Source organism: Rosa chinensis, chromosome 6 (assembly GCF_002994745.2).
Source record: "Rosa chinensis cultivar Old Blush chromosome 6, RchiOBHm-V2, whole genome shotgun sequence".
NCBI lineage: Eukaryota > Viridiplantae > Streptophyta > Magnoliopsida > Rosales > Rosaceae > Rosa > Rosa chinensis.
The window spans coordinates 39046409-39117319 of record NC_037093.1 but is presented as its reverse complement, the minus strand read 5'-3'; the positions used below and the strand labels follow the sequence as shown (position 1 = coordinate 39117319).

The 70911-nt window shown below is 38.3% G+C and overlaps 7 protein-coding genes across 20 annotated transcripts in view; 3 read left to right on the top strand and 4 right to left on the bottom strand.

Moving 5' to 3' along the window:
* Window positions 1-6328: 6328 nt before the first annotated feature.
* On the top strand, window positions 6329-7099 carry LOC121050008 (secreted RxLR effector protein 161-like). The gene has a single exon (XM_040508532.1). The coding sequence runs from the start codon at window positions 6329-6331 to the stop codon at window positions 7097-7099; it is 771 nt and encodes a 256-aa protein (XP_040364466.1).
* A 20917-nt stretch (window positions 7100-28016) lies between these two features.
* LOC112172940 (uncharacterized protein C57A10.07) lies at window positions 28017-32305 on the bottom strand. Its single transcript, XM_040509312.1, has 3 exons — window positions 31328-32305; window positions 29168-29289; window positions 28017-28541 (listed from the first exon to the last, which is right to left on the bottom strand). The coding sequence occupies exons 1-3, from the start codon at window positions 31923-31925 to the stop codon at window positions 28218-28220; spliced, it is 1044 nt and encodes a 347-aa protein (XP_040365246.1). The 5' UTR covers window positions 31926-32305; the 3' UTR covers window positions 28017-28217.
* Window positions 32306-34227: 1922 nt separating this feature from the next.
* LOC112168777 (eukaryotic translation initiation factor 6-2) lies at window positions 34228-36834 on the bottom strand. The gene is made up of 6 exons (XM_024305695.2): window positions 36702-36834; window positions 36155-36248; window positions 35819-36046; window positions 35599-35729; window positions 34871-34981; window positions 34228-34755 (listed from the first exon to the last, which is right to left on the bottom strand). Exons 2-6 carry the CDS (start codon window positions 36162-36164, stop codon window positions 34498-34500), a joined length of 738 nt encoding a protein of 245 aa, XP_024161463.1. The 5' UTR covers window positions 36165-36248; window positions 36702-36834; the 3' UTR covers window positions 34228-34497.
* A 119-nt stretch (window positions 36835-36953) lies between these two features.
* On the top strand, window positions 36954-39256 carry LOC112173750 (NKAP family protein UM04995). 2 transcript variants are annotated; one of them, XM_024311434.2, is made up of 6 exons: window positions 36956-37262; window positions 37826-37904; window positions 37992-38054; window positions 38579-38623; window positions 38706-38762; window positions 38865-39256. In XM_024311434.2, exons 1-6 carry the CDS (start codon window positions 37024-37026, stop codon window positions 38955-38957), a joined length of 576 nt encoding a protein of 191 aa, XP_024167202.1. In that variant the 5' UTR covers window positions 36956-37023; the 3' UTR covers window positions 38958-39256. The 2 variants fall into 2 exon arrangements, 1 of the variants encoding a protein (XP_024167202.1); XR_002925682.2 differs by lacking the exon at window positions 38865-39256 and having other exon boundaries at window positions 36954-37262; window positions 38439-38623; window positions 38706-38765.
* Window positions 39257-41060: 1804 nt separating this feature from the next.
* Window positions 41061-42242, bottom strand: LOC112171303. Its single transcript, XM_024308506.1, has one exon. It carries the CDS (start codon window positions 42240-42242, stop codon window positions 41061-41063), a length of 1182 nt encoding a protein of 393 aa, XP_024164274.1.
* Window positions 42243-62448: 20206 nt separating this feature from the next.
* On the top strand, window positions 62449-66802 carry LOC112169518. Of its 13 annotated transcripts, XR_005801212.1 has the most exons (12): window positions 62449-62730; window positions 62809-62874; window positions 63737-63817; window positions 64284-64337; window positions 64426-64494; window positions 65185-65247; window positions 65417-65499; window positions 65595-65660; window positions 65766-65816; window positions 65908-65959; window positions 66050-66109; window positions 66493-66802. XR_005801212.1 is itself a non-coding variant. In XM_040507813.1 (10 exons), exons 1-9 carry the CDS (start codon window positions 62521-62523, stop codon window positions 65793-65795), a joined length of 702 nt encoding a protein of 233 aa, XP_040363747.1. In that variant the 5' UTR covers window positions 62449-62520; the 3' UTR covers window positions 65796-65816; window positions 66050-66386. The 13 variants fall into 13 exon arrangements, 2 of the variants coding, with proteins under 2 accessions (XP_040363747.1, XP_040363746.1); XR_005801220.1 differs by lacking the exon at window positions 65908-65959 and having other exon boundaries at window positions 65615-65660; XR_005801218.1 differs by lacking the exon at window positions 66050-66109 and having other exon boundaries at window positions 65615-65660.
* Window positions 66803-69147: 2345 nt separating this feature from the next.
* LOC112174551 (LRR receptor-like serine/threonine-protein kinase RGI2) overlaps window positions 69148-70911 on the bottom strand; it is a 4033-nt gene continuing 2269 nt past the window's right edge. The window contains exons 1-2 of the mRNA XM_024312339.2: window positions 69868-70911; window positions 69148-69685 (exon numbers count right to left, since the gene is read on the bottom strand). The exon at window positions 69868-70911 is cut by the window's right edge and continues 2269 nt beyond it. Coding sequence (XP_024168107.1) covers window positions 69228-69685; window positions 69868-70911 — 1502 coding nt within the window. The 3' untranslated portion in view covers window positions 69148-69227. The remainder of the gene's footprint in view (window positions 69686-69867) is intronic.

The following is a 70911-nucleotide window of genomic DNA, read 5'->3' as shown; positions in this document are numbered from 1 at the left end:
GGCCAATAGAGATTGTATTGGTGCCAAACCAGCAAAGACGACTAGATGAAAAGTGGGCTTGGTAAAAAGAAAAATAAAAAATAGTAATGAAAAAGAGAATGAAAATAAAAAATATAAAAAATATATATTATAATGATGAAAGCTGACAGCACGTTCCTTATCCTCCTTTTTCTTTATATCTCTATCTTGGATGACAGGAGCCACACAATTCAATTCATTCCAAGGATGAAAATATTGAATATCGAGAAAAAATTGATAGTTCAAAAAATAGAAATTTCGATAGAAATATTGAGGAAATTTCGATTCAAATAAATTTTAGAAAAAAATGATGGAAATTTAGAAAGTAACATGGAAATCATTAATGAATTTTCATGAAATATTTACATGATCAATTACCTATAATATTTCAAAAAAAGTGTTTGATGAACTTAATTGTATAATGATTGTAGTAATTTGGAGTATAATAAGATACAATGATATGACAAAAATATGAAATTCTACATAAGAATTCTCAAAAATGATTTAAATAGGAGATTAGGAGAGTTAATTATTAATTATAATAATATTTTACAATTAAATACATATGTTAAAAAAAAAAATTGGTCTTCAAATAAACAGAAAAAGAAATAGAAAATAGTCCATTGAAATACGTAGAAAAGTTTTTTTTTTAATAGAGCCAAATGTTTACTAGTTAGCAAATTAGATAATTAGAAGATTTATAAGCATGGAGCAAAAAGACACAAAGAGCAATACATGACCATATAAATTTTTTAAGTTTTCCTCTTAGATGTTATCAATTTAGTCGAATTGGATAAGGACAAGGGCTAGTTTTCACGAGCTACATATCGCAAAAGGTGGCGCCAATCTAGGAATTTCGAGAAAATTTTGAATATTTCTAGAAACATCGCTAAAATTTCCAATATTTCTGGAAATATCGCGAAATTTCAAAAATTTCTCCCAATATTCTCTTGGTAAGTCAAAGATATATCGAGACCCTAAAAAAAGGGAAATATCGCGGAAATTTCGAGGATATTATCAATTCTTCAATCATTGATTCATTCTTTCTTTTTCCTCTCATCACCAAGACCACCACCATCACATTTACTCCCATCCATCTCTCTCTTCTCCACTTTGAAATTCAAATTTCTCACCAATCTTTAATTTTTTTTTCCCAAGAGTATCAAGGAAGATTCAAACCAAATGTCCGACTCTCTTCTTTTCCTCCTTTTCCATACCAACAGATTTAAACTCCTCTTCCTCCCAAAACCATTTGTTGTTCTGCATCGATCAATGACCAAGCCTTCTCTACATGCTCTTCACCTTCGATTTCCCTATTCTTGGTTCGTTTGACCTTACCAATTTGAAGATATTTTTCTTGAACGCGCCCCACGTGCAACAGAGAGAAAAAACTTAGAGATCAGATCGGACCGGTGGTTTATTAGTGGTGGAGTGGTGGATCTAGATCTATTGTGTCATTCCCCGACGACGATGGTGTTTTGGATCTGCTCGGTTTTTTGTAGGTTTGGATCAGCTCGGTCCCTTGTAGGAACTGGGGTGGTGAAGATGTTATGGGTGTTGGAGCCATCGAATGCATTTGGTGATTGAAATAGAAGCTTGGTAGTGGGAGTGGCCCTAGGCCTGGACCTAGAGTTGTAGCTTGCTCCAAGCTTGGAGTGGCCCCTAGGTCAGGTTACATGGTATTATGCTTGAAGATTTGCGGAATGGTATTGTGGATGAGGTATTTTTCTACACATTATTTTGTAAATGTCATGATTGGATATTTTACATAATTGAATGCATAGGTTGCTAGATAATACTTCACACAGAAAAATTTAATTCTTCTTTTCTCGAACATCAGGTAGTGTGAGGACGTTGCCATTTGCTTTGAAAGAGTTTGTCCATATCAAAGAAGGTTTGCAGTTGTGGAGAAGAAATTTTTCTATTTCTGGATGTATTGGGAATTTTTAGTTGGTGAATTTGTTGTTTGATGCAATTTTGAATATGGTATACGGTACATGAAATGTAGAGGTGCCAAATACTAGTATTTGCTAGTATTTGGCACCTATTTTTTTTAATCCAGCTTAATGATTTTGCCACTGATATCAGTGGAATTCCTAAGCCAATGATATTTGGTTGCTTTGGCACTGATTGAGATGTAATTTTGCTTTGGTTAGAGGTATGACACCGTTAAATTATTGGTGTGTAATGCCCCAATAGCACCTACAATAGAGGGGACTGATTTCTCATTAGTGGCTACACAGTGGGTAGTCTCATTAGCCACTCTTATCAGTGTGTATTGGGACAAAGGGGACTAATTCAGATAAGTGTGGAATGGGGAAATTTCTAGCAGTGAGTAAAGTATCCGTCAGAATATTATTCGAAGAACAAAAATCCAAATTTGTCTCATGCATTATGATTTATTTATCACTAGCCTTCATACACGCACATACTCGCGTGCAAAAGAGTCGCGCTCACGTGGGCGAGTTATTATTTTAGAAGAGCTACAACTCACACGTGCAAAAGATAGTACATTTGCTATGTATGTTAGCAGACTGTTTATGCGTGCAGTTATTTTTTTTTTTTCCTTTTCATTAACCGTCTCTCTGCTTTACCTGTATTTGCGTCTGGATCAACTTTTGGGAAAGCTATACCATCTCATTTTCACAAAAGAGATGAAACTAAAAAGAAAACAAATGATGTTTCCTACTGTCATCGCTTGTGTTTCCCTTTTCGGTTATGAGATATAACAAAAAAGACCAAAAAAATTTCAATCATTTGATATGGTTTTTTCTCTACTTTTTTGCTGGTTCTTTTATGGGTTTGAAATCACACCGACCGACATATCCACCCACACTAATGTTATTTTAACATAGATTATAAATAATAATCCCGAAGTTTAAAGGTCTAGTTTCACTATTATGACCAAATGCCATGGAAATCTGTATTTTGTTTACACAATAAAATACCAAATTGAGCAGTTTTAGGGCTCTTCATTTGATAAATATGCAAAATATACGGCGAAAATAGGAGGAGGAGGAGGAGGAGAGAAGGAGAAGAAGAGCAATAGAAACAACCTTGGTAGACTATGATCAAATAACAAAGTTGCTTGGGATATTTTGTTATTGTTTGCCAACAATTTTTTTTTTGATAATCGAGCCAGTATGGCGAATATAATTCATCAAAAGCCAGAATAGGCCGTTACATACCCTTCCGCTGCCATTTCGACAGACAAGAAGATAGTGGTAGTGTGGGTACATAGAAAATAGACCCACTCATTGTACAATCGATACGTAGACATAGCGGGAATCCCCCTTTGGTACTACGGTGGAGGCGCTAGAGAGATCCGGCCCTCCCAACCTAACTCTTTAACCAATAAACCTTGTTGCCTAGAGACATCAATTGGTGTACAACTAGATCCATTGCGACTTAATCGACAAGACCAGACCAAATGCAAAGACTAGATGCACAAAGGTGCCTAGACTGTCCCTGAAAACGGAATAATACTGTAAATAGACAAAACTAAAAACATAGAAAATGGCTTAGGGCTAAAACAACCCTAGCCTAAATAGAAGGCCCACTTAGGGCAGACCCAAAGAGAAGAGCCCAACTCAAGGTCCAGCAAGTCAAGGTTGACCCAAGCCCAGACCACCCGTCCACCACGCCTGCAGCCGCCTGTGCAGCTCCGCCCAAGGGTCCCGTCACCATGAACCCGAGCCGCCCAAGAGCCCCGCCATGATGCTAACTGCACCACTAGTCATGCCACCGATCTCCACCAAGCCAACACTTCCCCGAGCCACAGTCGTTGCACCAGCCCCAAGACCCACACGCCGCCCCATTGTCCAGCCGCATCCAGATCCACGCCTATGGGTCTCGCCGTCCCTACACAAAAGCCACAGACGCCCAGAAAGGCCTTCCAAACCTGCCATCAAAGCCAACTTCCCAAACCCCAAGCCAAACGCCTCCTCTTCCGATCGCAGCCCCGGGCTTTGAAGTACCCATCCGGCAGTCAGCCAAGAGACGACACTGCGAAGCCGGCGCTATCCATGGCCGCCACCGGACAGGGAACAGTTTGTCGGGGAGGTTGTGCTCTCACTTGCGGTGCTAGGTTTTCTAAGAAAGTAGTGGTAGTTATTGTTTGCTAACAATTGAACACAAAGTACATGGATTTATGAAAAATATATAGTGAATGAGTGAAAATAAGGAAACAAGAAGAAGAAGAAGAAGAAGAAAAAAAGCAACAGAAAACTTTGATAGATTGTGATCAAATCAAAATCAAGAGCCATCTTCGAAATCCATTTCTCTTGATCTATTGTCTTCGAGTTCTATTTTCATCTGTTTGGTACAGCGATTTCTTTGTAGAACGTGGGGGTTGTACGTGATGAGTCTGAAAGAGTTTGGAAGAATTTGTCAGAGAGAAGAAAACCAGAACAATAAGGAGTTTTTGCATAGTAAAGAAGATCAAGGAGGTGGAAGGATAATAACTGCATATTAGATTATCAGATATCAGATTCTCAACCTTTTTTTTTTTTTTTGAGAATGAGATAGATCTTTCATTCAATCAACCAAAACGCATACATTGGGGGGGGTGGTGGGTGGACATAAGCCAATACCAAAAAAAACCGCGGTTACAAATGCCATGAGGCCAATGAGGCCAAACTCTAACCACAAAACACCCATTTCCAAGGCTACCTTGACCATGTGATCCCGAAAGTCCCAGTAATACCCCATAGTCAACAACATAGAAGATGTTGTCCTCTTCAACATAGTGTCCAAAAAGTATCAGACCACGTGTAAAGGATCGCTCGTCGGTAAATTGATAACAAAAGTAAACCAGAGTTGAACCAACTCGTCCATAGGAAAGACACCATAACAATGGCACAACCATGATACCAAGACAACCAAACCCTCGCTCAATTAAGGAGAGACTTATTAGAACTAACCAAAAGCCAAAACCTAAAAGCGGTTAATCATGCATGTTATTTGATTAATCGATCACTTTCTAGGGCTATTAACTTCAAGTGTGCAGAGGAGGTATGGTCTGGAAAGCCAGTTGATTATTCCAACTTGAGAGTGTTTGGTTGCAGTGCTTATGCACATATTCCCAACGATGAAAGAACCAAACTAAAACCTAAGTCCCATGAGTGCTTGTTCATCGGCTTTGAGAAAGGTTATAAGTTGTGGGATATAGTCAACGACAAAAGGGTGATCAGCAGGGATGTAATCTTTGATGAGAAGACTATGCCATTGAATGAGGAGGTTAATAGCAAGAAGGAGAAGATGGCTGTTATTGAAGAAGAAGCAATCAAGATTTCATTAGCTAAACCATCGGATGTAGATTCCCAAGTTCAGGTGGAGCAAATTGAGCAAGTAGGGAATGATCAAGGAGCTTTTGAAGAAATGCAGCAGCAACAACAGTCACTAGTTAGGGCTCAGGTGGAGCAATCCCCACAGAGGGATCGAAATTCCCCTATCCCACAAGCACCTGAGTCATTTAAAAGAAGCATAGCACTTGACAAACCTAAGAGCAATCAAAGAAAGATACAAAGGTTCGGGTTCGAACAGGAAGAAGATGTGAGTCATGCTCTGAGTATAAGTCAAGGAGATCCAACTACTTATCAAGATGCCATAGAAAGCGAAGAACGGGCAGGTTGGATTGGTGCTATGACAGAAGAGATGGAATCTTTGCATAAGAATTCCGTATGGGAGTTGGTTCCTAAACCCAAAGAAAAAAAGCATGTTTTGTGGCAAAAGGGTATTCGTAGAAAGAGGGAGTGGATTATGACGAGTTTTTCTCTCCGGTAATCAAACACACTTCAATTCGGTTATTGTTGTCTATGGCAGCTCAGTATGATATGGAGATTGAGCAGATGGATGTGAAAACTGCGTTTCTTCATGGGGACCTCGAAGAAGACATTTATATGTCGCTGCTGGAGGGTTTTGTCGAAATAGGAGAAGAAGATCTGGTTTGTCAGTTAAAGAAGTCTCTATATGGATTAAGCAATCACCGAGACAGTGATATAAGCGTTTCGACACATACATGATGAAAATAGGCTACACAAGGTGTCTATATGACTGCTGCATTTACTACCATGTATTTGAAGATGGGGAGATTATTCTACTACTTTTGTATGTAGATGACATGCTAATTGCATGCAAGGATATGTCGAAAATGCAAGAGCTTAAGAAGAAATTGGGAGCTGAATTCGACATGAAGGATCTAGGAGCTGCACAAAAGATCCTTGGAATTGAAATAAGGCGGGATAGAAAAGCTGGTAAAATTTGGCTGTCACAAGAAAAGTACATTCTGAGGGTACTTTAACGCTTCAACATGGATGGAGCTAAGGTTGTTTCTATCCCAATAGCTGCACATCATCAGTTAAGTGCAAACCAAAGACCATCAAGTCAAAAAGAGATTGATGAGATGAAGGATGTTCCATATGCAAGTGTAGTAGGGTGTCTCATGTATGCGATGATTTGCACAAGACCAGATTTAGCTCAAGCATTGAGTGTTGTCTCTAGGTACATGTCAAATCTAGGTAAGCCCCACTGGGAAGCAGTGAAGTGGATTTTGAGGTATTTAAAAGGGACTAGGCAGCTTGGAATCATGTTTGAGAGAAAACACGAAGTAGCATGTGTGGCTGGTTTTGTTGACTCAGATTATGCAGGAGACTTAGATAAAAGGAGGTCCACAATAGGTTATGTTTTTACTTGTGGAGGAGGACCTGTGAGCTGGAAAGCAACCCTTCAAGCAGTCGCAGCTCTATCTACTACTGAGGCAGAATATATGGCGTTAACAGAAGCTTCAAAGGAAGCTATTTGGTTGAATGGGCTGGCAAATGAATTTGGAATTCACCAACAAGGCGTGGTAGTGAAGTGTGATAGTCAAAGTGCCATTCATTTGGCAAAGAATCAAGTGTTTCATGCAAGGACGAAACACATTGATGTTCGCTATCACAGGATCAGAGATTGGGTAGGATCTGGAAATATCTTTGTGGAGAAGGTTCACACGAATGACAATGCTGCAGATTGTCTTACCAAGCCCGTTGCTTTAGAGAAGTTCAAGCATTTCTTGAACTTGCTCAGTATCATAACATGCTGAGTTGTGGTGGAGCACCTCCTCACTTGAGGTGCGTTGAGGCAAGAAGAGTCTTGCCAAGGTGAAGGTTCTTGAAGGTTTGTTCGGGATTACTTCAAGAAGTTCAAGACATCCTGAAGGTTGCAGCAATCGTTTTGGTATCAACTCACCAAGGTGGAGATTGTTGTGTTTTTGGCTCATTGATACAATCTGGAAAATTAGGATGCAGAATTCAAATCCAAGTCTAGAAAGGAAAGAGGTTTGCACGCAACTTTTCTATAAGTTCTAGGAAAGTTAGTCTTTCAAGTTCTATTAGGATTTGTATTATAGGCTTAGAAAGGCTTAGTCTATTAGGATTAGGAATCCTAATCCCATGTTGTATCAGCAGCCTCTTATCCTATAAATAGGAGCTACAGTAGGTTTTCTGGAATTAAGACAGAGAGTGCAGAAAATTGAGAGTCAAGGTGATAGAGAGATAAGAACTAGTCTGAGGGGTTTTAGGGATCAGTAATAAGTACTTGTAAACTCCTAAATTCTTCATACTGCTAGTGAATCTCTCAAGAGAGATCACGAAGTGGACGTAGGCTAAAGTTTTGGCTGAACCACTCTAAAATCTGCTGTGTTGTTTCTGTTTTCAGTTCATCTATTATTCTGATTTTGCTTAAGTAGTAAAACACAACGATCCTAAAGGGGCTTACACAATAAGGCAGTGTTGTGTGCCTCCCATCTTATTAATCGTCTTCCATCTTCCTCTCTTCAAGGTCGTATTCCATTCGAGGTATTGTCTAGTTATGTCTCTATCCCATCTCTTAATACCCTTCCTGCTCGTGTCTTTGGTTGTGTAGCCTATGTCCATCTCTATAAGAACCAACGTTCTAAGTTAAATGCAAGGGCTTTCAAGTGTGTCTTTCTCGGGTATGCAACTCAGCAGAAAGGATACAAGTATTATCATCCTCCCTCTCAACGATTTTATGTCACCATGGATGTGACATTCAGTGAGGATACATGTTATTTTCCACCTTCTACGATTTATAGACAGGGGGAGCAGGGTGTTTTTTTTATGAAGGACAGTACCAAACAGGGCCAACGATCGATCGCTTTATCTCAAATGATCGATCAGTTAGTGAAGAGGAAGTGTCTAATGCCCTAGAAACCAATGACACTCCTGCAGAAATAGAAAAGGCAATTACTGAACAGAGCGCTACAAGTTCCGAAACAGAAAAGGAAATTGCTGAATCGTCTAGCCTTCGCCATATAACTGCCGAACAGAGCATTACAAGTTCCAAAATAGAAAAAGCAATTACTGAATCGTCTACTCTTCGCCATGTAACTGCCGAACAAAGCATTGTGAATTCTGAAACAGAAAAGACAATTGCCAAATCGTCTACCCTTCAAGAAGAAGCTCCTAATCATTCAGTCTCTCCCTCTCCATCAGTGGTCTCCCCTGTTCAATCTTTATTTAAGGTACGCAGTAGTTTGCCTTTATCCCATGACCCACCTTTGTCTAATAGTGTTACTCCTTTAACTAATTCTACACATGTTCCAACACAAGTCTTACCAGAACGATCCAATCGTGGCCAACCTGCCAAGAAATATGAACCAAGTTTGTGTGCTAAGACCAAATATCCTGTAGCTAATTATGTGTCTACTCATAGGTTGTCTAAACTATATGTAGCCTTTATGAATCAATTATCTTCTGTGTCACTTCCTAGTAAAGTGCAGGATGCAATGAAAGGACAAGAAGTGGGCAAAAGCAATGGTTGTGGAGATGGATGCACTTGAAAAAAAACAAACGTGGGAGTTAGTATCACTACCTCCTGGAAACAAAATAGTTGGGTGCCGATGGGTGTATACAGTGAAGCACAATTCTTATGGTTCGATGGACAGATATAAGGCGAGGCAAGTAGCGAAAGGTTATACCCAGAAGTATGGTGTGGACTATGATGAAACTTTTGCACCAGTAGTAAAGATCAATACAATCCGGGTATTTCTGTCTCTAGCTGCTAATCTTGATTGGCCTCTGCAACAATTTGATGTTAAAAATGCCTTCTTGCATGGTGAGTTGCATGAAGAAGTATACATGGATTTGCCTCCGGGATATGGTACTTCCACTGGAGTCAAGGTGGTGTGTCGTTTAAGGAAGTCCCTATATGGCCTCAAACAATCTCCAAGAGCTTGGTTTGGTCGATTCACGACATTCATGAGGCGGATTGGGTATAGGCAGAGCAATTCAGATCATACCTTATTCCTTAAGCATCAGAAGGGTAAAGTTACAACTTTAATTATTTATGTGGATGACATGGTGTTGACAAGTAATGATCTTGAGGAGATTAAGAAGTTGCATAGTGCATTGTCAGCAGAATTTGAAATGAAAGACTTGGGGAGTTTGAAATATTTCTTGGGAATTGAAGTTGCTAGAGGAAAAGATTATATTATGTTGAGCCAGAGAAAGTATGTCCTTGATTTATTAGCAGAGACGGGTATGCTCGATTACCAACTAGCTGCCACACCCATTGAGCAAAACCATCGGTTAGCTGAGTATCCAGATCAAGTACCCACGAATAAGGCAAGATGTCAGAAGTTAGTTGGAAGATTAATTTATTTGTCACACACTAGACTAGACTTAGCTTATGCAATTAGTGTTGTGAGTCAGTTCATGCATAATCCTAGTAGCCCTCATATGAAAGCTGTGGTTCGGATCTTGAGGTACTTGAAGTCTGCTCCTGGAAAGGGGTTGGTGTTTTCTAAGCATAGGCATTTGGATGTTTTAGGATATACAGATGCAGACTGGGTAGGTTGTATAACTGATCGACTGTCCACTTCCAGATACTTCACGTTTTTAGGTGGGAATTCAGTTACTTGGAAGAGTAAGAAGCAGAAGGTGGTGGCTCGTTCTAGTGCTGAAGCAGAATATAAAGGAATGGCTAGTGGAGTTTGTGAGATGTTGTGGTTAAGGCACTTGTTGAGGGATTTGGGCTTCAAGCAGAAGAAAGTCATGCCCTTATTCTGTGATAACAAAGCTGCAGATGAAAGTCATGCCCTTATTCTGTGATAACAAAGCTGCAGATGAAATTGCTCATAATCTTGTCCAACATGATCGCACAAAACATATGGAGGTTGATAGATACTTTATCAAAGAGAAGCTGGATCAACAAATCATCTCTTTTCCTTTCGTACCTACTGAGGAGCAGTTGGCGGACATTCTTACAAAGGCGGTTTCTAGCAAGGCGTTTTGTGACTCACTTGACAAGTTGGGCATCCGTGATCTGTATGCTCCAACTTGAGGGGGAGTGTTGGCATGAATCACTCTCCATAATTGTAGGAATTGTAGTATAATTAGGATTGTATAGTTAAGGAGGATATCATGTAGTTAAGGGGGAGAATATCACGGTGTAATTAGTTTCTTATTAGGGATGTGTATACTTTGTATATGTATTCCATCTTTGGAGAAGATCAATCATCAGAAATTCTCAAACTTTCCCTTTGTCTTTGTTTTGTTTGACTGCAGCTAGAAAATGCCTAAATACCAGTTCAAAGATCCAACAGAGTACAAAAGCCAAGTACCAAGTATCCTTCTTCACAGTATATTTTAGTGACCAGTGATGGAGATGATCCATATTTCAGATACATTCTATTGACCAATGATGGAGAGCCTGAATGCTTTGAGGAGGCAAAGACTCATGCAGACAGTGATAAGCGGAAGTTGGAAATGAAGTCTGAAATGGAGTCCTTATTGAAGAATGGCGCCTATGAGTTGGTGGAGCTTCCTAAAGGCAGAAAAGCACTCAAAATAAATGGTTGTTTAAGTTGAAGAGAAATGAGAATGAACAGTTGACAAAGTTCAAGGCAACCTTGGTTGTGAAAGGTTTTGGGCAGAAGGAAGGAGTAGATTTTGATGAGATCTTCTCACCAGTTGTCAAGATGACTTCTATCAGAGTTATTTTGGGCATGGTTGCTAGCATGGAATCTTGAGGTGGAGCAATTAGATGTGAAAACGGCATTTCTTCATGGTGATTTAGAAGATGAAATATACATGGAGCAACCGAAAGGTTTTGAGGTTGAGGGAAATGAGCACATGGTTTGCAAGTTGAAGAAAAGTTTATATGGGCTTAAGCAAGCGCCAAGGCAATGGTACAAGAAATTTGACTCATTCATGGTGGGTACAAGAGAGCTGATGTAGATCCATGTGTTTATATCTAGTGGTTTACTGGAGGTAATTTCATAATTTTGATGCTCTATGTTGATGATATGTTGATAGTGGGCCAAGATGTTTCTATGATTAGCAAGTTGAAAGCAGATTTATCAAAGTCATTTGATATGAAAGACTTAGGGCCAGCTAAGCAGATTTTGGGTATGGAGATTTCTCGTGACAGGAAGATGAAGAAATTATGGTTGTCACAAGAGAGGTATGTTGAACGGGTGCTTGAAAGGTTCAACATGAAAGAAGCTAAGCCAGTAAGCTCATCTCTAGGAAATCATTTCAAGTTAAGCAGAAGATTATGCCCAAATACACAAGTGGAGAAAGACAAGATGGCAGGTATCCCTTATTCATCAGCTATTGGTAGTCTTATGTATGCCATGGTATGCACCCGCCCTGATATTGCACATGCAGTTGGTGTTGTTAGTAGATATCTTTCTAATCCTGGCAGAGAGCATTGGAAAGCTGTCAAATGGATACTCAAATATTTGAGGGCACCTCAAAGTTGTGTTTGTGCTTTGGTGGATCAAGACCAGTCTTAGAAGGTTTCACAGATGCAAATTTGGCAGGAGACCTTGTTAATAGAAAGTCCACTTCTAGATACTTATTTACATTTTCTGGGGGAGCTGTGTAATGGCAGTCCAAGTTACAAAAGTGTGTTGCCTTATCCACCACAGAATCTGAGTATATAGCAGCAAATGAAGCTGCCAAGGAAATGATATGGCTGCAAAGATTCATTCAAGAGTTGGGTGTGAAGCAAGAAAATTATGTGGTGCATTGTGATAGTCAGAGTGCTATTCACTTGAGTAAAAATTCAATGTATCACCCTCGCACTACGCACACTAATCATCGTTATCATTGGATTCAAGATGCAGTGTCAAAGAAGTTTTTCCAGTTGAGGAAAATTCACACCAACAAAAATATTTTAGATATGTTAAATAAAGTGGTTCCACATTAGAAGTTGGAGTATTGCAGCAAGTCCGCTGGGATGGACTACAAGTAGAAGTCTCACTTCGAATTGCCCCGGATTGGTCTGGAGGGGGAGATGTTAAATATCCAGACCAAATTCAAACAATGTTCATGAATGATCAATTGGTTCTAGAATAATGTATTCTAGTTTCCCACAAGGAATTTATGAGGGTCAAACATCTTTTGGTTCTAGAGTTTGAAGTGCATGGATAAGATGAATGTGGAAGATTCGTGAAGGAGCATTAATTGAAGGTGGTTGAATGGAGCATTAATGAAGTCATCTAGAGGGTTCCTCCTTTGGTCTATATAAGGAGAGGTTATTTGCTCATTCTAATCATCCGATATCCGATATCTGATCTCATCCGATCCAATCCAATCTCATCTTCATCCAAGTAGAGAGTGAAGAGTGTCCACTCAAAGTTAAGAGTGTTGTAGTTGTTAGATAGCAAAACAAGTGAGAGAGAGAGAGTTTCCTTCAAGTAGTGTTCTTGAAGTTGTGTATCTCTTGTACCCACCTTATCATAGTGGAAGTTCTTGTTGTTGCTACCCCGTGGACGTAGGCATCTTACCAAACCACGTTATATCCGGTGTTCCCTTTCCTTTACTCCTTTATTTCTTTGCATATTATCCTTTTGTGGTTGGAGTTATTATTTCCATTCTATTAATTTTCCCAACACCAACTTGCCCATACCTGAGTAGGCCTCATCAAAAAGCCCGTGGATCAAGTGGGCCGATGGAGGCCCGCCGGCCCTGAGGGCTAAAAGCCACGCCTGGCCCGTTAAAAAGCTCTCAAAAGCCCGCCTCGGTGGGTAGTGGACCAGCCTGCCAAAAGCCCGCAAAAACCCGGCCAGCCAAAGGCCCTCTAGGCCTGGCCCGTAAAAGCTCGCTAGGCCCTGCCCTTAAAAGCCAGTAAAATATTATATATATATATATATATATATATAGATATATATGTGTGTGTGTGTGTGTGTTTATATATATATATATAGATATTTATATATAGGAATAAATACTGTTTAGTCCTTGAGCTTTTAACCATAAAACACTTCAGTCCCTGACCTTCTAATTTCACACTTTTAGTCCCTGTACTTCAAAATTTCAGACCAATAGGTCCTTGCTGTCTAAAAGTCCTGGCAAAATGTCTATTATGCCCTCAGTTCTTTTTTTTTAATTGATTAATTTTTATTTTTTTTTGAAAAATGAATTTTTTTTCCCTTTCTTTCTTTCTGTTTATTTTTTTCTTTTTTTTTCCCTTTCCTTCTTTCTATTTGAAAAAAATAATAATAAAATAAAGAAAAAAGAATAAATAAAAAAAGAGAAAGGAATAAATTTATTTAAAAAAAAGAGCTGAGGGCATAATAGACATTTCGCCGTGGCTTTTAGATGGCAAGGACCTATTGGTCTAAAATTTTGAAGTACAGGGACTAAATGTGTGAATTTAGAAGGTCAGGGACTGAAGTGTTTTATGGTCAAAAGCTCAAGTACTAAACAGTATTTAGTCCTTATATATATAAATATATGTATATATATATATATGTGTGTGTGTGTGTGTGTGTGTGTGTGTGTGGAAGTTCTTATATTTCTATATAGAATATGTGCATTAGTGCATATATATATATATTCTACATATCGGTTGACCAGTTCGATCGGATTCGAAAATATGGTGAAATTGGCTAAATTTTTTACCACACTCATAATTTATTGTAATAAACTCATCCAACGGTCGGTTTTTCCATTTTCTTTGAATTGATAGGGGTTGCTCTTTGGAGTGTATGATATATAAATATAGGTTTATAAGAGTAACTAAGATTGACTTAGTTGATCGAATTCGAAACGAGAACCAAATTGGGTGAATTTTCTACAACCACCATAAAACATTACAATCTCTCCATCGAGCGGTTGGTTTCTCCGAATTCATTTTCCACTTCATGGTTGCTTTAGAATAAACCTCAACAATTTAAATGCAATGTATAAGTCATACAACTTTAGGAGGAAAATTGGTATAGGCTGTTAAAGGAAAAACATATTGTGTGCCTTCGTCAAAGCAATTGACGGAGAGGGAATCAAGGAATCAGTGATTACCATCAATCAGCACAATTATAGATCAATCAGTATTCAATGTATTTAATGTAATTAATGTTTCCGTTGTAACTCTATCCCTATATAAAGGGACTACGAAATGAAATGAGTAGACCATTCCAATTATCATTTTACTTTTACACGTTATCAGCACGCTCAGAGCCAATAGCCAAAGAAATCTAATTTTCTAGTTTCATTCTTCTTCCCGTCGAAAAACAAATCAAAACCCTAGCAGAAAAAAATTCTTCTTTTTCTGCCGCCACAAACAACAACAATTCTCAACAAAAAAAAAAAAAAAAAAATTCCGTCCAGCCGGCCAGACCGGCCTCACCCCGCCTCCTCCCCTGCACGGCCTTACCTAGCCAAGAGCAATTTGCTCTCCGCACCCAACCAATTGATCTGTCCACCTAAAAGCCTTCACCGCTTGAAAGCAGCCTCCCACCCTCAGCCCTCCCTCCGCGCGAACAGCCCACACCTTTGTGCAGACCCCGCCTCCTTCACACATCGCCTGCACAGTCGGATCGATCACCTGCAACACCTAGCTCCTCCAACTCGACCTGCAGCAGCCTGCGCAGATCCTGGCATCAGCGGATCCCTGCACCCCCGACCCAGCGCACTGCTGCTCACCACCGTCCAGATCGGCCGCCAGATCATCCTTCCGGACAGCAGCCCCGCTCCTGCCATCCAGCGCGCGTCTTTACAGCTTCCCCGCACCTGCCATCCAGACCGGCCTGCAGCCCTGCACCACCGAGCCTACTCCACCCCTGCCACCGGCTACGACACAGCCGCCTCCGCAAGAAAAAAAAAAGAACCAGAAACCAGAAGAAGACGCAAAGAGGAGAGAGAAAGAAAAAAAAAAAAAAAGTGACCAGGGCCAAAGTAGAGACCCGGCCCAGAAAAAAAAAAAGAGGCCCACAGAACAGAAGGCCAAGAAAGAAAAAAAAGCAAAGAAAAAAAAGAAACAGGCCCTGCGGCCCAGAAAAGAAAAAAAAAAAAAAGGCAGGCTAATAAAAAGAAAAAAAAAAAACAAAGCCCACTGCTGAAAAGGGAGAGGAAGCGGCCTAGTTTCGTAAGCCCAAAAACATCGCTACGCACGCCTGCATCAACACGCGCGTGCGTTAGGATTGTTTTATTTTTCGAAACCAAATGGCTGATCCAACTCGACCTGAGTTTGACATGTTGGACTCAGAAGGACTTGAGTACCATCGTTGGGTTTCCGATATGGAAACTGCCTTTGTGGCAAAAGACTACACTGCCACCATTACTGATCCCAAAGATGATGAACTATCTAATAAGGTGAAAGTAGATGCCTTAATTTTTCTGAGGCGACATATTGATCCTAGCCTACGCTGGGAGTACCTTCAGTTGAAGACACCCAAAGCACTGTGGGATGCCCTTAAAGGACGTTTTGGGAACATTCACTATACTTTGCTCCCAGGACTGGCTGTTCAGTGGAATGGAATTCGCTTGCTTGACTATAAAAAGGTCAATGACTTCAACAAGGACATGTTGCGCTTAAAGGCACGTCTCAATTTCTGTGGAAGGGAAATCACAGAAGATGATATGATCTACAAGACTCTTACCACCTTTCCTAATTCAGCTTTTATACTAGCGAACCAGTATCAGTTGGATTATGACAACAAAAGAATCACAACTTTCAATAAGTTGATAAGCCTACTGCAAGTGGCTGAGAGACAAAATAAGATTCTCTTGAATAACAATGCCAGGCCCACTGGGACAAAGAAAATTTCCGAGGCTAATTATGGAAAAATGAAAGGTGGAAATAACTTCAATGCAAGGGGGTTTAGACGTGCTGATCCCTACCCACGTGGCAACCATGCACCATGTGGAAAGGGACATGGGGATCATGAAAACAAGATGCAAAAGGAAAGAGTTGACAATGAACCATGCTATAGGTGTGGATTCATTGGGCATTGGTACAAGAACTGCCAAGCAAACAACAGAGTAGCAACCAATTACAAGAGGTATAGAGAGTCTAAAGAACAAGTGGCTCACTATATGGAAGAAGGAGGTCATGACTTAGACGTCAACCTTACAGTTGCAGACTCCAATAGCAAAGAGGAACTTGCTAAGTCAATGGATGCTCTCAATCTTGAATGATCTGCTTTATTCATTTTATTTTCCAAAGATAGTTGTGAAGGCATAATGCCTCATTTTTAATTAGACTATTGTTTGGTCTTAAAGTTTATTTTCAATCATGGATTGATGAATAAGATTTCTGAACAAGACCTTGATTTGATTATCGTTGGCTTATTAATAAATTTTGAATTTTATTCTGAAGCACTGAATTTATTCAAATTTATTTACTACACATATTTACATGGTTCGACATAGCACTATAAAGATGTAAAGCAATACATCTAGAGAAAAATTATTAGAATGAAAAGAATACCATTCTACGCAAATAGAAATACTCTAAAGAATATGAGTTATATTTTCTAAATACCTCCCATTTATTTGTAGGAATGAATGGAGGAGAACTTGAGTGCTTAGATGATAGTGGGACTACCCACACAATATTAAGTAATAGGCAATTATTCATTGAACTAATAGCCTATAATTCCTCTGTGACTACGATGATTGGATTATCAAAACTAATAATTTGGCGAGGAACTGCCAAATTTTTGCTGCCTAATGGCGCAACATTTCAAGTCACAGACGCTCCATATGCACCAAGAGCTAATCGAACCTTGTTAATGTTTCAAAGAAATTTGTGCCAACGGTTATCATGTAAAAACACACCGTGAGAATGGAAATGAATACCTTGATATTACATCTAATGACTGTGGAAGGAAACACATCTTAGAGAAACTTATGAGTCAATTTAGTGGACTGTACCTCACTACGATTCGGATCATTGAATCCTATATTGTCACCAACAATGAAATGTGGGACACTGACTCATACAGGCTTTTGCATGACCGCCTCTGGCACCAAGGTCATGACATGATGATCCGTATTTTTCAAGAACTCACACGGACATCCCTTCTTTCTAGTGAAAAATGAGAGAAAAATCCGCCACACTGCAAGGTGTCGGTTCTAGTATTGCTCAAATGCAGTCATTGCCTTCTGAAGTACCAGAAGCACTATCTCTCTCTCATTATGCCTCATTGACTATTTCAAAGGCACATCACTCGTTTTGCAAAGCCTGCTATTTAGCAAAAACAGGATCGAGACCTTCCTATGCTAAAGATACAAAACAAAACATTCCATTCTTACAAAGGATACAAAGAAATGTCTGTGGACCTATCCATCCAGAATGCGGACCATTCAAGTACTTTATGGTTCTGGTGGATGCTTTGACAATCTGCTCACATGTCGTTTTATTGTCCACAAGAAATGCTGCAACACTCCTAGCACAAATTATACGTTTAAGGGCTCACCACCCTGATCACCCTATCAAGTCTATAAGGCTTGATAACGCTAGAGTTTACATCAAAAGCATTTGATGATTATTGCATGTCTATCGGGATTGATGTAAAGCATCCTGTACCCCATATGCATACACAAAATGGTCTCGCAGAAACCACCATTAAAAGGCTACAGATGGTGGCTAGGGCATTGGTTATGCGCACCAACATGCCCATATCTGCATGGGGTTATGCAATATTGCACGCAGCTTTACTCATTCGTTTCAGACCCACAGCTAGCCAACCATTATCTGCGTACCAGTTGGTAACTGGATATGAGCCTGACATTTCACACTTATGCATATTTGGTTGAGCAGTATATGTGCCTATTGCGCCCCCACTGCGCACCAAAATGGGTCCTCAGAGACGATTAAGTATTTATGTTGGATACGAATCCCCAACAATTATACGCTATTTGGAAACCTTGACAGGCGATCTCTTTACTGCTAGATTTGCAGATTGTCACTTTGATGAGACAGTCTTCCCGTCGTTAGGGGGAGATAGGAAAAACGATTTTCCAAGGGAACGACAGGAATTGTCGTGGTTTGTCCCCACTCTGTCTCATTTTGATCCCCGCACTTCACAAAGTGAAAGTGAAGTGAAAAGAATAATCGATCTTCAGAACGTAGCAGATTCGATGCCTGATGCGTTTACTAATATCGTAAAAGTGACGAGATCATATATACCAGCTGCAAATGTGCCTGCAAGGTTAGAAATCCCCAACAAGAGGCACGGTGCCGCAGATAGAGGCACTGCAACCCCACTTAGTGGAGGTGTGGTTGAGGCCGTGGCTCCCCAAGGGAGAGGGGGAGGCCACTTGGTTCGATTGACACTCACCCAAGGAAGAAAAGGGTGAGTAAGGCACAAACCAATCATCAATGTATAGAATCCCTCTCATGAGATTGTCTCTGATTATAGTTATGTCCATGAATCAATACTGGAGGACGCTCCGATGTTTGAAATGATTCCAGAGGACAAAGAAATCTCAAAGGATTACGAGAGTACGTATGAGTTGATAGAAAGATCTTCCATACACATTGATGATATATACTGTTGCTCAAGGAATCATAAAGCACGATGATATCGAACCCCGCTCTGTTGAAAAAAGTCAACAAAGAGCAGATTGGCCTAAATGGAAAGAATCAATCCAGGTAGAATTAGATTCTCTGACAAAGAGACAGGTATTTGGTCAGGTAGTACTAACCCCACCAAGTGTAAAGCCTGTAAGACATAAATGAGTCTTTGTCAGAAAGCGTAATGAGAAGAATGAAGTCCTAAGGTACAAGGCTCGCCTTGTGGCGCAAGGTTTCTCACAACGCCCTGGAATTGACTACGAGGAGACATACTCTCCCGTAATGGACGTTATAACGTTCCGCTACTTAGTTAGCTTAGTAGTTTCCAAAGGACTGGAAATGCAGCTCATAGATGTGGTTACTGCATATCTCTATGGGATCTAGATTCAGAGATATATAAGAAAGTGCTTGATGGCCTTACATTACCCAAGCCAAGTGACTCGAAACCACGGAGTGCATTTGTAACTAGGTTGAAACGCTCACTTTACGGATTGAAACAATCCAGACGAATGTGGTATGCCCGTCTAAGTGACTACTTGATTGGGAAGGGATATAAGAACGATGAATTATGCCCCTGCGTATTCATAAAGAAAACAAGTTCCGGATTTGCAAATTGTAGTAGTATATGTCATAACTGGTACTCTTGATGAAATAAGAGAAATCGCGAGCTACTTGAAATCCGAATTTGAGATGAAGGATCTTGGGAAAACTCGATTCTATCTAGGTCTTGAACTAGAACACCGAGTTTGTGGAATATTAATCCACCAGTCTGCATATGTCCAAAAGTCAGGCGATATAACATGGACAAAGCACATCCTGCTAGCACTCCCATGATCGGTCGAAGTTTGGATGCAAGGAAAGATCCATTTCATCCAAAGGAAGATGACGAACAAGTGTTGGGAGCTGAAATTCCCTATCTAAGTGCAATAGGTGCATTATTGTACTTAGTCCAATTTACTCGACCAGACATTGCATTCTCAGTGAACTTGTTAGCTAGATTTAGCTCAGCGCCAACGCAGCGTCATTGGAATGGTATCAAGAACATTTTCGATACCTAAAAGGAACCATTGACTTGGGACTATTCTTTCCCTACAGAGAGACAAGAGGGACCGCAGATGGAACTGCAATCCCTAAAGGAAATGTTGATGGCGAAAACGCCACTCACTACACTAAAACGCCAAATGATGTTTTGGTCGGTTTTGCTGATGCTGGATACGTATCTGACCCACATATCGTTCCCAAACTGGTTATGTATTTACCAATGGGAACACAGCGATATCTTGGAGATCAACCAAGCAAACCTTTGTGGCTACCTCCTCGAACCACTCAGAGATCATTGTTCTACATGAGGCGATTCTTGAGTGTGTATGGTTAAGAACTATCATTGCACATATTCAAGGGACTAGTGGTTTGAGTTCTACCACTGAAGAGCCTACTTGCATTTACGAACACAATGCAGCTTGCATCGACACAAATGAAGCTAGGTTATATTAAGGGTGATAACACAAAACACATATCGCCAAAGTTGTCCTACAATCAGCAACAACAGACTCTCCTCAAGATTCAAATGAATCAAGTAAGGTCTGAGGAGAATGTGGCAGATTTGTTCACCAAATCATTGCCTAAGGACACATTTGAGAAACATGTGAAAAGCATAGGAATACTAAGACTTTCCAAGCTCCCTAGATTAATGTAAGTATCAGGGGGAGGTGTAGACGTATGGGGGAGTCTAACACGCACATGTCATACTCAAATGTAAAAGGTGCGTTGTGCTCTTTTCCTTCGACCAAGTTTTATTTTTGTCCCACAGGGTTTTTATTGTTACTTGGCAAGGTTTTTAGTGAGGCAACAACTCATGCACCATTTCGTCTTTGACTTAGCACAAGGGGGAGTGTTAAAGGAAAAACATATTGTGTGCCTTCGTCAAAGCAATTGACGGAGAGGGAATCAAGGAATCAGTGATTACCATCAATCAGCACAATTATAGATCAATCAGTATTCAATGTATTTAATGTAATTAATGTTTCCGTTGTAACTCTATCCCTATATAAAGGGACTACGAAATGAAATGAGTAGACCATTCCAATTATCATTTTACTTTTACATAGGCCAATGTGTTTGTAATTATTATTTTTTATTTTTATCTTATGTCCACGCACATCCATCGATGGTATATTTACAAACGTGATGTGAAAAAATAAGCACGTTTCGCGGTCGTCATGCTATCGGTCAACTAAGAAGACATACAAGTGACGACAGTTGACCAATTCGATCGGATTTGAAAATATGGTGAAATTGGCTAAATTTTTTACCACACTCATAATTTATTGTAATAATGTCATCCAACGGTCCATTTTTCCATTTTCTTTGAATTGATAGGGGTTGCTCTTTGGAGTATATGATATATAGATATAGGTTTATAAGAGTAACTAAATTTGACCTAGCTGATCGAATTCGAAACGAGAATCAAATTAGCTGAATTTTTTACAATCACCATAAAACATGACAATCTCTCAATCGAGCGATTGATTTCTCTAAATTCATTTTCCACTTCATGGTTGCTTTAGAATGAACCTCAACAATTTAAATGCAATATACAAGTCATACAACTTTAGGAGGCAAATTAATATAGGCCGACATCTTTGTAATTAAAATTGAAATTTTTATCTTATGTCCACGCACATCCATCGATGAAATATTTACAAACGTGATGTGAAAAAATAAGCACGTTTCGCGGTCGTCATGCCATCGGTCAACCAAGAAAACATACAAGTGACGATGGTTGACAAATTCGATCGGATTCGAAAATATGGTGAAATTGGCTAAATTTTTTTACCGCACTCATAATTTATTGTAATAAACTCATCCAACAGTCGGTTTTTCCATTTTTTTTGAATTGATAGGGGTTGCTCTTTGGAGTGTATAATTGGGGCTGTCAATTCAGTCACGACACGATAACACAACTCGAAACCAGCACAAAATAAAGCGGGTTGAACCCGCATGATTAAAAAGCGGGTCGACGGTGGGTCAACCCGCCAACACGAAGTGAACCCGTATAACCCAATTGTACTATGTTTCTTCTTGAAATTTTGGACGTTCAGAGTATTTTATCATAGGATTAAACAATATGAAATATTTCGCTTTTTAATTATTGGATTTAATTATTTATGAATTATATATAATTATTTATATTCTTCGTCTTGTAGAGTTTTTAGTGAATTTAATCAGTTTATGCATTTTGTTTAGTTAGATGGGTCTCATTGTTAACGCTTAAATGATTCATTTTGTCTAACAAGACAAGACCTATTTATTAAATGGGTTAAGCGGGTTGGAAACGGGTAACCCGTTTAATAAATGGGTTGGGTTTGGGTTTAAATTTTTAGTAAACTACATATACCCCCTTGATAGGATTTCAAAACACAAAAAACTCCACAACATTTGGTTTTGAACATTTAAAGACAAAAGTTTACACTTAAGGACAATATGCTCTCCACTTGCCACATGTCATGAGTTAATTTACTTTTTTACCCTTAACTACATATTTTGACTTGTAATCCCTTTATAAGGATTAAATCTTACAAATAAGGACAATCTGCTCTCCACTTGCCACATGTCATGAGTTAATTTACTTTTTTACCCTTAACTACTAATTTTGACTTCTAATCCCTTTATATTACTCTTTTTTTCTGAGAATAACCCTTTTATGTTACTTTTTTTTTCCCCCTTAACTACTCATTTTGACTTCTAATCCCTTTATATTACTTTTTTTTTCTTTTTCTGAGAATAATCCATTTATGTTACTTTTTTTTTTTCTGAGAATAATCTGTTTATATTACTTTTTTTTTTTTTCTGAGAATAATCCATTTATGTTACTTCTCAAAAGCAAAAAAAAAAAAAAAAAAAAAATCTTTCTTTTACACGTTGCTAAGAGAAAGAATCTCATACCTCACTCTCCTACTACTCTCATCTCATCGCCTAATCGTACTATTACACTCGTCCAATCCTGCTACTGCACTCGCAGCACTCATACTCGTCAAGTTCTGCTACTGCACTTGTACTCGTGTCCAGTTCTGCTACTCATGTTCTGCTACTGCACTCGTCACTGAAAATCCTGCTACTGCACTCGCTGCACTCATACTCCGTCTAGTTCTACTATTGCCCTTATACTCATGTTCTGCTACTGCATTCGTCATCGCCTAATGTCTAGTTCTGCTACTGCCCTCGTACTCGTGTTCTGCTACTGCACTCCTCATTGCCTAATCCTGCTACTGCACTCGCTGCACTCATACTCCGTCTAGTTCTGCTACTGCCCTCATACTCGTGTTCTGCTACTATACTCGTCATCGCCTAACGTCTAGTTCTGCTACTGCATTCGTGAGAATAATCTTTTTATGTTAATTTTTTTCCCTGAGAATAACCCATTTATATTAGTTTTTTTTTTAAGAATAATTTGTTTACATTACCCTTTTTTTTTTCTTTTTTTTTTTTGAGAATAATCCCTTTATGACACTTCACAAAACCTCACTCTCCTACTACTCTCATCTCATCGCTTAATCTTACTATTGCACTTGTCCAATCTTGCTACTGCCCACGCTGCACTCATACTCGTCTAGTTCTGCTACTGCACTCTTACTCGTGTTATGCTACTGCACTTGTCATCGCTAATCCTGCATTCCTACTACTGCATTTGTCCAATCCTGCTACTGCACTCATACTCGTCCAGTTCTGCTACTGCACTCGTCATCCCCTAATCCTGCTACTGCACTCTCTACAGTCATGCTCATCCAGTTCTGCTACTGCCTTCGTACTCGTGTTCTGCTACTGCACTCGCCATCGCCTAATCCTGCTACTGCACTCGCTGCACTCATACTCGTCCAGTTCTGCTACTGCACTCGTCATCTCCTATTCCTACTACTGTACTCGTCCAATCCTACTACTGCACTCATCCTCGTCAAGTTCTGAGACTCGTGTTCTGCTACTGCACTCGTCATTGCGTAATCCTGCTACTGTACTCATACTCGTCCAATCCTGCTACTGCACTTGTACTCATGTTCTATTACTGCACTCGTCATCGCCTCATCCTGCTACTGCACTCATCCAATCCTGCTACTACACTTGCTGCAATCATGCTCATCCAATTTTGCTACTGCCCTTATACTTGTGTTCTACTACTGCACTCGTCATTGCCTACATTATCTTCTTTCTTGCCCTTTTTGTTTTTGTTTTTCTTTGCTTCCAAGTACTTGAACACAAAAGGCTGGTCATTAATCCATAGACGATGGATAACATGCTTGACCTGATCAATGCAATGATGCAATAGCCTAACAAAACTGCAACCTTTTCACTTTTGCACGCTATTCTCATTAACACACCACCCAAATTCAACATTTGAAAATGGGATACAAAAATAAGTACTTTTTCTTGCGCTCCTTTCTTTTCAGACGGCCTCCCGATTGCTCGAGTGCTTCTGCTTCAAATCGAAGGTCAAGCACTTGCTTTTGCTTTCTTTTCTTCTTTTTCTTCTCATCCGAATGTTGAGGTGCAACATTCCCAGCATGATCCCCATCTTCCATACCAGTTTCTTCTACCCCCACTTCATCCTTTTCCTTCTTCTATTTAAATAACCATTGTATCATCCATATGCAACAATGGAATTGAATTGAATTACAGTTTTTACCCAAAATATAGCTTCAAATTTCAATCAAACCCTCCAAACCACACCAAACCCAAAACCCAAAAATTTAAATACAAGAACAAAACACAAGCAATCAAGAACTAATACAGCAGCAAATACTTCACACTTACTACAAAACTAACGTTCCAATTTGGTGTTTCGATTATGAGTTGGAAAGATATCTGTCAATATATGATATGGTAAGATAAAGGGTGTCTAAAACAAACTTGTATTCCTCCACAACCTCCACCAACCAATCCACCAGGACTTCTCACATTTGTTCTGAAATACAATTCTGCACCTTCTCCAGGTAACCACATAAAGGTCTATTCTTCCCCTCCACCTGAATCACACACCACCATTAGCTTCACCTTAAACACCACTATGCTACCAAAATTGTTTGCATAGACAGAAATCAAAAATCTGATAAAGAAAAGTTCAAACTCATTTCGACTATTTGAGCTAAGCTTCTTCTGCTTTCAATGACCAAAACTATCACTAATCATAAATAACCATATCCATGTTAAGTGAACTAATGAAAGCAAAAATCTGCCATCCGGATTTGGTATATCTGAAACTGGATCCTTAATTATGCATCATTTCCCAGATAAAATTTGAACACGAAAAACAATGATTCTAATATTATGAAAACCAAATTCTGATCCATTCCAGAACGCTAGTGCCAAATGCAAAATCCAAATCACCAAATTCTAAATCTCAACCACAAAATCCATATACCCAATTGAGAATTTGAAATACTATCAAACTCCAAATCAGAAAACTACCTCCAATTTATGAAGATGCTTATACATAGAAAAAGAGTAAGCACATTTGACCAGATCAATCGAGCTTACACCTATCTCCGTCTTGAGTCCCTCTTCTTCTCCTTTTGCGACTCAATTTTCTGTTTCTTTGGTGCCGATTTCAGAACCGAAACGAGATCCAGCGAGTTGGTGATCTCTCCTAATACGGGTCGCTGCTTCTTGGACGCCGGAGCTTTCAGAGCCTCCTCGGCTGAGGCTCGCTTCTTCTTCGAGCGCGTGGTGTAGACACTGAAGCAGAGACCATGCTCCTGGAATACCCAGATTGAGGGTTCTTGGCATGGCGGAAATTGAATTCCCAGAAACTGACTGAAGATTCAAGCTTCACTCCATCGCCGTCCGTCATCGAACGGGAAAGCTAAGACCAGAATTAGATCGGCGCTGAGGAGACGAACCAGAGGCCGGTGGTTTGCCGTCATTTGGTCGCCGGAAACGGAAATTTCGGTCGGGTCTTCTTCGGGTCGCTGGGTCTCGAGAATGGTCGAGTGCTTCTCTGTTTTGGGGTGTTAGAATTGGGTCAGTGGCATACGCGTAAATATTTCATCAAACTGAGTATTTTGGTCATTTTCCATTAAAATTGGGAGTCAGGCTTGTATCATTTGGCTTTTGGGCCTGGACTCATGTCCTTATTTGTATAAATCTTTTTTAGAGTGGGTTTTATGTGTTTACATCTTTGGTCATGTGCTACTATGTAATTTTCTATTAAATTTTTGACATGATTATTAAATGGGTTGGGTTTGAGTTTATATTTCGCAACATGATAAATATCTTAACCCGACACGAACCCAACCCGACACGACCCATTGACAGCCATATGTATGATATATAAATATAGGTTTATAAGAGTAACTAAGTTTGAGCTAGTTGATCGAATTCGAAACGAGAACCAAATTGGCTGAATTTTCTACAACCACCATAAAACATTACAATCTCTCCATCAAACGGTTGGTTTCTCCGAATTCATTTTCCACTTCATGGTTGCTTTAGAATGAACCTCAACAATTTAAATGCAATGTATAAGTCATACAACTTTAGGAGGAAAATTGGTATAGGCCAATGTGTTTGTAATTATTATTATTATTTTTTTTTTTATCTTATGTCCACGCACATCCATCGATGGTATATTTACAAACATGATGTGAAAAAATAAGCACGTTTCGCGGTCGTCATGCCATTGGTCAACTAAGAAAACATACAAGCGACGACAGTTGACCAATTCGATCGGATTCGAAAATATAGTGAAATTGGCTAAATTTTTTACCACACTCATAATTTATTATAATAATCTCATCCAACGGTCGGTTTTCCCATTTTATTTAAGTTGATAAAGGTTTCTCTTTGGAGTATATGATATATAAATATAAGTCTATAAAAAATATTATCTTTAAAGATTTATTTGTAAATAAAGCCCGCAAGGCCCGCCCAGAAAAAGCCCGCAAGGCTTAGCCCGGCCCAACCCGAAAAAGCCTGTGAGGCCCGCATTAAATGGATGAGCTTGGATCATTCAATTTACAATAAAGCCCAGCCCGGCCCGCTACTATTTAAAAATGGAGTAAGGCCCAGCCCGGCCCAAACCCGCTACCAATGGACCGGGCTCGGCCCGTTGATGAGGCCTATACCTGAGGAACACAGGGTGGCTTTTCTGTAATGGTAGACTAGCTTCACGGTCTACGATCTACAGCTAAATAATTGATCCACAACTTTATGGAGCCAGGGCCTTAATTTTATTTTCAAAATCATCAAAATTAACGTATTAATACATTAATGTACTCAACGCAGACTGCTTATAACAATCGGACGGTAAAAAGAATAATATTTGAGGAGTGCAACGTCAGTGAAAAAACCCAGCCCAGATTGGATGCCAATCTGTGTAGTTTACCATATGCTGTTTGACATCTACTCTTTTTCAGCAACTGACACTGTTCATTATGGAAAATTTTATTTGCACATACCTATTTTCTTAATACACACTCCAACAAATTTTTTGTCAAACTTTTTCTTTAAACTTGTTGTTATGCTTCAAATTTTTTCCTCTGTCTCGTTCTTACACTGAAACCAAATATAAAAGTTCAAGTTTGATGGTGTATATGTTTATTTGTCATATGATTATAGCTCAATTAAATTGGTTTTGGAGTTATATACTGTATATGTTAGATACTTAAATCAGGATATTTCAATCTCTCTTCTTCTACGAATCGAGCTTTCCTAATCCCTTTTTTATTCCCAGGCTGTTCTTCATGCTTCTCTTCCTCACCAAATACAATATAAGACATAAAACCCATTTCAGAGAATGAATTAATCTTCTTCCACCTCAGCGCTCCAAATGAACTAAATCTTTTTCTTTCCCAAACTTGCTAGGCTAGCTTCCTAAATCCTAAACAAGACTAAAACTTTAATCTTTTTTACTCTCCATTCGGACGTTGTATCTCTTGCAGATCACAGCAGTTCGAAATCTTTTTTCTTGACCTGGTTTTATCCCTAGTGTAAGGGTGAAAAAGTATTTAAAAATATATAAAAAAACAGTGGTGTGCATTAAGTATATGGCACGTGTTAATATAATTACTCGTTCATTATTAGCCAATATGGTGATGTTATGCAATCCACCGCACATAAAATTATAAGGGTCTAACTAAGTAGTCTGCTTTTTCCTTAAGAAAACATGTTGGTGTGAAAGATGCATTTGACAATATAGAAAATTTTAATCAAAACATGTGAATCCGATACAACCGAACAACTCGTTCATTCTTCTATATATAACTTTATATTTATTTTTGAACAAGACTAATTAGAAGGGAAAATAAACTATACTATTGTGAGATTCAAAACTCCTCTTCTGACTGTTTAAGTGGATTTATCCTATTTATAAATCAAGGTAAAGTAGGATATTGTTCATCAATTTAAGTATGAGACCAAGGGAGGGACCCTGGATAAGGAGCAGTCCCACAATACCTGAATAGACCTTCAATTTCAGGACATCCATTAGGATAAGGAATAGTCCGGTGAAAAGGATCACGCCCTAGTTTTTTGCGGTGAAGTGAACCTTGACACCCGTATGGATCCTCTTGGAACTGAGCCCGCACGATTGCCTCTCCTTTTCGAGCTGCTTCTTTTGCAGTAGAAATTGCTGGGGTAGCAGCATAGAAGAACCTTGACTCTGGAAAGCCAATTGCAGACCTATGTAAATGCGCAAATCTCTCCTCCTTGAAATCATAACTTACGACCTGGATTGCAAACCATGCAAAATTACAGAACTATTGTTGGGTACAACTTGAACTAGCTTAAGCTTTCACATATTAGTAAGCCAACAAATTTTATCAAATCAAAAGGAAACTAAAAACACTCAAAACAGAACCAACATGTTCTGTGGCAGAATCAGTTCTAACGTGTGAGGAGACAAGCCAATGAACGTGCTCTAACAATTATGGACAAAATTCTTATCAATGCTTGGTGCTATACTCACAATGCAAGAGATCCAAAAGGGAAATGAAAAAGACAACAAGTAATCATGATTTAAACATATCATACGTTTGATCTACCAAAAAAAGGGACCATATCAACAACATATGAAGACTTTTACTATGACATTTACTTCATTAATGCTTAAGAAGAAGCAAAAGGTTATGGCTTCTTTGGAGCGGCAAGGTAATACTTTTGTATCACGCCTTTGCAACCATAACACTTTAAGAGATGAGAGACAAATGTTTTGTATTTTATGTATCAGATAATGCATATACTGAGGCTCCTGTGTGAATTTTGCAGTACATCCTAACTGCATATCTAGTTCAGCCTACATACCTGTGCTTAGCTCTAAATAAGTATAACCAAAGGTTGAATAACATCGACTTACAGTTATATTATGAGGATACATGCCAGTAAGCTCTCGAAATCGGCAAACACTAAAGAGAAGATTCTCAAAACTATCCCTAGCATGCTCTTCTGTGAGTGCCCTCCGTCTCAGATCTTCTTTGCCTAAACAAACCATCATGTATAAGTTAAATATGAGTTAAAGAATCAGTATCAGATGGTTCAGAGCCAACATATTCATGCATACAAATGACGGTTAAACGATCATAGTATTTTCTTCTTCCTCACAACATAAATTAAGAACTTGCGACTGGAGAGAGAAAACATTACAATCAATACCAGACCAGATTGCTTAAGTAGTAAGATTTTGGGGGCTCACTTGAGAAGCTTAGGGAGAAGAAGCAATAGTATGAGATAAAGATAATAAGGCAAGAATAATACTTTAGTTTGCTCCCTCTGTTCACCATCACCCCCCACTGTGAAAGATGATTTGCAAACAACCGGGTATTGCATCTACCAATGCATACAACTTTTATGCCACTGACAACAGGAAGCAAAGGCCATTAAAAACCAATAAATTTTTTGCATCGGTTACCCCTTTATTTGTTAATTCTTATGGTAACTTCAAGAAGTATCAAATTAACTTGTTGCCATCAGATCATCGCGGTAAAGTACTATGCAAAGTTGCACACTTCTGTAAATAAAATTATTTTGTTTACTAGAGACGGTGACTGCAATCATAGTGAAAAAGATTAATCACACTACTAAATGAAAGGTTACTTAGTAGTAGTAGTAGCATAGTGGTAATCTATGTTGCACAGATACGGATAGGGCTTTAAAATGACTTTTGGAGAAAGTACGTCTACTATAGGTGGTAATAACTGGACTGGAAATCGACTAAAATTTGAGAGATTACAGAAGTGAAGGTAATAGGAGCAGAGAAGGTTAGAAGTAATGTTGATGCTGGAGGGACTAGAAGAAAAAGGATGATAATTGAGGTAGCATGACAGCAACAGTAATAGAAAAGGTGATAAGCCAGTGTAGTGTTGCTAACTGCAGTTGCAAAACAATAAGTCTTTCAGAAGCAAAAAAGCCATATGTTTAAATTCAGCGCAAGTGTGTAACTCCTGCTTCAGCTTCCTTTTTTTTTTTTTGTGGTTCCTCCTGCAATTTCCATCTAAGAGAAGGAAAAGCCTTTGCAGAAATATCCTCTTAAGACTATTGTAATTTCCAGATATTAAAACCATTGTAATTCTGATTCTGCAATTTATGACTATCCAAAAGGTTTGACAGATACAAGCATTATCAATATGACCATATGGACTCATCTCTCATCCAAAGGCCAAAGACAACAGGATAAATGGAATCAAAGACTCAGATAAATTGAATATGAACTGTTCACAAATCTGATATGAGCTTTCCCCAGAGGATAGTCATAAAGATATGCGTTTATTTTCCTTGATGAAAATTGCTAGTAAGGGATTCCATGCTATAAACTCTAAGGAAATCATCATTTTGCAACTTGTATGATGTGGTTTATCTTGTTTCTTAGCAAACTTGTCGACAAATAGAAATTTCATGAGCAGTCATTTACAAAAAACAGAAACATAATGTCTGCAAAGAGTTTTCAGTGGAAGCAATTTTTATAGTCAACATGACACTTCATCACAGATCACCATGCTTATTCAGATATCTTAGCCTTAAGTGAAAATACAATGCTACACTTTTTTTACTGTAACGAACAAAGTATGATTACTTCTCGGCACTTTTTAAATAAAATATAATCCAGCAGAGCTCCAGATATAACTATAACATATTTATTTCCTTCTAAAACATCTTCTCCAAGAGAAGTTCATTTTCCTGTCTAGCCTATAACAATTCAGAAGTCAAATTTGAACACGGTAGAAATAAAGCCATGCTTTACCCCCACAAGCATCAATATTAAGTAAAACTAATTATTTTAAATTAACATCATAACTTAACTTGCTAACTTGATGAAACTTATCTCTTTTAGCAGGACTCAAGTTTTAGGTAACTGCCACCCAAAACAAACATAAGAAATTATTCACAACAAGTGTAATTCAAGGAGAAAAGACATGTGACAAACCGATTATAAGCAATGATACATATGAGAAAACAGCGTCCTATAATCATTTTCCATACCAAATTTTTTTTTAATGCATGGTAACTGGCAGGAACTCACCAAACCATTTTTTTGATTCAGCAACTGCCCAATAACTCTGCGCCTCACTCCGAGGACCAGCATCTCTCCGAGTTTCTCCACCACTAAAAAGAAGCAGAGCTGCATTGTCTTTGGCCGCAATTTCAATTCCCTCTTGTATATGGGCCACAAAAGTAGAAGCTTGCCCGGGATTCTTCTGATAAGACTCCAAAAACCAAGAATCCTCCTTATCAACTTTTCCACAGCTATTACTAGTATAAACTGAATGCCCAGCAACCATGACAAGATTCTTGAGATTCGGTAAAGGATAACTATCGAAATCCATGACAAATTTTTGATAGTTATTCATTTGAAAATGGTTCTCATACACAGGCAACAGTACAAGAATTGTGACCCCAACTGACAAAGTGATCATAAAAACCAACAGAGGGTGCAGCTTGCAGTAGTACTTCATGCGGTTCCCGACAGACCTAATCATTTTGATGGGATGGAGTTTCGATTTTCTATGTTTTCGGGTTCTTCGGATGGTTCCAGATTCTAAATCAAACTCACCACTTGGGTATGCAACAAAGGACTTGGGGGACTTGGGATTGCCAGACCCATATGGATTATTGCTCATGGGGATCGAGTTGAATTGAAACTAGCATTACCCAGATCAAAATTTAGGGCTAAAAAACAATGGTGACCATGAATTTGATGATACAAATGCAGAACAACGTTGACAACTGGATAGAGAGATCTAACTAGTTTATGTATCAGAGATCAAAATGAATGAGTGAATATGATAAAGGGTGCAGCTTTGATGAGAATCAGATAGATTTGCAATTGGTTCAAGCTCACGGGTAAAGCAGAGAGAGAAAGCTCACCGGAAATTGGTGCGAGTGATTGTAACTGAGAACGTTCAGGTTTCGGAGAATCTTTTGTGATTCAAATGCAGGGAAGATCCAGGTTTTAAATTTGGACTTCCATTTTCTTCTTTTTTCTTTTTTTCGTTATATGGTGGGGTTTAGACGTTTAGTCAATTTTAAGTTATTTATTGAGGGGTCAACAAGAAAAAGTTTTTATTTTTTTATTTATTTTTTATTTCCCTTTCGGTTGTTTACAATCTTCAATAAAAAGATAAAATCAGTGAAATTCACCCTCTTTATTTTATAATTCACGGTTCAAGCTTCATTTCTTAGTATACTAAGTTACTAACATCGCATTTCACAATGCACACTACAAAAAAAAAAATTAAAAAAAAAAAAAACTTAAGATACTAAGAAAGAAAACATGGAGTGTTGATTGTAAAATGCGGAGTGTGAATTTCACTCTTCTAAAAAAATAGGAAGCCTTTCTAATGAGGACTAGTTGAGAACATTCTAATCAACGATTGGGAGACCCACTTTTCGATTACATTACGACAAATCAACCGTTAGATATTTATGTATGCATGAGTATATCATTGTACATACATAACACTTGTCGGCCATAATCAGCACTCATACTTAACCATGTCACCTTGTCGTATTGACTTCAATGATGTAACCCCTGGAAACAGACAACCTCCACCGGCAAGCCAACTCCAGGCTGAAATATGCCTTGACACGCCGACACGCGCCACCCAAAGTTGTCTCTGCAGAAAGGACCAAAACTCAGCAAACTGAAGTGTATCAGTCCCACATCGAAAACAAGAGTGAGGTAACTCACTATGTCACCTATAAAAGGTCAACTTCTCTCTCTTCATTCATTATGCATTAAATAGCTATTTACCGCTATATTTGTCAATACAAGCACATCGTTTAACTTTAGCATCGGAGGAGCAAAGACCGCCAACGCCGGTCTCCCCTCTTGACACCGTTGTATTTCTCTTGACATATTAGCGGGATTTCGTGAACTCTATACATATCGGAAGATTGGACCCTCGTCCACGTTATCGGAGGCCGACTTCATATGGCGGTATTCTGAGCATTAACAATCACTTTTGAAAATTTTCTTCCAAATTGCTAATCATTAAGGTACCTAGCTAGATCAAATCAATGAACGAACCAAATTTGTTAAACATAAATTGTTCGTATTCATAATTGATAAATCATGATTATGAATGCTTTAACAATTTTCAATTTAGTTGGAAAATTGCATAAATGATCTGCACATAAATATCTAAACATCTAATGGTTGATTTGAGGAAATATAATCGAAAAGTGGGTCTCACACAAAAGTCTTCGACTAGTCCTCAATAGAAGGACTTTTTTTAATCAAGTCGGCTCGTATCAAAATGTAATGGTAGATTTATCTTCAAAGGTAGTTTAGCATTATGCTCTTTCTCACTTGATGACTCGATGAACAATATTAGAAAATAGGTAATTAAATTATTTAATCCACATTGTACAGGGTGGTGCCACAAGTTAATAAGTTAGGTTCCGAGTTCCCAACTTATATTTCCGGTCGGATCTTAGCAGGAGCTCTCCTTTTGAAACCATGTCTCTTGTAAAATTGGCGCCTAAACCCTCATCTGAGAGTATAGATAAGGAGGTTCCTGAACATCAATTAAAACGGTGATTTCTTAGTGTTTTGACGATGCATGCGATTTACGTATATATGAATTTCGGTCGGCATGGAAGCAGTATGCAGTAAACTATTCATTTACCCAGAATTACTGTGCAATAGCCAACTATCAGTCTATCCCCCAGTATGATAACCAGGCAGAGCCACTCATAATCGTAGCAGTGTGGTTCTTTTGTGTGGTGTAGTGCCCTGTGGATTTATACCATAGGAAGGGAGCACAGTTGATTGAGGAACAAAATTAACCCCAGATAAACAAAAGATTTCGAGAATTCGGTTGCAGATACACTACATATTCAATAATCCAGAAACCCTACATCATCATAGCAGCAGAAAAGGGAAAAATACCGAGCATAAATCACTGTTAGGGAGCATCATCAGAAAACACATGTAACAGAAACATATTAAACATATTGTAGTCTTCTTCTTACATGATCACAGACAGCATTCTGTAAAGCATCCCTTTAACATTACCCATCCAATACTGGTTCAGCTCTTCCCAACATAATCAACAACAAAATTACCCAAATCCAACATGGTCCTAACATCGACACTGGCAAAGAAATTATACATCTTGGCAAAATTAGATATTTTCTACTTAAGACTTTCAAGATAGCTTCTTCAGTTTAGTATTAAAGAGATTTAGCTCAGACATAACTGTCAATCAATGATTTCCTCATTTCATCCACAATGGCACTAGGTTGAGCTTCCCTCAACTTGAACACACTTTCAATAACTGAGACTTCTGTCGCAGTTGTATCAGACCCACAGAATGCTGTCCAATCATTCACTGTCATGCCAGCTCCTATCACTTCACTACCACGGTTGACTGTCCCAGCAACCAGAGGGACCTGAAGAAGTGTTGAAAGTTCATCCAAGTCTTCAACAGATGTGTGTGGATGAACCTGCACCAAGTATGTAAAGATAAGGATTGTGGAAGAAAAAAAAAAAACATGAACAGTTACATAATGAAATCTTTCACCAAAAATGCCTCAAAACGACCAGAGATAAAGTTCTTACCAAGCCACCTCTGTTGGACAAGGCACAAAAGCTGCCCACAAGAGCATTAGTAGCAATTGTGTTCCTAAAAACCTCCACCCCGAGAACATCTGCAACCATCTCCTCAGTTTCCTGAGAAAAAGTAACAAGTAAAACAAAATGAACAAATGCAGTAGAAATATTGTATTTGAATTCAATGATTTATATCATTTGCTAAACAAATTGATCGCCTTAGGATGCACACTGCAACATTCTAGTTCAAAAAGATCATGAATTAATAGATTCCTAGTAATGTTTTCATGGCTGTTCTAAGATCATATGAAAGTCAGCTTGCAACAAGAACAAGAAATATTGATTGCAACAAGCACAAGAAATTCTGATTGCAACAAGCACAAGAAACACTGCCTGCCACATATATGAAAGTCAGCTTGCAACAAGAACAAGAAATACTGTTTACAAGCACAAGAAATACTGAATGCAATAAGCACAAGAAACACTGCCTGCCACATATGCATATGATCTCATTCAAAACATGCAACTCAAAATTTAAACTTACAGAACCTACAATAGATGAACACATAACATTTGAAAGAAAGACTTGGTTCTAAAGAATTTGGTGGATAAATGGATTTGTTGGTTGTGGACAGGATGGTAACCCTAGGCTTCAGTACTTCAATGAATTTTGCAGGGGAAAGTAAGCAACATGCAATAACCAAAATACCAACTTTTAAAAAGAATAAAGAGAGTACCCTGACAAGATCAGGGTGTGTAAGAGCCACATGATCATTGCATGCGATACAGTTACCAAGAGCAGATAGTTTCTCTTCAATGCGCTGAACAACGACTTGGTCAGGCAAGCTGTTCCTCAAGTGTTGTAGTTCTTCAATTTAAAAAAGAATGGAAGATCAATAAGTTGCAAAGCAAATAATATCATACCCAAAAAGACAAAGATAAGAGAAATAAAAAAACCTTGGTCTGTGGTGGTGTGAGGCAGAAGAAGCCCATTTTTGTTCCCGGCACAGAGGCGACCAATGATGCGGGTGCCGCCAATAGAGGTCTTAACCACAGGGATAACATCCGCCAACTCAGCCTCAAATGTACTGTAGAAGCTCTCAGAGCCTCCAATGGCAACCAAACAGTACGCATTACTCAGCTTTGAGAACACCCCAATCTCACATGAGTTCTCGAATTGCAGCCCTTCACACCCAATTACATTTTCATCAAATATTCAGACACAGATATATAATCATACATACATATTTTACAAGCAAAATTTGGACAAAGGATAGGAAAACAAAGACTTACTGGTCGCCATGGATTCAAAGCAACTTTGGAAGAGACGGAAGTATATGTATGTTTAGTAGCAGATTCACGAATTACTCAACGTGGATGCAAAAGCCTGCATCACAAGAAGTTTGATAAGCTTACATAGCTACACACATGCACACACATGTACACATATAAACATCCCAGAAATTCCCAGTCCTTTTTAATCTATTAACTCAATGAGAATCCATCTCTAGCAGTGCAAACTACGTGATTATAAATAATCGAGATCGGAATCGGAATCAGAATCACAATTACTTAAAAAGCATACTAAATTATAGTTCAACCGTCAAAACAGCTCGAATGTATTGCACATATCATAATCCATCAAAACAAGCTGTACCCATGAGCATCATTCACTGGAAAAATCCCTAAAATCCATAGAAATTACCGAAATCAAACCAAAGCAAAAGACCCAATTGCCTAAACTCTCTTACAAAGCTGGAAAAACACACACATCGGTCTATTCTACGCAGCATAGCCCAAATCAAATAAACCAAGTTAAGAGAAAAGCAGAGAAACCCACCAAGCAAAAAGTGAAGACAAAATCCGCAAGGTGCAGCAAGCGGCGGCTCTGTCGTTGGAGACGAAAAAGAGAGACGCTTTCTGAGTTGTGCTCTTTCAACCTCACATATAAAGGGTTTAGGGGTTTTGGCCCCCAAAACCAAAAAGAATAAGGGAACATTGTCACCGAAACAAAATAGGACTCCGGGTAAGCCCAAACCCGGCCCACTAGGAGAATCTTTTATTTTTATTTTATTCAAATACTTAGCAGTTTGTTTTATTGGTCTGAACCACAATTTGTGAAACCCTCGCTCTCTTTCTCTCTCTCTCTCTGAAAGACGGAGATGGTGGCCTCCTCGTCTTCTTCGCTGTCGTCGGACTCGTCGTCTGGGTCTCGGCGCCGTCATCGCCGACACAACCGCAGCCGCCGAGACAAGGATAAAGAAAAAGACAAAGATGCCCTCAAGATCCGAAAGAGGACCAGTCGTAGCTCCCACGCCAAACGACGTCGTAGGCACCGCCACCACCAGTCCTCATCTTCTTCTGATTCCTACTCCTCCTCGTCTGATTCCGACGATTCCAGGTCTGGAACAAGTTTTTAAAAAAAAATTACCCATCTTTCTGGACTTTTTTTTTACTTTTGTTTCTATCTTTGGTGGTTGATTAAGCTTGAAAAGATGAATTATCTTAGAATATTGTTAGTAAATCCCAATTGGGTATTTCTAAATTTGTGCATATATATGTTGTGCAACTTTGGAGTGACTAGTTTGGCTAGCGTTTGTATAGTAACTACAAGATTTGAAACGACCCAACTAGTAGATTTAGTTGATTTCAGTTGAATTCTTCGTTTTTCTTAGAAACATGGTTATTTTGGTTAAGGAAATTGAATGGTATTGGACCTGGAAGTTTAGGGAAGTAGTGGATTTCAATTTTGAGGAAGTGTGTGGATCTTGGGAGCCGTGTCAACCATACAATATGTGTGAAAAGAGCTGGCTTTTCAATAGTACAGTGATTTATAAATTGTCGTGAATGTTTCTGCTATGCAATTTTAATATGAAATCATATGTTACTGCGGAATGCTGTCTGAGTCCATAGGCGCAGTTGGATGTGTTTTGTTTTCTTAACCTCTTTTGATGTTTAATGCAGAAATGATAGCTCTTCAGACAGTGAGCCTGAAACATCTAGTCAGTCAAAGAGGCACAAGAAGAATGACAGACAGAAGAAGGTGGGTGGTTGTTTGGTATTTATTTCTCCTGCTACATTAATTTTCTGCTCGTGCTGGATCTCAATCAATCGCTCATTTGTCTGCTAGAGCAAAGAAAAGGACCAGAGCAAGAGTCATCGGCATAAACGTCATAGGAGTAAACTAAAAGAGGTAAGCTAGTATTCTTTCTATAGGTCACTTGGCTCCATATGGTTGTTTTCTGTAGCTTGATTCATTGTCATTTCTACAATATGAGCTAAATAGTATATATTCAGGGAAAATCAACTGCGTTTTGTAGATGTTTAGTAAGAAAATAATAGACAGAATAAGAAGTGTAAGTGGGAACTCTTCATCAGAATTGGATCTTGCCTCCATAGGATATTTTTGAATGCGTCTGGCCTATGAGTATGAGTTGACTCATTGTCCTTTTTATGATTGCATCTTGCTCCAAACTCAAAAGAGAATTAGCTAATGAATCTGTCATACACACATGCCAAGTTTCTGCTTTACATGCATATTGTTTTATATACATTGATTATTCTGAGGTGCTTATAGTACTTTCTGCCTGTTTATGGATTGGCTCTTTTAAATTGGAGCTGGGATCTGCGACATGATTACTGGGCGCTTGATTGGATTGCCTGGATGATGTTTCTGGGTTGATTCTTCCCTTTTTCCTGGTAATTGGAGGAATATAGAAGCAGCAGAATGAGAGAAATAGCAGCCCTGTTCGGCTTTCAAAGGTTTTCATTTCACTCTTGATAATTACAATTCCAACTTTTCTGTTTTCTTTAAACACGTCAATAATTATGTTTCTTCATACAGTTTTTAGGGCGTGACAAAGATGATGGAGTGCGTCGCAGCGCTGTCTCTGGCAAAAAGGTTATTTCTAAGGGATTTAGGGGCATTTGTGATCATCTACTTTTGTGTTCTTGCTCTTTTGTCCTGAATACAGAAAAAAATCCTCTTTTCTCTGTGGTGCAGATTCTGTTGAAACTTGACAAAACAAAGGAGGACAAGGCCGCAGAAAACAAACGGAATGAATTGCTGAAGTTCTTGAATGCTAGTTTCGACTGATGGAGGACAAGATTGCAAAAAACAAAACGAATGAACTGCTGTGGTTATTGAATGCTACTCTTGATTGATGTTGCCTAGTCTCCATGGACTAAGAATCAGGATGCGAATGAAGGAATTGTTCAGTTCAAAGGATATTTTCCCCTTAGCTCCTAGTTTTTTGCATTGTTTTTTTTTTTTTTTTATGTTTCTGTTACTGATGATGAATGTATAACATTGTCAAGTTGGAGTCATGATTGAGCAAATTAGAACTTGGGTTCAAGTATTTTTCCTACCATTTATAATTAAACCCTAGTTGACAATCTTAAATTTGGGCATTGTATTGTGGTGTTGCCATTATAAGTTCATATATGGAAAGTTTATCCTTTCAAGGATTCACCATTAGCTCATCTTGTTTCCATTTGGATTTGCCTGCCTGCCTTTGCATTGCTACTACGTGGAAAATGATCCCGTTTGGTCAAGTAAAAGACTGGTACCGTTCTTTTGGTGATGTATATGTAGCCAATAGTGATAGTATATTTCAATCCTTGTGCTGCTTTAATGCATTATCAACTTGACATTTATCAAGAAGCAGCACTGGTACCAACAGTAGCCTAATATTTTGCTCGGAAGGATCAATATCTCATAATATTAAGCAGGCCATTGGAGACCTGCATAATGCGTCACAGTTAAAACTTCTACTATGGCTGAATCACCTGAATGTAATTTACCCGTGTACATCGCGAGCCAGGATAGGTGGATGCTTTCAATAAACAAAAAGGACAGGACATACCTTTCAAAAAAAAAGAAAAAGACAGGATATACAACATCCTGAAGCCTGGGAATATTTCCCCAGACAGGAAACGAAGAGAGGAGAAAAATTAAATAAAACAAAGCCATTCCAACTCTGAAGCTAGAGCAAGAAAACAATTTCTTACAAACTCGACCTCGTCCCATTACAGCTGAACCTCTACAAGAGTAGCTGATCTCAAAACAAGAACATAAACCAGGGAGGATGAGGGGTGGTCAACCCAGTTTTGAGGGCATATCCTCCTCCCAACAAGCAAAGCAACATCAGCTGCACAGTAAGCTATTCTAGAAGTCCAACTCCAATGAACACAAGCAAAGGGGTGCTTCAACTTTCGAATGTACACCAAGATTGGGGGAATGTGTTAAAACATTGTTACTATTCATCCATCTCTACAACAACAACGAATAATGCAGCTGTTTCTAAAATTGAATTTCAATAAAGTTCTCCATTGAAGAACTATATAAGTTTTTCCCAATTGTAAATTAAAAGCTAGAAACATGGCTACACTCAAACGCCTATTATTCTTTCAATCAATTTCCTTCCTTATAGGGGCCAAAACTGAGTGCAGTTAAAGGGGAAACATGGCCGCACTCTGGGGATTCTAATTGTATGTTCTTGGATGCGTCAATGACAATTTAAAGGGGAAACCTGAAACGAACATGCATCGATTCATCTTCCCTAAATCGACATGGTCACTGAACAGTGAAGAAGTCTAGCTAGTTGTGCAGGATTTCTGTTAACAGGGCACAGGTATCTGGTAGTTTGAAGTAGACAAGAAATTAATTTTTTTTCTTTTTTGTTCTTCCACTCACTCTCACATAATAGATTAGATAGAATCCCATACAAGCAATATATGTGTATGTTCTGTAAAACCAAATTTTTAGGCCATAATCAAAGTTATGAATTACATACTAACTGCAAGCTATTTGTAGTCATATCGAGAGAAGCCAAGAAGAAAGTATATAAGTTGTGCCTAATAAACGAATTTATCTCTATCTCCAATAAATAAAAACCTTACTTGACAAGATTGGGGCAAAAAAGCAGGCTGCTAGTTTGCTTTTACACTGGATGCAATACATGGGTGCCAAGAGTTTTAACCTCTTTCAAGACCAAAACTTTAACAACTGAACGGACTGCCCATACATCAAAATGATGCAGTTGCTTCTGATAGTGAACTTCAATCAAATTACAAGGTTTCCACTAAAAGACATAAAAATGTGAACATCTGCTTCCTACAATTCTCTTCACCAACAACCTTGCTTCACTAGTTTGGGGTGAAAGCTTATAATGCTACTCTTCTCACCGAATTCAAACCATTACAGATCCTGGATATCCACTTTCCCTTGATACACACTCATCAATTGTGGTACTTGGTCAAAGTACTTTCCTACAAACCTCTCCAAGAACTTGTCCTCGCTAATATTCACGACATAACCCAAACTCAAGTTTTCATTCACCAATCCTCTCAGCAACAATACTTTAAAAACCATACACCTCGGGATCACTTTCTTGTCGAAACTGCAAGTCCAAATCTGAGGGTATCTGGCCATTGTTCTCCCTGACACCAATCCCATCTTGTTCACTATAAAATCCATTACTTGCTCTATCTTCTTCTCCGACAGAATCATACACCTGGGATACTTCTTCAACGCAGACTGAACATCATTCTCAGTCCAACCCCACTTGGTCATATACACTTCTCTACATTGACTCATTTTCAACTTACTATCCTTCCCCCAAAATGCTCGGATTGCCGTCCCGAAAGCTGTGTACTTATCCATACTAAAACCCAATTCCATAACATCATCCACAACTTGACGAAACCTCTGATGCTTTAGCATCAGATAGTGAGTAAAATGAGTTAGCAACTTAGAAATGCATTCTTGGGACATACCCAACTCTTTCAACAGCCCAAGATTCGGCTCCACATTCTTGGTGTGACCTTCCAAGAATATCCTCGCGCCGCTCTTGAAAACCGACGCAACGTTCTTCTTTGAAAGCCGAAAGCTCTTGAGATAATTATAAGTTGGTAGGATCCGTTTCTCCAAGCTAACTGACAAAAGCAGTGGATTTGAAGACACAGTTCTGGCGAAGTTCTCCTTTGAAAGTCCAAGGGATCTGTAAAACTCAATCTTGGGCAGAAGGGTCTTTTCGGGACAGGCCGCTGCAAGGTATCCTGGGTATGACCTGAGAAGCTTTGAGATCTGGGTTTCGGAGAGTCCTCCATGGGTTCTCAGAAACGCCAGAACAGAGTCTGCTCTCTCTTGGGATGACAGTTTGAACTTCTTGGAGACTGAATCCGCAGCTTCCGGTGAGAACCCACATGATTTTATGAGGTAATTCGCGGTGATATTCGCCTGGATTTCTGAGGTGGTGGTGGTGGAAATGTGTCGTCTGTAAAATAACTGGTTTTGCAGAGAGGAGTGTGATTGTGATGAGGGTATAGTGAATATTGAACAACGCAATGCCAGGGTCCTCAACCCGTTGAGCGTATTCATCTTTCAGTGTGGACACTTGCACTGTGCAAAATCCCAAAACCCAAATCCCTCTTGTAAATAGGTACAATGGCAAATTTACAGAAATTGGTGGGGCAAATCTGTCATTTAACCATTTTTCACCCTATATAAAGGTGTATTAGGGTTACACTTCTCATAGTACCTTTCAGCCTCCACGCCCATCTGGGCAGAGATTGGAGTTCTCTGTTTTGGTCTCTTCGTTTTGAGTTTTGTATTTGGTTTTTGGTTCTGGGTTTTGGGTTGTATTGTTATTTTTTTGTTCAGGCTAATGCAAATGCGCACATAGTTCTTCTTGGAAAGCTAGAAAGTAATTTCCAGGATTTTATTTGTGCGTATATCGAAATGAAATCCTCTCTGCTTGAGCCTTCTCCTTGTAAAGTCCATGGAGATGTGCTCCAATGAAATTGGATTACAATTTTCTGACCCACCCTTTCAATCCCATATTAACCGTGCTCTTGGCTTCTCTTTGAATATGATAAATCATGCCAGACGGGAAGACGGTAATTTGATTTGTCCAATTGCTTAAATCTCTCGACTTAGAAAGAAAACAAAGAACTGTGAGGAGCTTTTATTTGAACCCAGCAAATTCCTTGGTATACAATTGTCACATATTTTCTAATTTTGCCCTCCTTATAATACACCCAGCATACGCACACCCATAAATATAGCGAATGGTGTTGCTAATGTTTACCGACGAGGACCTGAAACAAAAGAAACCATCGAGATCGAGACGGTTCCTATTGCCCTTGAACATGAAAATGGCTACCACCCGTCGAGGGTCTGGTGCTGACTGCTGACACATACAATTGAAGAGCCTTCACATGAGGCTAGTATTCTTGAAATGCAAGATAGTATCCAAGGTACGGAAAATAGGATAAGTAAGGAAGCTATCACCAAGGAGGACGCATATAACACCCACAAAGAAAGATTTATAGATCCTCTATTACTATGAAAGAACTTATAAGAGCTATGAATGATACAAACAAGTCACTGATGGCACACTCATAACGACCTTTAACCATTATCATGAACATATTTTCCAAAATAACACTAATGGAGCAACTAAATCTCCGGTACACCATGAAGCTTGAAAAATGACCATATTGACAAACGAAACTCCAAATCCAATAAAGTGCCAACATCATTGGTAAAGAAGTGTCGGCATATCAACCCGGTAACAGCACTAAACTTGTGAAGAAAGTACGTATGCTCGAGTCAACTCCCCCTCCAGAGTAGTGAGTACACGTGATCGATGCGAGTAAAAATCGTCCTCACTTGATCAGCGGTGAGAATGCCATTGTCATGAAGGGAAGTAGTTTGGTGTATGTCTCCATCTTGGCTTCAAAGGAGAGTGTGTGCGTAATATACTTCCATATTCGCTCATATATAGATAATTTGTAGTATGAGAACACAAAATCTAACTTTCATCACGATTTTGAAGCATAAAGTCCAATCAAGAACTTAACAACATGCTTCGGAGAATTGATGAAAACCAAACTAAAATTGGAATATATAATTGGTATGATACACATTGTGAAAACGATAATTAATATGACATCTTGACCCTTACGAATCCATGCCTCTAACACTGTCCCACAGGGCTGCTCTCATCGCCTCATTCAGAGATCACCACCACCTGAACCTCTAAGAAATTATATGATATCATATGTGACATTAGATAGCCATAGGACTCGGGCATCTTTGAATAACGGGGATGTAGTAGGTTATATAATTCTATTACATCCCAATACGGTTATGACATGCCGAGAATTACAGAGAAGGGAAAAAAGAAAATAGGGAGAGGTCAATCATTCTTCTTTGACAAGTTCTCTGTCGGCAATGAATGGCTTCCATAAGGTTGGGTTGCAGAACAAAGGACTTCTAATTCTCGAAATAAATATTGGGTAATAAATCTGTACTTAAATTATAATTTATTTCATATATGCAACCTGATAATCCCACAGCCCAAGGTAACCCAAATCTAGGCCTTCCACTAGCAGCTGACATTACACACATCAGGTTTTTCTTTTCTAGTTTTTGACAATAATAAAAAAAAAAAGAATGTGGTTGAGATATATTTGTTTCTCAGAGCATTTTTAGTAATGCTAGCCATTTTTTAATTAAATTTTAGCTAAATTAGTTAAAAAGTTATTTTAGCTAGCCACTTTAGAATTACGTCTACATCAATGCTCTCTATTTTAGTTAGTTTGAATTTATATTATTTTTTAAATGAAGATTAAATAGTTTAAATATATTTATAAATTACATAAAATAACTTAAAATGAATGTTTTAAATTATAGAGAGCATCATCTTGCTCTCTATATTTAGTAGCGAGATAGCTAAAAGTTATAAGAGAGAGCCACTTAGAGCATTTCCAACAGTAAAAGCTATTTTTTTAGCTAAATCATCTAAAAGTTAAATTTAGGTAGTAAATTTCTAGCTTTTCCTCCAGCAGTGTTAGCTAAACTAAAAAAATTGAACGTGGAGTGTTTAGCTTTTTGTTATTTTCTCTCTCCTCCCTAACTAAATTTAGCTAGAGATTTTAGCAAAAGCCAAATTTGACTTTCATATAGCTATTCTGCTGGAGTGCTAAAACTATCTCAAATTAGTCAAATTTTTAACTTTTTGTTGAAATAGCTAGTCTGTTAGAGATGCCCTTAGAGCATCTTTAGCAATGCTAGCCATTTTTGAGTCAAATTTTAGCCAAAGTAGCTAAAAAGTCATTTTAGCTAGCCACTTTAGAAATACGTCTGCATCAGTGTTCTTTTAGCTAGTTTTGAATTTATATTATTTTTTAAATGAAGATTAAATAGTTTAAATGTATTTATAAATTACATAAAATAACTTAAAATGAATGTCTTAAATTATAGAGAGTCTCATCTCGCTCTTTATATTTAGGAGCAAGATAGCTAAAAGTTATAATAGAGAGCCACTTAGAGCAAGTTCACCCGTTGAGTCACCAGGGCAGGAAACTATTCACTGCCACTGGATCTTTGCTTCCACCCGTTGGGTCAGGGTGACTAGTCAGTTACTGTTTATCAAATATTTTATTATTATTTTTTTTTGGAAAATGAGAAATGTATGATGTAAATAAATAGTATTGATAAACAATTTGAAAATGCAACCAACTAAAATTTTATTTGTAGACAAATTATATGTCCACCGACACTTTTTTTTTTTTTTAACTCCAGCGACAGTGTGAAACTTTTTTTAACTCCACCTATCACATGCACACCACCGACAAGTTTTTTGAAAAGTGTGAAAAAATTTAAAACTCCACCGACACTTTTATCACATGCACACCACCGACAATTTTTTTGAAATGAGTGAGTGATAACTCACCGACACTTTTATGTGTGAAAAATTTCAATAAATAGACATGATGTTTTCACTACATTCACACACCATCCGAGCTTAACAAACCTTCACCCTTTTCATATCTCTAGCATTACATATTTCCTAAATTTCCCTCATTTCAATGAATAGGTTGTGGGATCAAATTCGACGGTCTCAGGTAAGGTTCTACAAAACGCTAGGCGCTAGTCGGGCAGTGACCCGAGGACTAGCGCCTAGGGGCCTAGGCAGTTTCAATTTATTTAATTATTTTTATGACATATAATTAATAAATACTTATTTTTCTTTTATATTACGTCCCAAAATATAACAATAATATATTTCTTTTCTATTGGAAACTAACATTATCTCCACTCTCCACATATTGCTAGTTTGTTACTTATCCATCATCAATCAGATCTCTATTGTACTGTAGCTAGTTGATTTCACCGAGAAAATCAATAGGTTTGACCGAAGATATTAATGCCACCGCACCTTGCACGCAACACAAAAACCACTACTGCTACTGTTCTTTTCTTCTTTATTTATATTATTCACTTTGCTTCTTTCTCTCTCTCTCTCTCTCTCTCTCTCTCTCTCTCTCTCTCTCTCTCTCTCTCTCTCTCTCTCTCTCTCTCTCTCTCTCTCTCTCTCTCTCTCTCTCTCTCTCTCTCTCTCTCTCTCACTCACTCACTCATCGAGTTGATCTATTGTTCGCCTGTCGCTGGAACCACTGCCATTTCGAGATACTGAATTGTTGATATTCTGAGAGAGAGAGATGAAGAAAAATACAGCGCCTAACATTGGGAGAGATCAGAGGTCAGGCGAAGAAAAATCTAGAAGCAAAATAGTTTGCTTCAGATCTTTGTCGAGGTCAGCCTCCGCTTAGAAAATCCAGCGCCCAAGACTAGCGCCTAGACCGTCTAGCCTCTCCCTAGAGCGCCTGAGCGGCCACCGAGATGTCAAACGCCCTGACCAATCGCCTACCTCAAAATCGGATCGGTGACCCATCGCCAAGACCCTTTTTTAGAACACTGATCTCAGGATGAAGATGATGAAAAGATGATGACCACCAACGCCATTGTCATCGCTGCAGTCGCAGAAGATTCTGGAAATTTACACCGAGGGTGCGGTTCTCATCTGGGCCGTGCACCAAATGAGGAACGACTTAGAGAACAAAAGGGCAAAGGTATGTTGGCCGACTACTTTGTCGATCGGCCAGTGTTCAAAGATTGTAAGTTCCGAACACGTTACAGGATGAGTCTCAATCTCTTCAAGCGTATATTTACTGACCTTTGCCAGTAGGATCGTTACTTTGTTCAAAGGTCAGATGCTACCGGCAAAGTCGGACTGCTTCCTGAGCAGAAGATGACAGCTGCCTTGCGAATGCTTGCTTATGGTGCAGGGGCAGATCAATGTGTTGAGTATTGTCGGATGGCGAAATCCACCTCCGTCGCAGCCCTTCAGTGATTTACACAAGGAATTGTTGATCTTTACTCAGTAGAATACCTCCGCGCTCCTACTGCTGCCGACCTCAGACGACTTCTTCCCAAAGGTGAGAGGAGAGGTTTTCCAGGAATGATTGGGAGCATCGACTATATGCATTGGCAATGGAAGAATTGTCCGACAGGTTGGGCTGGAGAATATAGTGGTAGGAAACAGATTCCCACTATCATCCTGGAAGCAGTCGCATCTTGCGACTCCTAGATTTGGCACGCATTCTTTGGAATGCCCGGGGCATGCAACGACCTCAACGTCTTGGCAAAGTCCCTGTTGTTTGATGAGCTTACCGCCGGTAGAGCACCTCTGTTCCAATTCCAAGTTAACAACAGATTTCACAGTTTATGGTACTATCTCGCTGACGGGATTTATCCTAGATGGGCGACTTTCTTGAAAACAGTTTGAAATCCTACACGCCCCAAGGAAATCGAGTTTGCAAAGGCTCAAGAGGGGTATAGGAAGGATGTAGAAAGATGTTTTGGTATATTGCAGTCACGGTTTGGTATTGTTAGAGGAGCTGCTCGTGGGTGGCATAAAGAGGACCTTCGATACATCATGTTGACTTGTATTATATTAGACAACATGATTATCGAGGATGAACGACCTGAAGACAGCGATGATGAGTTGGAGTCCGACGATGAAGAGGATAACAATATGAGGCCCAGGATTGCTGAGGTATGGGAGGGACCAATCGGTAGAGACTTTGATCATGTTGGTAGAGATGCTCATCATATGAACGGATTCATGGACCGCTACCAACAAATTAGATCTGAGCATGGTCACTCCAACCTTCAGGAATACCTCATTCAACACTTTTGAGAATTTCAAGGCAACAGGCGTATCTAGATCTGCTTTTTGTGTGTGTTTTCATTTAGTTTTTATGTTTTTAATTATGTTTGTGTTGTTTTCATTTAGTTTTTACGTTTTTAATTATGTTTGTGTGGTTTTCATTTAGTTTTTCATTTGTAAGGGTATTATTCAAATAAATTTTCATTTCATTAATCTAATATTACATAAGTGAAAAACCAAGCATTGGAATCATAACAATACAATTATTTAAAATATATAACTCCCTAATTTTCCTAATCCTCATCTTCATTAGGAATCCAATTTGTATTTGTTGGGTCATCCATATGGTTGGGGTTGGTGGATTCACCCGAAGAGAAAGGTGGGGAAGGGACTCACAGGTGAATGGTGGTTTGTGGATAGCCACAGGTAAATGGTGTTTGTGGGAAGCCACCGGTGAATGTTGGTTGTGGAAAACCACCGGGGAAATGAGATTGTGGATAATACCCACCGGGAAATGGTGGTTGTGGATAGCCACCGGGGAAAGGAGGTGGTGGATAATATCCACCGATGAATGGTGGTTGTGGGATGTTAGATCCACGGGTTGCATCTTCATCTTCTTTCTCTGCAATTTTTTTTTGTTTTCTTTGCCAGTAATTCTTTTTGGTTGGCGTCCCATCTCCATAATACTCTCTTCCCTCTCTTGAATTTTGAATTCCCTCTCTTGAATATCTAATTGCAAGCGTATATAATCTCGTTGTTGTTGGTCACGGAGATGTCGAGCATATTCCTCATCACGTTTCTCCTTGGAAGACAACATTGATGTTTGGTTGGTTGCTATAGTCTCCACAGTGGCTGTCAGAGGATTGGAATCATTAGATGCTTTCTTTCCTTTCCGAATAACTTCTTTGGCAGCCTTCTTTCCTTGAGGCCTCACCGAAGGATTGGGAGTTGCATCGGAGTTTACCTCATCTGCATCTATGTCCAATTGGATATGAGAATCAGGAACGAATTGTTGTGTGTGCATCCGTTCAGTTCCTCCCCTGGAGGTTCCTCCAGCCGAAGAGGAATGACTTGGAATGTCACTAAATTGTTGAAACCCCTTAACAATCTCATAACATTCTAAACTAATGAAATCACCTTTTTTTGGTTTTCCTTTCGATTTGGTCATCGCAGCTCTCCACAAATCTTGTGTTTGACGTAGCTATGTTAATTTAAACAAAAAAAATATAAATCTATTAGTACAAATATAAACGAGGTACAATGTATCAACTAATTAAATCTACCAACATCACCTACTAACTTTAAGTGTAAGGTGAGTATAATGTATAATTAAAATAAATTTAAGTCTAAAGTTTGATTATGAAGTACTAATTTGGAGTATAATTATCAACTAAATTTTAATATATCTACTAATAATTTAAAGTATAATTATCAACAAGATATTTCAACTAATAATTTAAAGTAAGATGTATCAACTAATTAAATTTTAATATACACTAAAAGAATCATAAAAATTAATATTCGTGTTACACTACAAATTCATACCTCATTAATCATATTCGCACCACTCTTGTACCAACTTTTCGCTTGCCTTAACGCACAATGCCAAGCATAAAGTTCAACTTTCAAGGTTTTCCACCTCCCTTGAAAAGCTTGCAATGATCGGACATATCCATCCCAATGTTCGGCATAGTGTTGGCGTACCTCTATCCATAGCTCATCTTTTCTTTGTTCCGTACCTCCAAGACTTGCACAATTGAATGTCTTCATTAGTCTGCCAACGTGTTCGGTCAATACTTGGATCTGTTATGGGTTGGACAATCGTATTGCCTCGTACACTCATTTGGAATCAAAAAATTGTAGAGTATGAAAGCTATGAGGAGAAGGAACAAAAAATTTTGAGGAAGAAAGATGATTTTTTTGGTGTGAGAAGTAAAATAGGAGGTGAGGTATTTATAGAAAAAAAAAATTTGTTACCGTTGTAATCTAACGGTAATTTTTTTTTTAATCTCTGCAAATGTTGATTTATAGCCATCAGATCCATTTCATTATCATAAGCAACGGTCCAGATCTGTGGACCGTTGCATTCAAATCTGCAAAGTAGCCCAATGGCTACACGCCAAGTCGCTGCTAGCACGCTACTAAATGACAAAAACATGGCTGCAACGCGCCTGCTGTCTTGTCGCTGCTAGAAGACAAGCGACTGGCCTTCAATTCCACAGCACGGCGCGTCTCCCTGACCCTTTTCTTTTTGGGCCAGCGTGGCATCCTGGGTCACGGGCTCAGTCACCCTCCTACCCGAGATCCTCCCCTGGGCCTCCCACTGTGGTCTTGCCCCAACACCGGTGGAAGCACGAATAGTTCAAAAATGGGACCCAAACCTTGCTTTTGACGTGGTGCCTGGGCATAAGAGAGCCCAGTGAACTTGCTCTTAGGAGTCTAGTGCAGCTGTTAAAATAGATAAAAAACTAAACATACTCTCCAAAATAGCTAAGAAGTTAAAATAGAGAGTCTGCTAAAGATGTTCTAAGGAGTCTGGTGTAGCTGCTAAAATAGATAAAAAGCCAAACATGCTCTCCAAAATAGCTAAGGAGCCAAAATAGAGAGTCTGCTAAAAATGCTCTCATAATCCCTTAAAATTGTCCCTTAGGTGAGCAAATCTGGAAATTACTTTTCTATTTCACATTCTCCATTTTGGCTCTTTATGTGTAGACCTGGATTTTAATCTATAAGTTGTTGTAGTACTAGGTAGGAGAAAGGCAATGGAGGATGGAAGATGAGGGTGTTAGTGTTAGTGTTAGTGTTTTTTTTTTTTTTTTTAATTAGATAAACAACTGAAAGCTACAACTAGTCTTTCAGGAGTCGAACTCATAACCTCTCATTTACGAAAATGAGACTATGCCACCAGACCAAATTATCTAGCAACTTTAAGACAAAAAAAAAGAAGATTATTAAGTAACTTTGACAGAAAATTTAATTTGCATATCTGCCATTTTTTTTGAAACTGCAAGGTACTTTATTAATGATTCAGAAGGTTACAATCATAGAGTAGTACATCAGCAATGCAACTAGGAGAATGAGTGAGCCAAGTCTCATTCTGGTGTGATTCAAAACCAATACTAGCAAGACGATGAGCCACTTTGTTACAACTCCGAGGAGCATACTTGATTTGCACCTCTGGCATGCTATGTAATAGCTCTATAATGCTGCCAAACTCGGTGAGTGCAACATCCTTGTATGCAATATCTTGGACTGCAGCAAGACAATCTATCTCAACTATAGCCCTATCCAGATGCAATTGTTGAAGAAGATCTAGGCCTACTCTTATAGCTAGCAATTCTGCTTGCTTGGCTGAAGAAATGTGCGGCACGGAGTGAGCTAAAGCCGCCATAGACTAACCATTAGAGTCCCGAACTATGCCCCCAAGTCCTCCATGATTAAGTTATGGCAGAAAAGCACCATCCACATTTATCTTAACTAAAGAACCCTATGCAGGTTGTCATCGTTCTATCCCATGTGACCGGTTAATCTCAAAAGATGCTTGAGCTTTTTTAAACTCATCTATCCAAGTTATGGCACTTAGGAAAAGATCAGCAGCTGGTCTTGAGGTATTGTCCCATAACATACTATTTCTGTTCTTCCAGATCGACCAAATACCCATCAGAAGCCTCTCAAACACCTCAGCTTGCAAGTGTAAAGCTCTTTCTAACATCCATTCCTTAAAAACTACATTAGGTAGAAAGGAATTCTGAAGATGAAAAGGAGGAGTAGAGAAGAATTCAACAGCAACCGGACACTTACAAAAAAGATGTGCAGTGTCTTCTAATGGATGCCTACACAATAAGCATCTTGAGTCTCCCTCATAGCCCTTTGTAAGAAGCCGGTCTCTTGTAGGTAACAAGTTGTGACATGCCCTCCAAACACATATTTGGACTTTCCCAGGTACCTTGGCCTTCCAAAGTCTTCTCCAAAGTTCATTAAACGAATCCCCATTTGATATAGTAGCCAACACATCACCTAGTACATGCTCCCTGGCCACCCAGTAGGCTGTCTTAACTGTAAAAAGACCCCTATGTTCTAGTCTCCAATACAATCTGTCCCTAACAGGACGTCGAGCTAGAGGAATAGATAAAATGTATTCAACCATCTCAGGGGGAAAAAGAGTACTCACCGAGGTAATGATCCAAGAACGCTCATTGGAGTTAATTAAATCAGCAACTTTTTCAACCTGGCAATTTGTAGGTCTTTGAATTTGGTACTATGGACAGTTAGGGATCCAATCATCATGCCACACATTTATGCTCACTCCATCCCCCACTCTCCATTTAACCCCTGCTTTGAGCACCGGTCTCCCTGCAAGAATACTCCTCCAAGAGAAAGAAGGGGCATCTCCTAATTCTGCATTCCAGAAGGAACAATTGGGAAAATATTTTGCCTTATACAATCTCGCAATGAGAGATTGAGGATTTGAAATAATCTCCAGCCTTGTTTTGCTAGCATGGCAAGATTGTAAGCTTATAAACTTTTGAAGCCCATTCCTCCCTCTTTTTTTGTTAGGCATAATCTGTCCCAACTCCTCCAATGAATCTTTTTCTTGTCATCAGTATCACCCCAGAAGAAGTGTGCCTCTTTAAGTTGGCGAATGTCTTTCGTTCAAAATAAAAAATTTAATTGGACCAATTGGGCTTTTCGTAAATGTAACTACCATGTATTTCACTTGTGAAGCTTGTATATATTAAAAATCATAAAAAAAATTCAATTTTTGGAAAGTGAAGGTATTTCCTGAGAAATAAATGTCTAAGAAAAAACAAGAGAGAAGTGTAAGCTTTTACAAAGTAATTTTAGTTTTACTGATACAAAAAAAATTTGTGTCATTTAGCTAAAATTTTAAGGGCGGTTCTATTCAAACCTCTCAATTTGCTTTTTGTACCTCCTTTATTTTTGTCCATCAAATTTCCTAATTTACCCTTATTTGTATTTTATATATTTGAATTCCATTTTATCAACCTCATATTCCATTCGTTTATATCTTCAGCTTGATTGGTTGCCGGGTACAAAGGTTCACTGCAAAGCTTCCCCGATTTGGTCGGCAGCGCAAGCCCAGAAACAAATATGAGCAGGAATGGGTTTGAGTTAATTTTTTGGTTGCAGAACAAAGCTTGCATGTTGATAATGATAATATAAATTATATTTCTTTAATAAAGGATTGTAGAATACTGATTTTCGCTGGCTCTGTTTCTCATCAGATTTATTAACCCATTGGATTGCCTTTGTTATAGTTGCCGAATGAAAGATTAAATATAAATTAATTCATAATTCCTTAAGTTTGATAGAGAGAGACGACGGAGAAAACATATTGGATCTACAAATAAATAGTGTAAACATATATCATTGGAACTTCTCTGTTGGGATTGGACACGGCTGCAATATTCACTTGTAATATTTTTTTTTTTTGATATATGGTCAAAATCTTGTATTTTCTATAAAATAGTGATTAAATTTTTACAAAAATTAGAGGAGGTCTAACTAGACTCACCCGTAAAGAGTTGACATCTTTCAAAAAAAAAAAAAAAAAGATATATGTGTTTGGTAGTACATTTTGAAATATAAATTTGAAAATGAATTTGGAAAATAAGAAATGTCATATACAAATAAAATAATAATAATAAAAAAAAGAACTAAATTCATCATTCAATCAACAACTCTACTAATGCTTGACCTATTTTCGACCAGGGGCGGATGCACATAGAGCCCAGCTTAGGCACTTGCCTAAACTGGATTTTTGAATTTACATAGATTTGGTATACGCAAGCTAGGCAAAAATAGCAGAAATAGGGCAAAAATGGCAGAAATAGTGTAGGAATATGGTAAAATAGGCAAGTTTGGTACTGAATATATCCTTAATAGGTTTGGCATAGGCAAGCTATATGACAAGACCCGCCCCGAATTCCACCCTGGAATCCGAAGTGGCCCTGCGGGACCCACTTTTAAAGAAGGTTTATCAAAAATTTCGGCATAACCTCCCTTAAAAATGGACAACCCAAAAAACCTGTGGAAAACAAACTTCACTTCTAATAATCCAACCACAAACTCCTGGAGCCACCCTGCTCCCATCATTCAACCAACTCAAGCCTAAAAAAATAACAACAGGGTATCAAGTAATTCAAGTCTAATAAACTCCAAGATTAAAATACTACAATTCACAAAGTTAGGTCATAGACCTCAAATATAATTGGGCTAAATACGAGTTAGTACCCTATGGTTTAGGTCCAAAATCAATTCAGTCCCTGAACTTCTAATTTCATCAAAAACACCCCTGCACCTTCAATTTTGATCTAATAAGTCCAATTCGTTAATATTCTGTTATGAGTTCAAGTTATAGTTGGATTATTTGTTGAAAAACAATTTATTTTTAATAGTAGGTCTCACTCCTAAATTGACTATGCAGACCACCTCGACACCACATCATAAAACATAGGCCATATATGAGCCATGTTAACAAGTTAAATAACTCAATTGTCGGAAAACTAACAAATTGGACCTATTAGATCAAAATTGAAAGTGCAGGGGTGTTTTTGATGAAATTAGAAGTTCAGGGACTGAATTGATTTTGGACCTAAATCACAGAGTAGTAATTTGTATTTAGCCCAATATAATTCATACAAGTTTGGGTCCCAAATCCCATAGTAATCAGAGCATTCTAGGAATGTAAATGGACAAGGAATGCAGTAGGCTAAACATGTAACCTACAGAATGTGAGGGCGGAAGAAGGTGCGGTCACTATGGCTCACTCTCGTACGCCGAGCGGCAATACTGCAATCTGGGCATTTGAAACCGAAGGGCCCAGGGGAAATTACATAAAAACGTTAGCGTGAGTGGACAAAAATAAACGATTTTAAACCAAATGGATTTTATACTTTCCCACATTTATTTCTTTAAAATTCCCGATGCATGCAATGATTAACAAAAATAAAATAAGAGGAGTTCCGCTCATGAAAGCCGACTAGCCCCGCTAGTCACAAACGAATAAAGGAAAAGGTTGAAACTCAGATACTCAAGGAAATAAAACCAGCCCCGCTGGCTAAAATAAATCGGACTAGCCCCGCTAGTCGAACATAGTATAATGAGTAGGGGAAGATGATAGTCATACGAGTGAGTCACCCAGGCTCGGGTGATAGCCTCCCAGGCTAAAGTACTCCCATTACTCCCGTAATATACCCTTACGCCACTATGTGTAGCGATAGGATACTGGGCTTCAGAATTACTGTCACAGAGACAGTAACTAGCACCACAAAGGCGGAGGGCTTCGGTGATCCCATCACCTCGCCACAAAGGCAGAAGATCAAAGCTAACAATGATAAGTCACCCAAAGTATGGCAAAAGAAATCCGAAACCAAGTAAATCCATAAATACATAAAGCTTCCCCATCTCTCGTAAATAATTTCCAACGACGTGTCCCACACGTCAAGATAATCTCAAGTTCAAAATAAATAGGAGATAAGTAAGTATAAAGATTTACTCCAAATCTCATAAAAATCTCAAATTACCGAATATAAATATAATATAAATAGTATAAATCCGAAATCACATCGGAAATAAATAAATAAAAGAAAATAAGCGTAATCCAATGACGTGACCCCGTACGCCATAAAACCTTCAAATAATCAAATATCCAAAACCATTCCTGGAATTAACCATATGCTCGGGAAATTAATATGATAAACAAATTATAACCTTGGAACTAATTAAATAAATGCATGCATCATTTTTTGAAAATTAAAAGTCCACTGACAGTATATGATCAATCCTGACGTTGCTCGGTATTTTCCTCGTACGAAGACTCCTCTCGTCTTGTACGAATAGCACTCGTAAAAATATATTTATAGGATGGAAATTAACTTTACGATAATTAGAAATTGAAATTCATAACGTCCCCCTTCAAAATTCAACTCCTTAATTCACATCGAATCCATCCATAATACTCCAACAATATTCATTCATTGATATATAAGTTCTAAAGTGAATTCGAAAGAAATTCGACGATCGAATTCACGTAAATCAATAATTAACCATTTATACTCAATTCGTAATTCCTCCATTCCCACCAAACTTCATGTATACAATTCTACAGTCATTATAGGATTTATGGAGCAAAAAATTGTAATTAAAACTCAGCTCTACGCGCCACCGGCAACCACCACCCATGGCCACCAAATTTTGGCAGCACCACCTACTCAACAGACCCAATCTCTTTCTCAACTACAACAAGTTCCAATTTTACCTTGAAGGGCTCCAAATTGGCCGGTGAAATTTTTCCAGAAAACTCCAAGAACCCTAGAAATTTCAAATCGTTAATTTGACCTCTACACTGCAAATTGAAATGAAAGACCTTAGGGGAAATGATCTATGTCAAAAACCGAACCTTCGACGCCGGTTTGGTGGCCGGAGACGGCCGGAATCGCAGGAAATTGGCAAAACCTGCAAGTTGCTACAGTAACCTTTCCAGCAAGAAATCGAGCTCCTTCGGCTAAATCTCCCCAAAATACCACCACAGATGCGTCAAGGGGGAGGAGACGAGCTTGGGGATGGCCGGATTTCGCCGTGGGTCGGCCGGAGGAGGGAGAAATCGGAGGAGGAAGAATCGGGCCGAAGAGGAAGGAAATGTCGGGGGAGGAGAGAGGGAGAGTTACCGGGTTTCCGAAAATGGAAACCTACAGTGGTAACTTTCCATATATATATTTTTTATCATGAACAGTAACTTCCACATTTTAAGCTATAACTTTCACATACGAACTCCAATTTTTACGTACCACATATGCACGCGCTCGGTTTAACGTCCTCTACAACTTTCATGAAGGAAAATTTTTCAAATTGTTAACCCATAAAAAGTCAACTTCTAGCACCCCCCCCCCCCCCCCCCCCAAAAGATAAAAACTGAAACCGAGGACGGCAAAACATAAAGAAATTCACTTCGACACAGATCAAGGATAAATCGAAGACGGGAAATTTTTTCAAATTGTTAACCCATAAAAAGTCAACTTCTAGCACCCCCCCCCCCCAAAAGATAAAAACTGAAACCGAGGATGGCAAAACATAAAGAAATTCACTTCGACACAGATCAAGGATAAATCGAAGACGGGGCGTAACACTATATATGTGAAAATGGCATAAATAAGGCAAAACTGGCAGAATAGGCAAGCTTCGTAGGATATATTGACCTACTGAATATATCCTTACTATTTACTTTGAGTCTTGCCTTACCTGAGAAACATTTCTAAATCTGCCCCTGTTGCCCACTTACCTTCCCCCAAATGGCTAATTGAATATACACTTGGTGACTTCACTAATCGATTGTAGATTGACCTCACCGGCCACCACATCATCAATGACTGTCAAACCAGTTAAGAACCTCACCAATCGATTGACTATCCCCCTAATTGATTGAGTTAATGAGGTTAAGTTAACGAGGGCTCTTGTTCGTGCGGAAGCAAATTAAATGAGGTCGAGTTAACTAGCACTTTCGTTTATGTGAGAGCAAACAAGGTCGAGTTAAAGTGTACTCAAGTTCACGTGGGAGTGAACAAGCTCGAGTTAACGAAGGCTCTCATTTGCGTGGAAGCAAACGAGGTCGAGTTAACGAGGTCAAGTTAATGAGGACTCTCGTTTACGTGGGCGTAAACGAGGTCGAATTAACGAGAACTCATGTTCATGTGGGAGTGAATGACCTCGAGTTAATAAGGACTCGTTTGGATGGAATAAAACGAGGTTGAGCAAAGTCTTAAAGCTACAGCTCTCCACGAAAACCACGTAAATTTAGATCCTTAAGCATTTAAATAAAATAATCAACTCACTTTTTATTGATACACGAACTCCGATGAGTATTGCGATCAAGCTCTGAATATTTCCAGTGAGAATCTGAGTGTGTGAAATACAAGCCGTAAGCTTTAGAGAGAGCAACTCCTTGGATTCTTATATATGCAATACAAAAAACAAAAGCTCTCTTTAGATGCTTCACGTAAAAAAATTTTGAATTTGGTTTAGGAGGAAGTATAAATGATTGGGGGTGACATAATTAGTGACATGATTAGCGATTGAGACATTGATTAGTAACTTAGAGAGACATGATTGGGTTTCATTGCTATAATATCATCTTATGCTCATGGTTAGTGACATGATTAGCGACCAATGATGGAAGCAAGTCTCGGGTGGGTAGAAAGCTTCATGATTACATATATATGAGAAACTCATATGATTTATATACAATCTATATAGAAGTTTCATAATGTCATATGGCCTATAGCACAGGGTAGCCACCCCCGGCTCTGTCACGCCTCGATTTTAAAACACAATTAAAATTAATATATAATCTCATAATTATACATGCGTGATGGTTCAGCCATCAATACAAAATACTTGAAAAACTTTTTCATTTTAAACCAAGTACATACTAATACCCTGAACTCACTATGTCAATACAGACTCGCTTCGCAGAGTCAAATATTACACAAGTTTACAAATTAAATTATCACAACAAAATAATAAGTAAATGCTCCTCAGAGCTACTATAACGGAAGTCTTTTCAACGGTAAGGTCACAAAATTGGCTTCATACCGTATAGCTGTAAGCACGTGATTTCATCTTCAACCACGATTATCCTGACCTGCAGGATTAACCCCTACACCATTGAATAGTATACCGTGTTGCCATACAATAAACCCGGTAAGTTTATGAAAGTTTGTATGAGTAACTCATACACACACGCATAACTCACCCAACCAAGGAAAACCTATCAACTCGCGAAAAATGAAGACACACCTTGTTTTCCCAAAACAACACATTCTTTTCCCAAAAGAAAACAACACAAGCCACCCTATGACAACAATCATATTAATTGAAACTCTGACAATTTAAATATGTATTTCCCCAAAACTGACAACAAAAGTCACCCTGTGACAAAAATCATATAAATTGAGACTCTGACAATTTAAATATCATTCCACGACAGACGTTTAAAAGAAAGAATCCTCGAAACTACCTTTTAAAATACGTTCTCAAATCAACAAAAGTCACCCCGTGACAAATCATATTAATTGAAACTCTGACAATTCAATATGACCACAAGTCCCACTTGGACATTTAAAAGAAAGAATCCCTGAAACTCCCTTTTAAAACACGTACTCATGAGCATCAAGTAGCTCCCCTCTATACCCCATGATGTACAATCGCAACAGACTAGAGCTCTAACTGATCGTATCCACTCACCCGGCCAAAGGCGTGAATTCCCGATATATATGCCTGAGGTCACTCCCAGCAACCCTGAATCCTCAGACATCTCCAGTTGTCAGATCAAAACATTTCAAAGCCGTCACTCAGGACCAAAAGTTACTCAACTCTCAAAAGGAGATGTCACCCTGTGACCTTCGATCATCAGACTTCCCCGGTTGCCAGATCAAAACATTAAGCAAGTCGCTTTAGACCCAAAATGTTAAACCAAATAAAAAGGATATGTCACTCTGTGATCTCTGAATCTCCAGACCTCCAGTCATCAGATTCAAAACGTTAAGCAAGTCACACTGGACCTAAAATGTTAAATCAAATCAAAATGAGAAATCACCACCTGTGGTTCTCAGATTTTCAGACCCGGTCGTTAGATCAAAACATTCAAATCTCATTAAAGCAACTCACACCAAATCTTGACATTTTTCAAACAATAGAAATTCCCAATTCCTAAAACAATGTTTCCCGAAAAAGTCAAGCCTCAAAACAATAGAATGAAACCCATCAATCCCTATTGCTTAAATCACCTATCAACCCATAAGAATATACATACATACATACATACATACATACATACATACATACATACATACATACATATATATTTATATATATAGACGTAGTTATTCACTCAAGAATGACACTAATACTAACTATAGTTTGCAGTTAACTAAATAACTCTCAAAACGATAAAGGTAACTTCGTTCGTAAATGAACATTATGAGATTACTCACTTTTGAATCTTGCTTCGTCTTCTATACAGAACAGAGTAGCACAATGACAAAATATCCGTTCAAGAATACTTCGTCAAGTACCTAATCACATACAGTCTCAACTTAGTACACATATCACAAGCAATTAAAGTCCGAAACCCCCGTTTTGAACTAAAATCCGCACGAGTAATGCCAATCGAGGCAAAACCTCATCCGAGACCACCCAAAGTCTCTGGAATGCTTCTACGATCGATATGTCAAAACCACAAGTCGATCAAACGCTCGAATCCTCACGGATAGAATAATTGAACGGTTCGAAATTGTAAAAATCATAACATATTCATACTATATTCAAAAATTGAGTATTATATATCGAAATGCTCGTATTGACGAGTATATGATAAATAATACAAGAAGCAGTCCCTTATATGGCCGAAACGCCACCACAAGTGGTGGCACAACCACTACAACCATCACTGGTCAAAACTCAAAACCATCTTAATCCAACCTTCCAAAATGTCGAGAATACCAAATATAACAACTTTAATACCTGGGGTTTGAATCAATTCAGCCTAGATCGACCAGAATCAATCTCACAAGCTGAGGATCACTATTCACCTCTTGTTGAACCAATTCCCACGTAAATCGCTCCAAACAACCACCAAGGATCGATAGAGGAGGCTGCTGCGAGCTCCACAAGCTTGGTTTGAAGCCCTGCTGGCGTCAGAGATCAGAGAACCGATCTGGTCTAACTGCACTAAAAGTTGTCACCTTCCAGCGCCGCGCACGGTGCAAATCATCACTAGAGGATGCCACAGGGAGGAGCGCACGGTGGAGGTGAAGAAGTCTGTCCAAGTTTCAAGGCCGGATGTTGCCGGAAAAGCCGGGTCAGATCAGTCGAGTACGGGTCGGGTCGCGCGGCTGAGGAGAGAGAACAGAGCTTTTCTGGTTTATGGTTTTGGAAACTTCCCAAAATATAAATAGTAATTTCCGAAAAACGGAAACCCCTATTTATAGAATTTTCCCAATTTTCAATCGCTCATAACTTTCTCAAACGAACTCCATTGGTGTGTGCCAATGTCTACAAAATCGTATCGACGCGCTCTACGATTTTCGTGAAAGAAGTTTTTGGAGAAACCTAACGAATAAAAAGTCAACCTTCGCGCCCCCCTTAAAATGACGCATCTTGAATAATAATTCGCCCGAACCACTTCCACTCCACCCATAAACCACAAAATCTTCCACTAACCACAAATTTAATTCCGGAAAATCCTCAGAAAATAAATACGAATTTCCGGGGCATCACAGGCTCCGCCCTTGATAGTGACATGAGACATGTTTAGTGATATGATTAATGACTTTAGAGTTGAGACATGGTTAGTGATATAAATATATGATTGGGTTCGATTGTTTTGATGTCGTCTCATGCCCATGGTCAGTGACATGATTAGAGATAAGAGACGTGATTAGTAACTTGAGACATGGTCAGTGACCTGAGGGGGTTCTATTACTGTGATATCGGCTTAGACTCATAGTTATTGACATGGTTAGCGGCGTGAGACATGATTGATGACATCATTAATTAGCAACTTAAGCGGGACATAGTTAATTGACTAATTTTCTCTTGATTACATCATGAGGACCCAATCTTGGCACAATTCACCACCCCTCATAAGTTGTGTATCTATTCCTCAAAATAATGAGAGTTTCTATTGAGACCTCCCACTTTGCACATTTGACCTCTCATACTCTCTACACCTCCTTTGTGCTTTTAAATACAAAAATTTGCTCACTAAACCTCCTTTCGAATTCCTCAAATAAGCTTAGTTATATTATTCACATACAAAAAAATAAAATACTTATTATAACTCTAATTCACTAACTTCACCTTCATTCCTTTTTTTTGGTTTTTGTTTTTGGGTTCTTTTTTGCATGCAAACCTAAAAAATGCCCCAAATAAATTTCTAGAACTTTAATTCATGAATCAAACAGTCATAACATAGAAATTGATCACGCAGTCATAAATAAAAAAATCAAACGGTTAGACAATGATTCTTATAAAAATAAAATAAAAGGTTACAGAAATTGATATAAATTAATAAAAAAAACCTGGAACACAAAAAAAAAAAACAAACAAACAAAGAAAGAAACACGCAGCTCATGAAGGCAAGGAAAAAAAAACAAAAAAAAATCAAAAACCACCTTCTCCCATTCAAAACTCACCCTCCAACAAAACCTTGAACGAAGTCTAGACTAGGAACTCAATAAAAGTTCGGAACAATTTCTTAGTCTTTAATTTGTGTTAAAAACTTAAAACTAGGTGGAGAGGTTTGTAAAGAAAATATATAATATAATTTATTATCTATAATTGTCATTTTACAAAAAAAATATATATGTAATTCAATAATTCAAAAGATAAAGAAGTGAAGTGAGCAAATTTAGATATCTCAACGGAAATCCTCCGAGATAATATGTAATAGGATAGTTGACTATGGTATGCGAATCAGCCAATCTAATCATATATATAAAATTTATGGAAAGTTATATAACATTCTCTTCTACAAAGGTACTTGTCACTTGTCAGTGGTGGCTAAATAGTAACTCCCAATTAACATAGCAACAAACGGTCACTTCCAGCTTATCAGCCATGGCTGTTACTCTCTCCTCAGTCTCAGCCTGCGCGTGTCTGCTTCGTTCACCGCGCAAGGCTGTGTCCCAGTTTTCACCACAAATCTTCAAATTGGGTTCCACTCCTCTGCTTCCGCGGACCACTTTACGGCCCAGAAAGCTTGTCGTTCGAGCTGCCAGAACCGAGTCCAGAGGAGTATCTCTCGGCTTCAGACCTCCCAATTTTGAGGTATTATTTATTTATTTATTTATGGGACTCTGTATTTCTTTTTTGAATGATTCTCTCCTAACTTGGATTTGGTTTTAGCTTCCAGAGCCACTTACCGGGAAAGTTTGGAAATTGGAGGATTTTGAATCCCATCCTGCTTTACTGGTCAGTTCAGTTTGTATATTTTTCTATTGTTTATATTTTAGACATTGTCATTCTGTTTGAAATAAAGGCCGCCAATGCTTATGTTACAAGCATTTGAATTCAACCATGCTTGCACTTTGGAAATGGAAAATCTTGGATGATAAATTCAACCGTGATTTTATACACAATGTGACGATAGGATTGCGTCACGAAATATAAGATGGTACAGAAAAGTAGTGACTACTGACATGTATAGGTTTGCTTAAATCACAATTTGAGCTGTTTGTTCAGTGGCCGATTTGAGCTTATCTATGAACCAGGTAAGCGGAGATTGATCATTACAAGTTACAGCTAATTGCTAAATGAACTGAGAATATATTTTAAATGCAACTACATTCGACTCTTTTATGGGCTCATTTAATAGCATAGCAATCTGCTAGCCTGCCGGATATCAAATGCTATAGAAAAAACTTATGTTGGTGTGAGGTTTATACAACGCAAATTTAGTTTTATGGTAAGACCGTAAGAGTCATTCTTTAGGCTATCATTCATGTGTTGATTTGACTGGAACCTTTTACTCCGGAGTTTGGGAAAGTAAGTTGGATCTTTGGATTGACATACTCGGAATCTTTTCTGATATTTTCTGTGCATATATGCAAATGAACTACGTCTTGTGTGAGTTCTGAATTTTATGAGAAAGAAAAAATCAGTATGATTTGCTGCAATATCTGACTTTGGAACAGATCAGCCAAGTGAACAATATGAAATTGGCTGCAATTTTATGTGGTTTTGTTACTTAAATCAAAATATGGATTTGCATGTATTTTATATTGCTTCACATATAAGCAAGAGTTACTAGCGTTTTAACAATGTGATGATGCAGGTTATGTTTATCTGCAACCACTGCCCATTTGTTATACACCTGAAAAATGCTATTGTGAAACTTACGAATTTTTATATGAAGGTAAGGAGTTGAATATGTTACTTTCTGAGAGCTTGCTCTCTTTTACAGTTATCTCAAACTTCATTGAGTAAATCACAAATGCTTCCTTATACTTGAATACTCTCCTTTCTGAAAGCTTGCTCTTTTTATAGTTATCTCCAAACTCCTCTGAGTATGAATATGTAAAGTAATTACTTGAACCAAAGGAAGGAAACATATGCAAGCATGTTTCTTTATTGTTATTAGTATTACTAGAAGCATCCAGACATTATATGCATGTGCGGATGGAAGTTACAATAGGAAGAGAAAAAGTAGTGTGGGAGAGGAGAAAGTTGGTGGCTATAAAGTATAAAGTATGCGTATTTACTAAATTTCTCCTGATATATATGAAAGTAACTTTAAGTTAACTTATTGATGTAAAAACTTTATAAATTGTATTTATCATCATCATCATCATGCTCATTATTGTTATATTTTTTGTTTACAGAAAGGACTTGCAGTTGTTGCGATATCTTCAAATTCTGTAATAACGCACCCACAGGTACAAGGCTTATACTGATTCAATAATTTGAGATTAGAGCTTACAAAGCTATTATATGATCTGCCAATAGTGGAACTCTTCTTGACAGGATGGACCAGAATTTATGTCAGAAGAAGCTAAACTTTTCAAGTATCCTTTCCCATATCTATATGATGAGGTGTACGCTATTGTCAATCAAAGCCTGCTTTATAGATCTTGTCGTGTTTTATATTTTATTTTATATTTTTTACTTATTCTGTTTCTTAAAGTGTCTTTTACGAATCTTCTTATGAATCTTGCTAGGTTTTGGTCTAGCTCAAAAGTTCTTGTTCAGGCGTGCATGCATACATGCATTCATCATAGCTACAATTGAACTTTTTTTTAACATTTTCAAAATAGAATATATGAGGTAGTAATGGCTATAAGATTGAGACTACCTGGATACTTTGCATGCATGATAGGCAGGGGAGGTTTATCTCATGCAAAGGTACATTATAAAGCATTGGTCAATAGAAAATTAGAAAGTAAAAGCTCAACTCCAATATTTAATTTTGTTGAAACGCAAGGGAAGCTATTCAGTTAGAATTAGAGGAAAGAAAAAGAGGTAGTCTTGGTTATTTCGACACTCCCATAACTTTGACTTGCCTTTTTTCCTTTTCATGTTTAACTAGTTTTTTTATTTATTGCTGGGTGTAGGCTAGCCATCCTAAAACTGATTTCTAGGGAAGTAGGTCATTGCACCTTGAATTTAGTGTATCTAATAATAAATTGATCTAAATTAAACACAATTGCTGTTTCATTCCTCGGTCATTATCTGACTCCTGAAAGTTTGTGAGACACTAATGCATATGGAATATGTTCAATACAGTCACAGGATGTTGCTCGAGAATTTGGAGCAGTTTGCACACCAGAGTTTTTCCTGTTTAAAAAGGTGACCAAAACATGCACCAGTTGATTTGCTGAAACTTTATTAGTGCGGTGCCCCATTTTAGCTTTTCCTCAAGGGGTCAATTCTAAAATCATCACTAAAATCTTATATGAGTTAAAATTTATTTGGTTTACACTTTCTAGCATGACATGGATTTATTTCTGTGTAATAGGATGGACGCAGGCCTTTCGAATTGGTGTACCATGGCCAGTTTGATGATTCGAGACCTAGTAAAAATGTGCCTGTAACTGGAAGGTAGGATATTTGGTTTTAGTTTAATTTGTTTACATATTAGCTATATAACTTCTATTCAATAGAGTATATGCACTGGTTTAAAATACTCCATCTAGGGACTTGAGCCTGGCAATAGATTGTGCTCTCAGTTGCCAACCAGTATCATCAGCTCAGAAACCCAGGTACTTCCTTCAGATACTACATTCATTGGTTCTTTATAATTATATCCGCCTTGATTACAGTCTGAAATTCATTACTTCCCCCTCCATTCCCTTTTCTTTTGGCAGCATTGGATGCAGCATAAAGTGGCACCCTGAGAGATAACAAGATTATAATCTGTGAGTAATATCTTTCTTTTGGTGCTTCTTTGTAATGGTAAACAGATAATGATTCAGCTTGTCACTTATAATTTCTTGGTGTTCTTCTCAGTTCGTCCCCTTCCTGTTTCATTTCTCCCTGAGAGATAACAAGATTATAATCTGTGAGTAATATCTTTCGTTCGGTGTTTCGTTGTAATGGTCAACAGCATAATGATTCAGATTGTAACATAATTTCTTGGTGTTCTTCTCAGTTCCTTCCTGTCCTGTTTCATTTCTTTGGATCCTTAAAGCCACAAAAAGCCAGGAAAAATGTAATATTTTATTTTTATTGTTCTTATTTGGGTGAGAAGCTGTAGTAAACAAAAAACTTCTAATTTGTAAATTGTAATAGTAATCAATAAAGTCATCTCCATCGGTATATGGGGGAGTCTGGTGATGTATGCAAATGTGATATTTGGCGATTGCTACTGTCCCAAATGGTCTGCTGATTTTTTTTTTTTTTTGAAAGTGAACACCAACTGTAAAGTAGCTGTCGAAAACTGTATGTAGAAACTGTAGCTGTTCTCTCCTACATATGCACAAGTTGATATAAAAGTTTATGACTCTTAGTATGTGCAAATGTTGCAGGGTATCTCCATCCTTAGTCCCTTGTTCAGTGGGAGTGGTTTTTAATTATAGTCTGTTAATTATACAGGACGTACACCAACAAGCAGGAAATTCCTCTTCTCTATGTTCACCATTCTGTGATCTTAAAATACCCAAACAAACATACCTCTTGGCTTCATACATAAATTCATGTATATGTATTTGCACCAACACATTCAAGCTCATGGACATGGGCCTAAAGGAGAACTCTTTGTGGTATGTATTCTCTTCTGCTATGAGGCTGTAGGACTTTTTGCCTCTATTGATTTGTAAGGCTGTATATATGATATTGAGAGAATAAGTTTAGAGACATTTTTCACTTTAACAGTCGAAAAGGACACACTATTTTTCATTTGTCATTTCTTTTGCCACATGTTTAGGCAGATGGATGAACTTTTTTATATTTATATATATATATATATATATATATATATATATATTTTATCAATACAATTACCCAGTTCCTTTCCAAATCTGATCCTTACTTTTGATCTAGGGTTGGAACTTGAAATCATAAAATTACCCACTATACCAGCAGGTCATTAGTTAGGTCATGAGTGAGTTGGGAGATATATTGTAATTGAATGATTAGGAAAAAGGAAATATATAGATGTTAGAAAGTTATATTTGGTGACTGATAATATCAATCTCAGTACCTCTGTCTGTTCCCTTGATTTGCCTCTTGTGTTTCTGGATTTTTTTTTGGCAAGAATCTGTTTTAGGATTAGCGTTGATGTACAAACATAATCAATTGTCATTAAACTAATGTGAGGTCTTTTTATGTAACATGTTTACAGTACTTGATATTTAGTACCTTTTGTAGTAGGGAATAGGCTCATTTGATGTTTATAGCTACCTTGCAATTATTGTATTGAAACTAATATGAGGTCTTTTTATGCAACATGTTTACAGTACTTGATATTTAGTACCTTTTGTAGTAGGGAATAGGCTCATTTGATGTTTATAGCTACCTTGCGATTATTGTATTGAAACTAATAAGAGGTCTTTTTATGCAACATGTTTACAGTACTTGATATTTAGTACCTTTTGTAGTAGGGAATAGGCTCATTTGATGTTTATAGCTACCTTGCGATTATTGTATTGAAACTAATATGAGGTCTTTTTATGCAACATGTTTACAGTACTTGATATTTAGTACCTTTTCTAGTTGGGAATAGATTGATTTGATGTTTATAGCTAGCCATTTTTTTTTTTCCCAAAGCAGAATGCAAATAATCTGTTTCTCATGTTCCCATATTTTGTGGTGGTGAATGGGAATAGAGTTTATGGTTCTAAACTTCTTTTTGAAAATCTCTTCAAGCAATTACAATCGCTTCCTAGGTTTTCTGATCAGGATAGTTTAGTTATCTGGGGTCTAAATTTCATCTAGTTTCAAATCACAACTCAAACTCACTATGATTGAATGAATGCTTATTGTAGGATTGGATAGTATGTTACTATGGCTGTCAAGTTTTTCATTTTTTTCCCTAATATATCTGCCATTGTTTTCTGTTGTTAGTAACCATTACAAAAATCATAAATGTCTGAGGGGACTTGTAGTGAAAAGCTTGCTGGTCAATGTTAATGCTTTGAGTATATGATTCCAAATTATAGGGGACTTGGATATGAGAGAAGTGTAATGTTTATTAAAATAGGGATTTGGATATGCTTCAGTTGAAATTCCTATAGCTTCTATAAGAATATTTAGGAGAATGATTAGTTGATGGTTTGCTTGCATTGTTAGTGATTAGAACTTGATAAGCTACAATATACAATCAGTGGGCCTGAGATGGTTCAGTATCACGTGTCTAAAGGACAGTGTCTCCTTTCAAGAACATGCAGCATGAAATTTCTTTTTCTTTGCCGAAAATAATTGTTGGGAAAGGTTGAGGGGGATAGTGGTCCAATTGCTTCTTCATAATCCCATGATTTATTCGGCTCATGTCAAACAGGAATGTCACTACCATTGCCCCACAGACAACTCAGGAGGGCTTGAAAGCTATTGTACTGCTGTTGGTCCCCAGTTTGATAATGAAAAGCTTGTTGGTTCAGACTTTGGTAATGTATTGCGTATTATGAATTTGCATTGTCAATGGAAGCAGGTTATTCTATTGTTTGGACACTGCTGGAAAATTTGCTTTTAGCAATTCAGTTTGTGAGGGCGGGCTGTGTTGCGAGTTTGAACAATAATGCTCAAGGCATCAAATGTTTTTCTAAAAGTTGACTGCCAAATGTGACTGATCTTAGTTGTTAGAAATAAATGAGGTCCATAGTGTGATCAAATGTGAGTGAGTGAAAACAATACCATCTTAGTTATCCGAGATTAAGAATTTTTATTTATTTATTTTTTTATTTCATTTTTTTTGTATCGAAACCTATTTGCAAACGAAACACCTGCCTTCCTCAGTCCTCAACCACAGGAGTCTCTTTATGTAGTTTATGATATAGCCATTTTGACATTTGTGTATGTACTTTTAGCTTGTATGCAAATAGTTAAGAAATGCGACATTAAGTTCTGAAGAGTATGCATTTGTTTTTTGGCAGAAAAGTTATCTTATATTAAAAACAAACAGTAAAAGATACAAAGGATGGCCCAACTAGGCCAACCAAGACAAAAACAGAAACAAAGGCCCAAGAGTATGCATTTGGTCGTAGTTTCTTTTGTTTTAAATGATGGAACTATAATTTTACTCTTACTGAATCATAGTGAAACAGGATATCATGTCTTATTGCTACTGCACAGCATCTTTCTCTAAATAACATCAATCTATACAAATTTTACTTTTATCTGGGAAAACAAGAAGGTGAACCAATTAGAGGTTCAGATGACTTGGAGAAACTAGAACTGTAAACTGCAGTTTTCCTGTTTGTCACAGCTCCTTGGCCAAGAAAATTTGGTTTTTCACATTCTTCATTTTCATGCTTGATCTCATTGAGCATTGCTGTTACATCTTTCATTGTCGGCCTTTCCTCCGGGCAGGGATTAACACAGAGAAGAGCTACCCCAAGAACTTGAAGCATTTCTTGAATTTGTGTCCCTGATCTCAGTATTAGCTGATGATCAACAATTGATGTGAATTCTCTTTTTCTCTCTCTAAGTTCCTTATTAACCCAAGTGACAATATGATCACCCTCTGGAATCTTGTTATCTGTTGGTTCCTTCCCTGTTAGGACCTCTAGGAGCACCACTCCATAGCTATACACGTCACTCTTTTCTGTGATCCTCAAACTGTATCCATATTCTGCAATGTGGAATGTGAAAAATTCAGAGTAGGAATAGATTGGAGGCCAAATGAAGGATTTGACTTAGATGTAGGTTGAGATAAACGAAAAATTTGGAAAACTATTGAACCATATTAGTTTAATTTGAGTAACCTAAATAACATGATGAATTTAGATCATGAAACAGTATGTAAAGGACTACCTGGAGCAATGTACCCATAAGAACCTGCAACTGTGTTGGAAACTTTGTAGCATTCTGGAGAACTCAACAGCTTTGCAAGGCCAAAATCTGCAAGAAGAGATTCATACTGTGGCCCTACCAAGATGTTGTTCGCCTTAATATCTCGATGAATGATTGGAGGAACACAATCATGATGAAGATAAGCTAGGCCATGAGCTGCTCCCAGTACAATCTTGTACCTTGTATCCCAGTCCAAGAACAGCCTCTTCTCATGGAGCAATCCAGCTAAGCTCCCATTACTGATGTAATCAAACAAAAGCAATCTGGTTTTCCCATTTTTACAACAGCCCAGAAGCCTCACTATATTCTTATGCCTTATCGATCCAAGAGTATGAACTTCTGTAGAGAAAAGGTCTCTTTCTGGAAGCTCCCCATTGTTTATCGGCCATAACTTCTTCACTGCAATGACCTGTCTCGTTGGAGTCTCTACACGATAAACCATTCCTGAGCCTCCCTTCCCAACAATGTTCGAGTCTGATAGCTTAGTCACAATGTCATTAACCGCAAAATCAAGCTTTTGAAATGGGGTGAATTCCCACACCAGATCATTTTCTTCTTTACCGTTCGTCATCCCAAATGTGATTCCCCAGACTCTGACAAACAAAGCTATTCCAGCAAGCATAAGAAATATAGTTGCAGTTACACTGAGAAGGATACAAATAATTAGATATCTGATGGATTTCTTGTCATGCAGGTTTCTATTTGGTTGGCACTTGTTTCCGTTGATGCATAACTTGTGATTACCAGCAAATGCAGTTGGTGGAAGATCCTTGAAAAAATTAGTACTGGGAAGTAGACCTGAAAAGTCATTATATGAGACATTCAGGGAGACGAGGTTGTCCAGAACCCCCAGCACTTTCAGGCTTCCTGTCAGCATATTGTGGGAGAGATCCATAGTGGCAAGTTTTGAGAGATTTGAGAAGCTTTCTGGAATGGGGCCCGTCAGAGAATTCCAGCTCAGATTCAAGAGAATATCGAGCCCTTGCAAGTGTCCAATCTCGTCTG

Bases quoted from the DNA above. Each gene is read 5' to 3' on its own strand.
- LOC121050008 (XM_040508532.1), top strand. From the start codon at position 6,329: ATGGATGGAGCTAAGGTTGTTTCTATCCCAATAGCTGCACATCATCAG.
- LOC112173750 (XM_024311434.2), top strand. From the start codon at position 37,024: ATGGTGGCCTCCTCGTCTTCTTCGCTGTCGTCGGACTCGTCGTCTGGG. The intron at 37,263-37,825 runs GTCTGGAACAAG...TGTTTAATGCAG, and splicing joins TCTGATTCCGACGATTCCAG to AAATGATAGCTCTTCAGACA. The intron at 38,624-38,705 runs GTTTTCATTTCA...TTCTTCATACAG, and splicing joins GCCCTGTTCGGCTTTCAAAG to TTTTTAGGGCGTGACAAAGA.
- LOC112172940 (XM_040509312.1), bottom strand. From the start codon at position 31,925: ATGAGCAATAATCCATATGGGTCTGGCAATCCCAAGTCCCCCAAGTCC. The intron at 29,290-31,327 runs GTGAGTTCCTGC...TGGTTTGTTTAG, and splicing joins TGAATCAAAAAAATGGTTTG to GCAAAGAAGATCTGAGACGG. The intron at 28,542-29,167 runs GTAAGTCGATGT...TTTGCAATCCAG, and splicing joins TGTATCCTCATAATATAACT to GTCGTAAGTTATGATTTCAA.
- LOC112168777 (XM_024305695.2), bottom strand. The intron at 35,730-35,818 runs GTTTTTTTATTT...TTTAAATTGAAG, and splicing joins TCACACCACCACAGACCAAG to AACTACAACACTTGAGGAAC. The intron at 34,756-34,870 runs GTAAGAACTTTA...TACTTGGTGCAG, and splicing joins TGTCCAACAGAGGTGGCTTG to GTTCATCCACACACATCTGT.
- LOC112171303 (XM_024308506.1), bottom strand. From the start codon at position 42,242: ATGAATACGCTCAACGGGTTGAGGACCCTGGCATTGCGTTGTTCAATA.
- LOC112169518 (XM_040507812.1), top strand. From the start codon at position 62,521: ATGGCTGTTACTCTCTCCTCAGTCTCAGCCTGCGCGTGTCTGCTTCGT. The intron at 64,495-65,184 runs GTGTACGCTATT...TGTTCAATACAG, and splicing joins TCCCATATCTATATGATGAG to TCACAGGATGTTGCTCGAGA. The intron at 65,248-65,416 runs GTGACCAAAACA...TCTGTGTAATAG, and splicing joins AGTTTTTCCTGTTTAAAAAG to GATGGACGCAGGCCTTTCGA.